The following is a 71718-nucleotide window of genomic DNA, read 5'->3' as shown; positions in this document are numbered from 1 at the left end:
TGAAGATATCTTGCAGGCCAGCTCCAACCTAATAGCAAGTAGATGCAAGTCCATGGAGATCCACAGCATCACAGACGTTTGCCTCCGGTCTGGTTTTCTGGGAGAACAGGGGCATGCTTGCTTCTGCCACATTTTTATTTCACTGTGTCTATTTTTGTCCCTGCAGTAAAAAAGAGGAATAAAAAGCCTGCCTGAGGCACTGAAGTGGGATGCAGGAGAACTTTGGTACACCTTTGGCCTTTAATTACAGACTCCCTGTGTGACCTTGGGAAATCACTAAATTTGTGCTATTTCCCCATCAATATTATGGCAGTGCTGTTTTCTTACTGCATGCTGTTGTTACAGGAGTTGATGACTGTACATAAGTAGGACAGTGAGGAGGTCCTGAAACAGGGTGAGGAGGGAAGACAAAGAGCTATACAGCATTGTGTTTCTTCCCCCTAAATCACCACCTCACAAGAAGGGAAGTTGTCATGAGAGATGGCCACATCAGTAGTTTCTGCAGTTCATTCTCCCAGCTCAACCCAGCATTTTCACTCACAACTCAGGGAGAGGTCTCTCGTTCCCAGTATTCTCCAGTGTGTGTTTTATAGCCTCGATGGGAGGCTGGTGGCTGTTGCGCTGAGATGTGTGACAGCCATGTGGCAAACATCATTTGTGCATCTTGCTGGATGTGTGTCGAGTCTGGATGGGGTCAGGTTGTTGCACAGAAATCTCAGCTCTGGAGCTTTTGATGTCCTTCCAGGTCTCCCCGAGGTCCTGAGTTCAGGGAGGTCTCTGTCTTGAGAGCCCATCTGTTGGGGAGGAAGGAAGATTAGTTAGCCTGCCTTACTTGCAAGCAATCTGAGCTGTTTGCAGTGCATTTGCTCCATAATCCTCTCTCAAGGTTCAGCGTGCAACCAAACACATTTGGCTACCCCTAGTGGTTCATTAATACAGTTTGTAATGAAACACTTGGAAAGAAAGCAATAAAGTATGATCCCATAAAGAAAAGTATTGCCGAGAAGGAGAGATGGATTCAGCCCCGAATGCAAGCTGTAGCTCAGATCTTTGGAAGTGATGTGGAACACAAACACAGCCCTGGGCCTCGGGTAATGGTTCCTCTTATTTTCTTTGTTTTACAGCACTGATTGGAAGTGGAGAGCAAGGGCCCCTGGTGCACTGCGCAGGCAGATAATGAGAGATGATCCCTAAATAGAGAAGGCATGTTCATGGTGGGGACGAAAAAGGGAGGAAGAGGTTTGCTTGCTCCCACCTTTCGTCTCTGCCTCAGATCAGGCAATAAACTGAGATCTCCTGAGTGTGGCTGTGTGACCCCCTCCACCTCACTGCCTCTCTGTTCTGGTGAAGGGCTGGACCAACATACCCCCAACACGCAGGAGCCACTGCAATCCTGCTGTGAGTAGGGGAGAAGTGATGTCAGGATGCAGGAATGCCAGACAAAGAAAATCCACTTCTGGAGGGTTATGGCATGTGTTTTCCCCCATGGGGCCATTGCAGCACGCTGATGTTCAGACAACATCTGGGTATGTAGGTAGCTCTGCTGGGAGGAAGTGTTTCATGAGATGAGTCTGTGTTTGAGGCATAAAGAGGGCTGGATCAGTGCTTGGGGTCACTGTTTTTCTACTTAGATTGTGACCATGGTCCTAGAAGCAAAACTGGGAAATGCAAAGTGGAGACTATTGCAACATGGAACAAAAGTCAGAGAGGACTCGTGTCACTGCCTCTAGAATTTAGTCCTGCCCCCCACCAAACCCTGCTGGGCAACTTGATGTTTTTTCATGCATGAGCCCTGGCATTGCAACAACTGAAAAAATAAAAGTAAATACAAGCTGCTGCTTTACTAGCTGTAGTAGGCAGTGGCTGTCTCATGCTCACCCCTCATCCGGATACATCCACAACTCACCAGAGGACCCAAGTAAAACATTAATTGTGTTCCAAAATCACTGTCAGCCCACATAAAATGTCATGTATGAAAGATTCATGGCAAGGGTCAAGAATCTGGAGAAACAATAGATCAGACCACTGCCAAATTACACAAAATTTGTAATAGGAATGAAAGACGTGGGAGTCTGAATGAAAATGCTCACTTGAGTTACCAACTGTCAGTGTTTTCTCTGGCCTGTGTAGTTTTATTATTGCTCCCCAGTATGTAGAATTTGGACAGAAGTGTGTTTCTGAAATACAAATAGCAGGTGAAGAAGCTGAGGCCACTGCTGCACAGGCATAGGAACAAGTTACCCTCAGAACTGCATGCAGGGCCAGGCTATCTGACAGGCACTGCAGCACAAGGACCGGATTTATCCTGAGCAGTGCTAAGCACCAAACCAAAGCACGTAGGAGTGCATTGCCTGGAGGCTCCCCTTTATGGTTTGTGGAAAGAAAGAGGTATTTCCAGAAGTGGGCTGAGATGCCCTGTGAAGTTGTCTCTACTGGTTTGCGGTGAGTTAAGGGTGGTCCTGACCTCCGCACCTCTGAGCTATCTAAGGTTAGGTAAAATGAATCTAGGTCTAAAACTCTACATGTTAAGAGTCTAGAGGAAGTACGGAGGAAAAGTAGAGGAGGTGGAGGTGGGCACTGGCTGGCTGGAGGAAGTGGAGGTCGCAAGTGGAAGACAGGGTAGAAGAGGTTAAAGGCACAAAAATAAAAGGGTTGGGGATTGAAGAAGGGAGAAAGCCAAGTTCCTTTAGTGAGTTATTTGTGGATAAAGACAAGAGCAATTCTTTACAGCCATCTCCACTTGTCCAAAGCTGTAAATTGTCAACCCTCATGCCCCCACGAGAACTCTACCTAGAGCTGTGAGCATAGGAGAAGCTATGTGAGAGAGAGTGCAGACAGACATAAGGTTCACCAGATATGAACACAAAAAGCCGTGGAAAAGCACAGAGAGAGAGAAACCCTACCAGCTGGAAATACAGAAATGAGCTAGTCGCATGGGATAGAATCAGACAGAAATGCAGCTGAATCATAACACCCAGATTTTTGGGAACAGATGCACTCTCAAGAATACACCAGAAAGCTAGAGCTGCCTCATACTGGCCAAATGTGATCTGAGGTCTGGTGAGCAGATGTTATATATGCAAGGAAATGCTGGCCAAGCAACAAACAGAGACAGTGAAAATATACAGCATCCCCAGCAGACTTTGGAACAAACTAGGAGAGGACCTTTTCATCGCAAACCACACAAACTACCTCATCACTGCAGACAAGTGTTCAAACTTAAGTGAAGTAGATGAACTGTCAGATGAAATGCAATAAAGCAAAGAAGCATTTCAGCAGGCACCTTGTTTGACTTGCAGTAACTTTGCATGATTTACCCAGGAAAAGAAATCCCGTCACAGCATGTCACCCTCTGACCGTGACCAAATGACAAAGCTGAACCAGCAGTTTTATTTGCTAAGACTTTACTGAAGGAAGCAAAGACAGTGCCCGGCAAGCCATTCTTGAGGGGAGAAATACTCTGACTGAAAACCAGCATTATGCTCTGATTCAAGCATCAATGTCCAAATACTTACCCAGCATGACAGAAGCAAAAGAAATGGAAAAAATATGAGATGAGAAGGAAGACAGCCAAAGACCGAACTTGCTCATAATCTGAAGACCTTGTAGAACACCTTTTTGGGGTCTTTTTCAGGATGGGATTATTTCCCTAGAATGAAATGTGAACTTGGAAGACATCTCCATGTACTGAGAAGTAAAGGGCATGTAAGAGTGCATTTCTTTGAAACCACAAATACATTTGCCCACTACAAACACGAGCCACAGATACAGATGTAAGAGATTATAATTCCACTGAGACTTCACCAGTGGGACACCAAATGAACACAGGCCATGAGCTAGCAACAGATACTGGAATATATGGAAAATATCATGTACCCCCAGAAGTAACACATTCTGGATCATTTCCTATTCTAAAGACACAGGTCAGCCCCAGTTCACTGCAAGATATACATGAGAGTTTGAAAACACTAAAGGTGTTTGGGGCAAAGGGTGAGGTCTAGTCTAGCCAACTGCTAGACCTCATCTCTGTCTTTTCTTACTCTGTAGATCAGCTGTGGGCCTTGCATTACATACACGTTCAATAGCTGTGTTATAGAGTAAGATGAGAAAGAGAAACCTCTATGAACTTGACACTTAATCCCATAATTCCTCAAAACAAATAAATATTTGGTCACTCTTCCTCCAAAAGGTGTTACTGTTAAACTGTGGTAAATTATGCATAGCATAAACACAGATATTAAAGGGAGCATGCTGGAATGTTAAATATGGAAAGAGATTTATTACTATTACATATTTGTGTTTTAAATTTTCCTGCTTCAGAAAAACACATGGCAAAGGGGACCTTACCAAAGGTAGCATCCCCACAGGGGAGAGTAACACGATAGCATACTTATGCTTAAAGCAGTTTCAGGGACAGAGGGAGCCCTAATTGTGGGAAATGCTTAACAGAGGAGGACTGCAGTGGGGAAGAAAGTGATCAAGCCTGGGTATTGAATCTCTCTGTTTATGCTTGAACTCTGGCATCTGGTACTGCAGATTTGCTGGAGGGTAAATTAAGAGGGCAATGGCACAAAAGCAGAGGAAAAATGTATGGTCTGGGAGTAATTTCTAGGTAGTATTTAAAGTTTGGGGAGACAGGGCAGATTCCTTCCCTGTTTCCTTATACCAAGTCAAGGTTTTCGGAGGTTAATGTAGGAAAAAGGCCCAGCTATCCAACTGACTTCTGTTACTAGAAAATACATCTGTCTGTCTGACTGTCATATGCAGTCTTTATATCTAAACATTATTTCCTTATTCACTCAGAGGATGAGGCACACCGGGAAAGTGATCATCTGCAAGTCACTGAAAAATCTCTTTCCTTTCCCTTTCAGTCTGTCAGATTCATGGAGCGGGAAGGATACCCATCAATCAGGCCTGGCTATGTGTTTAATAGTATTGGAACATAAAACACATTTGGGGCTCACGTGTTGAGAAATTCAGATAAAAGTTTCCTTTCAAAATGTCTCACTTTTGCAAACACCAAAATCCTGCATGGTGATGAGACTTGAAGAAATTCCCCTTATTACTCGGCATGAGGATTACACAGCTGGGATCAGCTTAATTAATAAACACTCTGCTCAGAAGGTCCTCCTCTGTAGGAGTGTGCATGCTCTGCCAGCAAAGAAAAGAGAACAAGGGCTTCAAAACTGTGGATTCTGATTTTGAATGCTCATTTGAGATATCTTGATTTTCACAAGGTGCAAAGTGAAAATTTGGACCTCTGAAACCTGAAGCACCCTACATCACTAGCTCTTCTTTTTTTCACCATTTTTGCCCTATTTCATTCAACTAATCAAACAACGCCACATCTAAAACTTGTCTTGTGAGAATGACCTTCTTGCTTCTCTAAATTTTATAGATAAAATATGACCTAGGGCAGCAGACAGTGATGAAGCCTTAGTCCTACGGCAGACACCTGGAAAACCTGCGTTGATCTCAGTGGAACAAGAATTCAGCCTAAGGTTTCTACCTGCTGCTCAGCAGCTTATTTTGGGCAAATCAGAGTACCTCGGTCCTCCCCCTTCTCTGTTCACCATGTTTAGTTGAGTTCTATAGAAGAGAGTCCCCTTTTAGGGGACTTTTTCCATTGTCTAAAGATGGGTTTCCTGTGGTGCCTTTGGACCTTCCCCTTGGTTGCCAGGTGGAAGGGAAAATCCCTGCTAGCCTGTGTGACTGTCTAAAATTCCCCAAATCATCTCAAATAGCAACCAGGTGTAACATTTCGACATGTATGCTGTGCAAGTGAATTGACCCCGAAGTTTTGAAACATCATTGGGCACAAAGGGTCCATGAAGCCCAGTTTTTACAGAGCTGGGGGGTTCCACCATACAAATTTTCTGCTTTCCAAAGCCAGAGGGTCATGCTAAGAAGACCCATGAGTCCATGAGTAATGCACACATGCCCAACTTCGTCTTACATGCCATACAACTAAAGGGAGAAATGAAGTTTCTCCTCTGTGGTCCATTCCTGCCCTTGTTGATGTTTAAGGCAATACCCTGAGGGAGCTTTAATCTTGGAGAAGATGGATGTGACCACCTAAAGACGTCTGTAGTTGGACCAAAGTCCCTGCTGATATAAAGTGGAAGAGCTGAATTGCCATCTATGGAGCTACAACCTGGAGACATACTGCCAGGGCTCGTCCTGTTTGAACACTTTTTCCTGTCACCTTTGAAGGATTTTATTCCAGTCCCACCTATAAAAAGCTTAACTATTTCATAGCAGGAATAAGCCTCTATAAATCTTTTCTTTCAAAAATGTGCAGCAAGGAGCTTCCTGAAAAGCTCAGCAGACAGTGTACTTCACTGTGTTTGTCTGCAGTCTGGACAGATCCTCACTAAAAGAAAAAAAGTCTCTTCCATCATGACTGTGCTCTTGTTTTGCATCTAGGGTGGTGCAAGGGCTAACCTGCTATTTTGGAGATCCAGCCTCAGCATCCTACCCTTGGCCAAATCACTTCATTTCTGTTCCCCCGCTGGAACAACAAGAATAAAAGCAAGGGCTGATGACATGGAGCATTCAGTATCTGCAGAGAAGGGATCATGTAAGTACTTAGGAACATGGATCCAGTGCCTGCCAGAGCCCTTTTTGTAGAGCAATCTTTGCACCTCTATGAGGGTGGGTGGAGTTGCTCTCCCTCATCTCTGGCTATCCCTCCAGATGAAGGCATGAAGTCATTACCTAGAGGGGTATAGGGATTCACCTCACCTAAGTTTAGCCACCTGCGAGGTGGATGGGGACCCTAGTGACCAACTCCAGTGCGCAGCAAGGCTCAGGTGGACCTGAAAATGCACCTTCTATGCTCTCAATCACTACCTGATCAGAGAAGCAGCCTGGCCCTTCCCGCAGAGAAACCCAGACTTGCCATGGAGGCATTGGTGCTCTGCTGGGAAGGGCTGGCCAGCCATCATGATGTTGTTCAAATGGCTGCTAACCGTGTCCTGACTCTTTTTGGAGCTGGGGCAGGGAATAAATCAGCATCTGCACCTAGTGCTAAGCTGTATGTTGCACCCTTTCAGTCATTCTTGGTTTCTTCTCTGTTTCTTGCCTTGACCTGCTAGTTTTTCCTGCCCTTATTTAAAGAAAAAAAATAGCTTCAGCATGGAAAAAAGACAATGGGTGAGAAGAGTGCTCTTCCCGTACCGAGAGTGATGCTGGCATTGCTTCTTCTGCTGAAATGACTCCCTGAGGGGTTCACTTGAATGTTCATGTGGGTTTCTTCTGCCCCTCTCCCTTTATTTCCAAAGAAGTGCTTGCTTGCCTGTGACTGTTTGTGTAAGCATTAACCACAGCCATATTAGGACCAACAGTCAGACTGAAGCTAGCAATAACACAGCTGCTCGATGACACCCTGTCTTCTGTGACAAAGGCTCCTTCCCTTATTTCAGATAATGATGGTATTTTTTTATTTATGAATAAGCAATTTTCAAGGAGATGAGAAGCAGTGAAACAGCCCAAGCTCAGTCTGCTTTCTGGGGACACAGGAATCCAAGCTAAATGTGATCCATCCCACAACTGTTAGTGTAAATTAAGCAGTTTCTGCTTTAAGTGCCCCGAGATGCACATGCTTGTCAGACACTAATAGTTTTAAGTAAATGATGACCCTTGTGTGACTGGGTAAGCTCTGTGCAAACCCTTATATGTTTCAGAATCATTCAGGCCTTGATCTAACATTCGCTAATTGGAATAGTCTTTCTGACAGACTAAATATTTGCAGATTCTCTTTCCCTGGTGGTACAGTCAAACTCAGGAATCTCTAGCACTGACATCCTTCTGGCACTGTGTCTTAGGTACAGTCCCCTGGGAAGGGAATATTGAACTTAGACATTACTTGGAATTGATTAGCATCAGGTCTTCTGGCATCTGTCCCAGTCTTCCTCTCCATATATTTTACGGTCTCCCTTTCTCTATTATTATTATTTTTTAAATAAAAGGAATATTTTTGACTAGCATCAGGTTTTGGGAGAGACTGAAGCACATCAGGGTTTCCTTAAAAGTTTTAAGGCAAAGCGGAGCTTGTTAATTTTTTTTCAGGGTTACTTGTTCTCCTGGAGAGAGGTTATTGTGATTTAACTGCAGCAAAGACTCCAGAGTAACATACCCGCTGGCCACGGTTGTGGGTTGGGGAGATCAGTTCCATGGAAAGGTGCTATTGGAATGAAAGAGAGGTAGTTAGACTTCATGTAATTGTTTAATTGCCCACTTCACTACAACCTTGCTATATAGCACTGAGTTGTGTAATTCTTCTGTGCCTCAGCTCCCTGGATGCAAAGCAGAATGAATCCACCCTCTTTCCCACTCTTTCCTCTGCTCTTCTTACTACATATATGGGACTGTTCCCCTGTATAACAATGTAGGAAAGGCTGTACTGGGTTAGACCAGAGATCCCATTGCCTTGCTGTCCTACCTCTGAGAAGATGCAGGAGCTCAGGAAAGAATGAGAGAAAGAGCCTGAATATGGCAAGACAAATTTCAGTTATGCCCTCATTCTGTTCCAGGACCTTAAAAGACATTTATTTTCCATCTTCCTTCAGTTCCTGGCATTTTTTATTGAGACTGTAGATTTAACATCTGAGGTAACGTCAGTGATGGGTGTTGCCGTCTGCCCATTAGAGGTGTAACTGAGGATACCAGAAGTACCTTCACACCAGGACCTAGGCAAGGGACGTGCTTTCTATCCCTCTTAGGCTGGGCACACAGCACCGTGTGTTCCACCCATGCTACATTTTTCAGGACTGTATCTGAATCATTTTTCAGGTTGCTGGGCATGAATTGCAACCGCAAGAATATTCGAGACCGCTTCGCCTCTGTTTCTTTTATCAGTTTAAGAAGTGCACAAGTGCTTCCTAGCACCTCTCTATTCAGAGATTTTAAGGATGGGGGACACCATCTGAACCCCTGATTTGGTCTCCTGCATAGCAGAAACCAGACAATGTCACCCAGTAACTGGGCTGAGCCCAGTGACATAGGTTGGTTTAAAGCATCTCTTCCTGAAGGCATGCTAAAGACTGGCCAACCGTTTAACCATTCCTTAGTAGATTGCTCCAGGCTGCCAACCTCCTCCTTCAATTTACAAGGCTCACTTGGTCATAACCAGCACTTTTCTGGCTTCAGCTCCCAGTTGTTGGCTCTTGCTATTTTTTCTCTGAGTAGACCCCTTTATTATTCCCTTGTGTTAAGCTAATATGATTGTAGCTCTTGCTGGAAACATGGCCTGGTTCCTTCTCCTGAACTTAGGGCAGCTCTTACCCCATGCCTTTGCTCACATGAGAGAGCCCTCAGCTAACCAGCAAAAGTGATAGACGTGAACCAAGACAACCAAGGACTTTGCAGAAGAAATCTTCCTCTTCTCCCAAACTATTACCCAGAAATGAAATTGCAGTCAGGTTTCTCACTCTAGAGGCAACAGCTTCAATTCAGGATTCTTACTCAGGGACATATTTCAACTTCTGCCTAATTTTTTGTAAAGGGAGTACTTAGGCAATTTTTAAGTATTCTCTAACGAAACCAGTGAAATGTTGGGGCAAAGCTAAATCCCTGTTGTATCAGAGCAAGGCTACCAGAAAGCTCTACAGTGGGAGGAGAAGACAACTCTAGCAGGATGCAGTGATGTCCCACTTTATCAGCTCACCCTGCACTTTCATATCGTTTGGCAGTGACTGCCAGTCAGGCAGCTGAGGGGTGTGTTTTTCGCTCAATCTGCCGTGTAGCACATGGTTTCTGAGTCCCACAGCTCAGCCTTGTACCCTGGGGTCCCTGTAACAGGGAGACGTTGGAGGGCTCAGTCCAACCCGGAGTGACTGTTCTGTACTGCTGTGTCCTTTTCCCAGCCTCTGCCTTAACGGCACCTCGAGTGTCATCCAAAGCCTAGAGCAGTGAAGGATATTTTTCCATCGACTTCAGCAGGCTTTAGATCAGGCTCCCAGTGTGTGCGTGTCGTACTTCCAGGCGCTGCTCGCCCGGTTCAGACGCGGCATGTCTGAAGGCTCCTGGCGTGCATCGCCTGCAGCTTTTCTGTTCAGCTCTGAGCCACGTGTCCAAGGACTTCACGTCTTGAGCGTGGGCCATTGCCTGGCTGGACATGCGGCTGGATCTGAATTGCCAGCGCCTTCCCGCCCCCGCGTTAACACCTTGTCCATGTGCAATTTCAGCGCTGACCGGCGCGGCTGTGTGGGTGACATTTCTGGGGGCCCACCTACAGCTCTGCACCATCCCCGCCTCCTGTCACGCACACATACTCACGCGTAGACGTATGCAGAGCCATGTGCATTTCCTGGCTTTGTTTCAACAAGCAGAATATAAAAAAGTGGGAACCTCTGGTCTAATCTGCAGGGACAGGATTCCTAAATTAATAAGTCACCAACATCTAATTCACCTCCCTGTCCTTAGCAGCAAATGTAATAATTCCCTCTTTACCTCTAACAAAAGCAATAAAAAGAAAAATTAAAACAGAAAATTCCTGAACAATGCTTTTCTTTTTGCTCTCAGCATCAGTAAGTGGGGGTACTTTCACATTCTTGAAATTAAAACAATCCAGACAGACAATATGTCGATCTCTGTCCTGCTTCCCGGTGCAATTTTTCCTAATGTTTGGCCTCAGATCAGAGGCAGCAGCAATCTCTATAAATACGACAGTGGAGCGGAGAGCTATTTCCAACAGAAACGCCTCCCGAATCATGTCAGGAATTTATGAGGCTGAGAACAGGCCAAGATTGAAATATGTTCTGGATCAAATGGCATTGCATAGGTGGCTCTGATCAGCTTGGCAGTGGTGGGATGAAGGAGGAATCCTCCAGATGAAGGAGTGGAAGGATATTTATTGATTTAAAAAAATAATAAATTAAAGCTAAGAGTGACAAGAAAAAGGCAGTGGTATTTTAAAACTCAGGATCTGGCAGACAGGGCCAGCAAGGAAAAGGCTTTAACAAGTCTAGATTCCTCTGCATCTTTTATTTTTTAGTGTTCTTATATTTACAGCTCTCTGTACCACTTTGTGCCTGGTACACAGGAAAAGGCAATCCCTGTACCTCTACCCTTTTCCCTCTTAATCCTGCCTTCTTGGGGGTATGCTTGCAAAATTCGGACCTTCTCATTGCAGGGTGTTTGGAGAAGGTGTTGGCTGGTGGGTTTCACTCAGTGCCTGACTATCGTCAAACGTAACATGAAATATCTTGCTGGTCCCTGTCTCCCTGAAGCCACAGCAGGCTAGTGGTCTCCTCGCTGGCTCTGAAGGTGCAGCCCCATGCATCACCGATAAGCAAGGAAAGCTGGAAAAACAGCATCAGCATCTATATGCCTTCACTGCCCCTGCCAAGACTCAGTGTTAGACCTTTTTGCTCCGTTTTCCTGGACCAAGAAGTGACCAGCACTGCAAGCAAGGGGTCTCACCTGTGCGTAGAGACACAGAGACTGGCACTAACTCAGACAGAGCAACAGTGTCTTTAGGGAGCAAATTGCCAGCACAAAGCAGCATCACAGCCTCAACCAGGAGTCACCAGGGGACAACTCCCGGTTCACACCCTAACAAGGCTTTTGGGCAGGGACAGTAAATATGGTGCCAGGTTTTGCGAGTCTTGGCTGGACCCCATGAATACCAGGCTGCTTTTGAAGGAGCCACAATGTTCTCAAAGGTCCTTTTTTTTTTTTTTTTTTTCCAGTGAAACCACTTCTGGATGTCAGACCCAAAAAGCAGTATCATGTGCACATCAAGGTAGCACCACGTGGCTGAAAAACCAAGAGATCCCATGTGCATGCAAGGAGTAGGGTGGTCATGGAAAGGTCATGGCCTCTGTGATTTTTTGCCCGATCTGCTAATTGTTATGATAAATCAGTCTGCATCTGGTGTGGCACCGTCTACACTGTCTCTGCAGTCAATGGAAAGAAACAGGCACCCCAGGAGGGCAGTTTATCCACCAGGGTCAGATATCAAAGACAAGATATTGAGGGAACATGGACAGCTATTTTTGTCTAGATTCCAACAATTAGGAGTAATGCCTGTCCTTGGCATCAGACTCATATGTCAACTCAGAGACGGGATATAAACTCTCTGTTCCATAATGTGCACGTTACTGTTATATGTATGTTGAGGGAAGCATGAAGGGAAAAGGGAGAGGTTATTTTTGAATAAACAAGGACATCCTAGAGAGCCACTGGGAAGCACCTATATACGGCTAACATGAACATGGCTGAGAGCTGGTGTGTCTAATAGAAGAGCTGTAGCAGAAAAGAGGATATCAGTTAAAGTGACCTCATCTCAAGGCCAAATTCAGCTTCAGCAGAAATTCCGAAGGATCTGGTATATTTGCACTTGAATACAATAAAACAACGGACTTACCAGTGTCAGAAGCTGTGAGGAAATTGCAAAAGAAAGCGGACTCATGACCTGCCTTTTTAAATTCTTTTTCAGACATTTGTTGCTGACTGTTTCTGGGCACAGGACACTGTCTGTGACCTGGGCTAATGTAGTCATTCTTATACTGGCATGTTTGTAAGGGCAAGACACAGGTTCTGCATAGACATCACTTTTTCGAGTGTCTCTCCCTGACTTGTGAGGACTTAATTCAGTTCTGCTGTGGAGGCAGATGAAGATGTTTTAAGGGTAAGATGTTGCCCTGACTCACACCTACAGAGCCTGCGGGGTTCTTCAGCCCCTCTGCACATAAGCTGCAAATATTTAGGCTTCTTGGCTCTCCCTCGCCAAAGCGAAACTTAAACCCTCATCTGTGTGATCCCTGACTTTTGCCTCAAACCTTGCAACTTGTATATCATTACTGAGTTCCTGCCCCATTGTGCCTGGGCCTCCTTTTGACTTTTCCATCAGCTTCACTGGAGGTGGAGTTCTCATCTTTTTCCAATATTCTTCCACCCAGGGCTCTCATTCCTGGGGCCAATCCATAACGTGTAATGTTCCTCTCATGTTCCTGCCAGGTAGATCTTTATTAGTTTTGGTCTACGTGTTGGATCATTGTTTGGATCGTTGCATGATTAAGTCCTGGACAATAACAGGATTCTGTGCATTTGCTTGTGTTTCCATAATTGTTTCCAGGACTGAAATTTACTCAATTAAAATGAAATAAAATAAAATAAAAAGCTACAAACCTTCCACTGCTACCCCATACTTGCAAAAGCTATTGCACCAGTGAAACAATGCCTTCAAAATTTGGCTTCCTATATTACAACCCGGGCTCAATAACTTTTGTTACCTTTGACAGTTTTTTATTGCTGTTTCCTTCAACACCGGTCAATATTTGCATATTAAAGTTTCCCTGATGCTGGAATGCAGCCATGTCTTTGGAAGCAAGCCCTGGCTCTATCGGGAATGCCTCTTAGAATGAAAGAAATATCTGAATTTCCTTAATTTGTGCAGGGATTTCCCGTTCAGTAGCTTGGCCGGCCCTGGTGGAATAACAGCTAAAGGAGACGTTGTGCCCTGTTATTTTCGTTCTCTTCATGCTTTAAAGGTCAACATTATATAAACCGCAGCTCTGCTAAACTGAAGGCAAATCTTCAGATTATCGCTATAAAGGGACAATAGAAGATGCAGCTGGATTTTTGCAAAGGAAGCAACAGAGGGATCTGTTTCGAATGAGTAAGATTTGGAGAATTTCCTAAAGATTGGGAATTCATGCTGCATTCCTACCATAAAATATACCCAGCAGACACAGAGCTAGCACCAATGTTTATTATAGCAAGAACACCCATGGCCTCTGCGAGCTGAGTGCTGTACAAAGGGAGACATTCGGGGGCTTGTAAGTCCACTGTGACACATTTTGTATGCTGGTTCAAGTCCAGCCTGGTTTGGTGGCAGCGAAAAGCTCCAGTCTTCTCACTGCTGGGAGTCAGTAAACAGACATGTCCTCCTTATAAAACCTACAGCTGGCCCCTGTGATCTCCTTGCTAGCGGCGAGGCCAGTGGTGACGAAGCTACTTCAGGCTCACTTCCACTTTATTTCCAAAGACCTATCAAGCCTCTTGCATTGTTTGACCAAGGCACAACACTTCTACCCTTGCAGATGAGCCAGTATCTCACAGTTAAGGCCAGTCTGAGAATGCCAGCCTTGTTTGGCCTACCTGACCCGTGACCTGCGGACCTACTTCACATGAAGATAGGTGCATGAAGACAAAACAGCGATAGCTATCTCCTTTGAGGTGGGCCAGATGCAAGATTTGAGGCACTTCCTCCCAACACATACAGAAACGGGACAGCAAACCCCTTTCCCCACAGGGCTGGAGGTGAAGGCTCACATAGCTGACTGCCTGGGAGATGACTTGCTGGCCTTCACGTCGTTTGAGGATGGCACTTCCAGACCAACAGGAAGGACATTGTGTAAAGACACGCAAGTTCCTGAAGTCAAAGCCAGGATACCTTTTTCAGTGGTTACTTGCTCATTTAACAAAAATAGACCAATGCGTGTCCATGATTTTACTGTAAGTTGTTGCCTGAGACACCTACCTACCGCTTCCTACACAGTCAAGTCGTTCATATTCCCATAGACCATACCCAGGCTAGCAAATAGATTTAGACCACAAGCATTTTGGCACATGATTTTTTTGTATGTATAACAACATATCCCTGTTCCTGGTGTGTGGGGACCTAGAGGTCTGCTCTAATATTTGTAGCAACATCAAAATATTCCTGGAATGTCAAACCCATGCATTCTGGATTAAAGACAATCTGGGTTTTCCTCCTCACAGAACAGTCAACATCTGCTGTCCTTTCCTTGTAGTGATACAACCCATTGTCTGTGAGCTGCTGGATACTGGGGCTCAAACACATAACCAAATTATGACAATTGAACACATTGCCACATGTTGACTGAGATGTAGTAACTGTCCCAGTGCATATTCTTCTTAGTGCAAGGCGAGCAGAAGTTGAATACTTTTGCACGGTAAGCTGAGCTAACATGAATTACCTCACATTGGGCTGCCACAGCTTACCTTGCATTTGATAACGCTATTAAACTGCCATAACTTCTTTAACCCTGTTGTACTGAGGACCTAACCAGGAGTATTTACGGATACTTGACTATGTTGGGTTTTGACTGTTGCCGCATGTCTTACCAAAGGAAGATTTCTCTGAGCCACGAGTTGCATCACATGAAGGTTAGCTGGGAAGCCAGTCAGATGAATACATATCTCACAAGCTATTTCCAGTGGCTGCACTGGCACAAGTCTTTTTGTCTTCTAAGGCCATGGTTCCTCTAAATTCACAGCAGAGTCATCCATACTGTTAAACCATAGAGGGTTGTGCTCCGACCTAGCCTTAAAGTCCAGTCGCACTGCCTGGTTTGTATCCCTGCACGTAACTCAGGGCTGGCAGCAGACTAGCTGGTCACAATACATGCCATTTGGCCTGGAGTCTCCTCTGGACCTTTTGTGGTGCCCCGTGGCCCTAGTTCATAGTTATTATTTTGGGGAGGTTCTGTTCAAAGTGTCTGAAATATTATGTGGGCTGTGCTGCAGCCTGCCAGAGCAATGTTTTTATAGTTTGAAACTGAGGGTAGGTGTTGTGAGCTCTGAGATGTGGCATAAAGACTTTTGGGGGAGTCTGAAGGTGCAAAGCCTGCCGGGATAGCATTGAAGGACGGCGCAGGGCAGAGGGAGCCAAAACTGGTGCAGCCGCATCAGCAACACCTACTGTACTAAACAGAGCCGGCCGGGGCCGTTCTCTGGCCCCGAGGCCAAGTGTCACAGCGTGGCTTGTGTCCAAACTCCTCAGCTCTCCTCTCCACGAGAGCAGGTTTGCGAGTGAGCTGACAATGAAGCAGTGTAGACAACCAATGCTCTAAGACCTGAGCTTGCTCCCTGGACCTCTCTTATTTAGCAGTGAGGATATTCTCTGCAATTCTGGGAATTATTTCAGGGATGTTTAGACCAGTTCCTCTGTATGTCTTAGAAGCAAAAGAGACCACCTTGCGGGGACTGCTGGGGATTTATAACACAGCCTAAAATAGCATGGCTTTCCAGCCCTCCTTCATCAAATCCAACAGCGGCAAAATTGTCTGCATCCAAGTACAAGGACAGTCCAGAAGAGAAGCCCACCATATCTTTTGTTGTCCCTTTTCATGGGCCATTCACACAGGCAACACCATTACCAAATGAAGTTAATATGAAAAAGTGTCATTTTGAATGGGAGTGATAGACTCAGCACCTCCAAGGTGATGATAAATCCATCATTGGTTTCACGCCACTAAAAATGAAGTGGGCCCTGTCTCTTAGAGGTAAGTGTCTGTCTCATTACTGTCATGTCCAAAAGGTTTGCAGGCTGATAGGGAAGTAATGGCCTCATTCTGCAGATGAAGAAAAGCAAAGACAGATGAAACGCCCTGAACAAATGCCACATTAGAAATCTATGAGTTTCATATGAACCATGTCCACAGCAGTGACAACAGGATCACCTTCTTAAAAAATTCTGTATTGTGTAACTCGATAGTTTTGTACAACAATAATAACACACAAGCTATAGCTTCTCAGGATCTTCCTGCATATGTTATGCAAAAGTTGGTTAATACATCCCAAATGTCCCAGCTGGTTTACGAACAAATACACATTAGGCTGTCTAACAATCACTCAGACAAAGACTTGTTAGGCAGCAATTTGCCATTTATTTTTTTTTCTCAGACATTAAACAGCCTCATCCATCTAGATCATAAAATGTCTTCCTAACCCTGCAGACTGTTAAAAAGTGTGCCTGCAGACATTTACTGTCACATCTGGAAGCCCACACTATCATAATGATTGTAATACAGATTTTATTAGAAGACACATGGAAATTAAGCTGGATTTACCACATCCTTTGCAAGCCTTTCCACATTAAGCACATAAGTGTTGACTCCCTGTGTTTTGGGAACTGTGTAACAGCTACACAGGCTGGAGGTGCTCAGCTTGGGTTGCAGGTGAGTATCCAGGAATGGCATTGGATCAACCTCACAGACATTCAGTTAGGCTAGAGTTATGCAACTTTCTCTATTCCAGTGATCCTGTCCCCAACTCTTGCTCCGCACTTTTCTTGGGTTCCTGAATGCCCCTGGGACCCTGGTGCATGATTCCTCCTCTGGGACTTGCTAGCCTGCTGAAGCCACATCTGCTTCTCTTGACAAACCTTTGGAGAAACCCCAGGCTAGACTACAACTTCTTTAACAAGTGCCTTGGGCAGGGGACAGTACCAGTATTTGCTGCAGTACTAGAAAGGACTGGATGCTTCCTACATATGTATGAGCTGAGATGACTCCTAACTCATCCTCTTGTTTCCTAACTGTCTCCACACCGGTGTGGTATAAAGGCTGCAGTGAATGCTCCATGGTCTGGGTCAGCATACAGATATGGCTAACAGGTGCTCCCTAAACGCACATCCTAAGGGTGGCTCTGACACTTGCTGTGGGTGGTGAGGAGCAGACACAGGAGAGCCCTTGGGCTGTGACTGCTGATCTTGATGGAGAAGTGATCAGCTAGAAGATAGCTGTGCACTTCAGTGCTATCTTCAAATGATGGAGGTGGCAACATTACATTTCCCTTGAGCGTTTCATCCTCTCCTGGGCCATTCTGCCACGTGGAGACCTGCTGCTCTGGGGACTGAGCCCACAGAAAGGCCATTGCTATCAAGGCAAATGTGTGCAACATGAAATTTTGCACAGTGTAGACACAGAGAAAGATTTTTCCCCCAAAAAACCTTCAATGTCAGAAATCCAGGTATTGGAAATCTCTCTGAGAAAAGATCTTTTTCTGTTAGTGAACATAGACAGGTTTTACTCACAAGTTTGATTTCAAGCCAGGAAGGACAAAAGTCCTTTTCATGCAAGTTTAAAAAACTGGGAAAGAAATACAAAGTTTACAAATTCCTTTCAATATTCCTCCTTATTTTACCATCATTACTGGAAATCCATTGGGCCTGAAACCTTTCTGGCTTGAAAACCAATCAAGTGACATTTTAAAATACAGTCTTGAGAAGCAATCAGTGACTTCATTCTCTCTTTTCCTTGATTGTTGCACTTTCTTTTCTCCTTGGTTCCCAACCTTCTGCACTCCAGCCCACTCTTAAACTAGCTACCTGCCTTTTAACACACAAAGGAATCTAGTCATATAAGACCCCTGACTTCCCACTCATTTCTAGAACCAGGTCACAATTGACTACATATACTTAAAAACCCCAGGCAGACTACGCAACAAACTCTGCCTTGAGTAAACCAGCACTCATGATTCTCTTTGCAGATACTTTCCCACGGTTACAAAACAATGATAAAGTGGGTGTGAATGCCACCATAGTACTCTTTTACACCCACTTTGCAGGCCTTTCAGGCTCCAGGGTCTGAGCTGGGCCAAGAAGAGGTGGTCAGCATCTCTTAATCTCCCTTCTCCCATCAGGGAGCTCGGTCAGCTCTTGGAGAAGAGTGCACGTTCCTCCCAGCCCGCTGAAGACAAAGTGCCATATCTGCTCTCCAGGAAGGAAGGAAGCCACAGGACAAGGAGCTGGTCTCTTTTCCAACTTGATTTGAAGCCAGAAAAGCCAGCTGGTGTTTAGTTTCCCCAGATGATTGTGGAGCTCAGCTTCTCATCCTCCTATCCACGTATCAGGAAGGGAAGATGCTGGACACCAGTGAGGCTTGGCGGTGCCATGAACCTCCTTATGGCACAGTTCCCCAGCTTGCAGCCCAGTGACTCAAGATGGGGAGGCCTCTGCTTCCCCTGCAGACCTCACTTGGTGATACCTGAGCATGTTTCCGTAAGCTCAGACATGGTGAAATGTGTTCACACAACCCAGGCTAGGGTCTCCAGCTGAAATGGAGTCCTCTGTGACCCAGGTGAATCTCAAGCAATGAAGTCTCTTGGGAGTTTGTTCTTGAACCCCCATGGTCCAACGCTAGATAAGCTGGGGAGATAGGAAGGGTGCCAGCTCTCTGAGACATTTTGGGATCAGTCTCTGATCCCTGCTGTGTGCTCCTCTCTCTGAGCAGCAGTACAAAGGAATTTCATAAAAGGGGGAACAAGTGTAATAGTGGTACAGCATATGGCTGAACAGACCTTCCAACTATATCTCACCTGCCTGGAGGCTGAGCCCTAGTCATTGTCCCCAGGCCTGTCATCGGGTCTCAGGCCTTGCCAGCATCCCCATCCTCTCTGCCTTTCTGCAAAGGGCTACAGAGGAAAAGGGCAGTAGGCTTTGGAGGACCAGGAGGTAGTAAGAGACCCATCTTTTCCTTCTCAGTCTCCTCCTTCAGCCTCCATTTTATTAAGCAAGAAGGTATCTGAGTAAACGTAAATGAAAATGTGACCTGGTATTACCAGAGAGGATGAATGTGGTTTATTTTCTGTGTTCAAGAGCTTGGTGAGCTAGGATTCTTTTTTTTTCTTTAGCCAACAAAGTTCCTTTTTCTCTCTACAGGCCCTTCATCATGTGTCATGGCCCAGGAGCGCTGCCTGAGCTCTCTGCTTCAGGGGCAAAATCTCCTGGGAGGCACCAGGCTGAGAAAAACAAGCAAATGTGAGCTGCTTCAAAAGAGCCCTTACAAAGCAGCTCCCCCCCACCCCCAACCCCAAACCCTGCTTCCCCATACCTGCCTTGGCTATCCACAGTGGTGGTGGCCTGGATAGACATTATCATGACTCCAGCTCCTCACAGTCAAAAATTGCATGTGCCAAGGGCTCATCTCTGAGAAGGGATAAAAATGGGGTGTTGAAGCCTCTTTCATCCAGGTAATAGGATATGTGGATTATCAGGATGCTGGCCCACCTGTCTTCCTAGTATAATGGGAAACTCTGGGGTGCTGAGGTTGAAAGCAGGGAGTCCTTACGCGTTTTGAATTAGAGAGACAGTGGATAAGGCATAACAGGCAGCACTGGGAGCTCAGACCCTTACCTAGGACTCTCCTCATTACCATCATTTCTGCATCCAGCCTTGAAGGACAACAGTGGTCCCATCCAGCCTGCCATGAGTGAGGGCTCTGGTAACTAGGATCTGGGGGTTTGACAGCTAAATAAAAATGAGAGTGGCACGGAGAGACTGAAGAGGGATCCCTTTCAATACAGGACCCTTCTCTTGCAGAAGGAGGATGAGGGGACACCAAATGAAGCTGTTAGGAGTCAGGTTCACGACAAACAAGGAGTTAGCTCTTCATCCAACGGAGAGGTGAGCTGCAGGACTCCCTTCAAAAGGATGCTGTGGTATGGAAAGGTGACATGAGTTCAAGGGGAGCATGTACCATTTCAGGAAAGGGAAACCAAGGGGTTACAAAATTCATAAAGCCACATTTCAGCCTCCAAGGCTATGCCCGTATTAATAAACCAGCTAGAGCCAGAGCAGGGCTCCCGTGGTCTTCCAGACTGCTTAAATGTTAGCTTACTTTCTGCCATGTGTGAGTCCCATGACAGCTAGTGAGTCCAGACAACATCCAGGCATGGTCACTCTAGCAAAGGGCAAGGTCATTCACAAAACTCAGTATGGGTGAAATCATCCGTTGGGGGATAAGAGCCATCTGTTTTCCAGTTTTGCTATGCCACTTGCCATGAGGACCAGAGAACAGACTCCAGCCTGTTTTATTTACTAGTAAAGTGTAGCCAAAGATGCAGGTACCTCGAGGCTATACATAGGTGCTCGAGTCCAAGAAAGAAGTGTGATTTCCAACACGTCTCTCTTTGGCAGTGCCTGTTGGCTAGGCTGAAACATTCCCCCGTGAAACACTTCAGGCTGTTGTGAGCCCCATTCTGAGATGCCAGTGGTCCCTATTTAGACAAACCTTTACCCCATTTGACAGCAGGGCTGCACCCCACTGGACCACTACCCATTCCTCCGACCCAGGGAAGGCAAAGAAGGTATTGATGCAAGCTGGGGCGGGTACCAGAAGGACCATGGCACCCACAGAAGAAAGCCAATGTCTCGTAGCTACCTCACTTCTTCCACAAATAGCAGACCTGTTCTGGTTGAGACAGCTCGCCTGTCTGATAGGGTTTCTGCAAGTGAGAATAATGTGGTCCATCTGGTAGCTCCAGAGCTGGGATGTAAGCCCAGCAGCTTGGTCAAAGTCCAAACATAAAGTTCAGCTATAGCTGGGACCCCCATATTTAAAGAATAATATGGTTTTCCACTCTCCAGCACACTCTTATGAAATTCCAACTATAACTGAGCACAAAGGAGAACAGGAATATGAATAGGTGTTTCATAGAGAAGTGCTTTTCTTTGACTCATTGTGTCCATTCATTTATCCTGTTTCAAGGACAAATTGGCCAGAATAAAGAGAGAAACTCAGCTCCAAGAATTTGGGATTATTATCACTAAATGAATTTACCCAGCTCTGTAAGAAGAACAGTTGCTTTGTTTTTCCTCCAAGTATATCAAGTATTATTGATAATTTAGGAGAATAATGCTGAACTACCCTGGCAGTACAAGTTATCTTAATCAGAGAAAGTTTCTGGGCTATTTTACATGAGGATGAGGTGAAGCAGGTCACAGAGTGCCAATTCCAAGTCACTGATTATGAAGAAACTCTGGGATGAATTAGCTGAGGTGAAGACAGCAACAGAGTTGGCATGTCTATGCAGATGAGCTATCTCCCATCCTCAACACTTTTGAGATCAAATACTCTGCTGAAGTTCACTGAAATCAGACACTGAGTTCAGAAGGTATCTGAGGATGGACATACAGAGAATCATGAAAAAAAAGAAGAATGCGATCCCCAAAGGGCTATATTCTAAGGAAATCAGGTCCCAAACTGCATTCCTTCCAGCCTAGCAGAACTTGCCACCTCTGCTATAGCTCTCAGCTCTGACAGACGAACTCTGCCAAGTTTGCTATGTGATTTAAGACTTGGCCACTCCCAAACATTCATTTCTTTCCTAATCCTCCACCAGATGCAACGTGCCCTGGTATGAGCAGAACAAGACTTTCACCGGCATCTCAGATAACGCCAAATCAGATGCCCATGAACCAGTTGCCACTCGTGAATCCATTTGCCCCAAGACAAGGCCCTGCCTGCAGTGTCCACAGGCAGAGCTCTGCCAGTCTTCTTGATGAAAGAAAGCACATTTCCAAAGAAGCACAAATGCCGCTTACTGTTCTCCCCTCCTACTGCACTGTCCTTCCTGCACAACATTGCCGTGGTGGGTGGAGACCTAGTCCCACCTCCTTCCCTTTTGAACATCCAACCTGTGGGCTGCATCCTTCACAGCTCCAGATGCCTCTGGAGGCCCCTGAGATCCCTGTAAAGCACCGTAGGCTCCAGTGGGGCTCGTGAGCTGTCAGTACCTCATACGGGATATTCAGCACCTCGACTTCAAATTACTTGCCCATGATCTAAGAGGGCACTTAAACCATTATCACCCAATTCCTGGTCTGTTCTGCAACCACAAGGCCATCTTTCCTCTCGTGTTTAACCATGCAAGCAACTTGGGGATATAAAGGATATGAAAAAAATATGGCATAAAATACAACTGTGTTTTGACAAAATGTTCTTTTAGCTAATATAATACACAGTCCAATGCACTTTACAAGGCAGACCCTCTAAAACCTGCTACCAAACACCAGAATTCATATGTTCAGCTGGTATAAATCACTGCTGCTGATTTACACCAGCTGAGGACCAAGTCACAACTTCCTATTTAAATAGCTTCCTTTTGGGTGAAAAGTTTTTAAAAATGTAACTGTGAATTACTTTATATAGCCCATCATTGAAAGAGAAGAAGAAAGAAAGAAAGAGAGAGGAAGAGAGAGAGAAAGAGAGAGAAGAGAAGAAAGAAAAAGAGAGAGGAAGAGATAGAGGGGAAGAGAGAAAGAAAGAATGGAAGAAAGAAAGAAAATAAAAGAAAGAGAAAAAGAGAGGAATAGAAAGAAAGGAAGGATGGGCAGGAAAAGGAGAGAGAGAGAGATTTTTGTTGAATTTGAGAGCTCAGTTTTTTTCATTTCAGTTTGGGAAGCCCAGACTAAATCACTCACTCTGATAACAGGGTGATACTGAGAGCAGTTAAACTAATTTATTGGGATGAGTTTATCCGATTCCAGGGAAAGTGAGTATTGCTGAACGCAGCTCAGACTGTGCCTGTTTCTGACAAGACACACAGCTTAAATGCAAAATTACATTAAGCAGATGTAGCCCATTAAGAAGCTGAGTCTGAAAATGTACTTTATCCTGTCATGGCAAATCCTAGTTGAAAACTTTGGCCCTTTAAAGAAACCTTGGAAGAAGATGTTCTATTTTTGATTTTATTGCTTTAATCTTTTTTTGTGTGTCTGTCCTAGTTACAGGGTGATGGTAAATATAAAATCACCTCCATTGGATTTCTAGCATATCAGGGCTCTGTTACCCAGCCCCAGCTAAAGCTGTGGAAAATCTGTTAGCATGAAACCCAGAAGAACCAATTCTGGATTTGATAATATTCCAGAATTAGGTGAGGTTGGCCAGACCGTGGAGGCAAACCAGGTAAAATACAATTCACATGTTACTATGCCAGACCAGAGTAACAGGCAGAATAGGAGTCTGGATGCAGCCAACTTGTCCTTTCCCTGCACGTGCAAGGAGTGGTTGAGCTGAACAATCCCATGGATTCATCTAGCCTGACAGAAAACTGAATTTCCATCAGAAAGATGACACTGGCTTAGCTCAGATGTGGGCGTCTCTGTTGAAGTCACCAAAAGCTGGATGAGATGATTCTCACCCCAGATGCCTTTCTGCATAAAACCACCCCCAGCACAATGGGTTATGGTAAACAAGAAAAACATATTTGGGATTCAAGCTCTGTCAAATCCTGTCTGGTTGTGTTAGAAGTGTGTGGAACTCTTATTTAATAAAAAATCTCAGTAAATTCTTGGACTCATTCTTTTATAACTAGTCTGAGTCTCTAGTCAGATGTAAACCCAGGAAGGAATAAGTGCTCTGGACTACAAAGAATATAATATATATAGACATATTAGCCACTAAGACACTCAAGTCTCCCTGACTATAGGATTTAGCTGCCTAAAACTCTTTGGCATTTTGGACTGCCTTCCTCCCTAGTGCTGAGTTTTTTGCTTTGGAGTATTTCAGCTCATTCTCCGGGATTCCTTTCTTCTCATCTATTTTGTCCACTACACACACCACTGAAAGAAGTGTCCAAAAGTTTTAGAAGGATATAAGCAACAAAAAAACTCTTTTTCTTTACAATGGCCAAGAACATGTTGAAGAGGAAAAAGATGAAATTAAATGGATCAGAGTATTTCTACACAGGAAGATCTCTCAGCTTATCAAAGCCTCCTGAAGGTAAGCCAGGGTACTTAGATATTAACAATTAGACTACATAAAGTAATGGAAAATATTCTGCAAGGAGAAAACCTCCACTGACAATTCAGTTTTCATCCTAAATGCAGTTATTGTGTGGCATTCGTTTGTGCTTTGAACTTTCTTTGTCTACATTTTTATCATCTGGAATAGCCTCTTTGAAGATTGGGAAAAAATGTTATTTTGTATCAAAGCAATTAACAATATGGATCAAGTTCAGGGGCCTTGAATCTGAGATTTTGTTGTGACAGTGAAGTGGATGGTGAGTTTGGATGGCTTATCCAAGCTCCATGAAAGTACCTCCCTAGTTTCCTCAGTTATGTGCAAGTCCCAGGATGAAAACGTTCCCTCTAATAGTGAGAAAAGGAAAATATAGATATAATCAGCTGCATTCGGATGTTTATAATGTTTGATTTGATACACTGAGTTTAGTTGGGGTTTTTTTGAAGTTTATTTAAGCAATGTATATAAAATAATGGATGCTCAGTGTCATCACCCTGGGCATGGGAGTTATATGAGGTCATGCTCTGGTTCTAATAGTCCATTTTGGCTTAACAGCTAATTCACTTGGTTTATAACAAGACCTACCATCACGACAGAAGGGTCTATATGCCAGGCATCAGGATATGGATAAATCTCACCTGACTTTCAACATCTGCTATATGGATGTCTATATGAAAAGGGTCACACTAACTCCCACTGGGCACAATTCATCAAATCCTGATCCCTTCTTTGGAGGCATGCCAGATTTCCAGCACTCTAGAAATACCTTTTTATTGGGGCAGGGAGCTGAAAATAGCTTGCAGGAGGTGAATTCCTCCTGGGGGAAATCATTCAGGAACTTTAGACTTTTCCCTAAGGTCCTAATTAGCTCAGAAACCCCTCAGGGTGATTTGGGGCTCTGAGGATTGGACCTGGGGGTCTGACCTGGCCTGAGTCAGTAGCAGTCATGAGACAGGACCATCCCGATGCTGAGAGGTGGCTGGATCACAGATGGGTTTGCAGAGCTCATTTTTGAGTGTCACCGAGTTTGCTGGCCCATGATGGATCTTTTTGGACTTGATGCCTTTATGTCACACCAAGGGCTGCTCCTCATGTGTGAAGATGCAGAGAGTTTCTAATGATCATTTTCCACTCTCCCCAAATACAAAGATACTTCCAACCCCACACTTCCCACAGTTTGCAAGCTGCCTGCAGCAAGAAAGGAAACACCTGCAGAGGTGAGCAAGGAGGTGGTATTTTAATCTTCCCAAGCTAGATGAGGAGAGCAGCTCTGGATAGAGCATTTGGTCTATCTGGAGTTTAGAAAAGAAAACACTTTTCCTGACTGAGCCTGGCCCTGGCTGACACCATCTCCAAGAAGGGATGCAGGTACAGCACTTTGTAAAACTACTTGCATATTAAATGGGTAGCTGATTGGAAAGTAGCCACAGGCAGTGCATGTTTTCAGTGTCTACATGTAGCAGAGCTAGGTTTGGATCCCCCTTTGCATGATCAGTCTCCGGGACTTGGGGGGCACTAGCTTCGAGATACGTCCACTGGTTGGTTTTCTTTGTTGTTGAAATAGATGTTATTAATGACTGTTATAATAACCCAGATTATAACATCTTCTTCTCCTGAAGAACTTGCAGTTTAGGATAAGAAAAAAATGGTGGTATGGAGAAAGTTAGGGAAGAAGAAAGGGCCCTAGAATGGTGGATTTTAAATCTCTGTTTCTTCTGAAATTCATTATGAATTTTGAAAATGCAGTTGATCCTTGAAGAGATTGGAGGTGAGATGTCACACACCCCTGAAGCATCCTGGTTAAGATAAATTTGAAGTTGTGAGCACTGATGGGGAGAGATGCAGCTCTTACTCCAACCCTCACTGGTGTCCCCATCACTGTTTCCATATCAATAAAGGATATTTAAAAGGCTCATTTTTTTCCCTCCCTTCCAGCTTTTCATGTCTTCTCTTCCTTCACCTTAAATCAGACCTACCAAGTAAACCTTGACCTCCTGCTGGATTTTACCTGTTGTTACTTTAAAGTCCCACTTTAGCTCCAGCCCAGATTCATCGCTTGTCACCACCTAGCAGTTCTGATCCCAGACTGAGTGAATTTGGGGCCCAGGGATAGCCATAGGAAACCTAAAAGAAATGTGGGTCTCCATTTTAAAAAGCCCATGTTTGTCAGCAGTTACCACTTAGAGAGATCTGAGATATCGATAGCTGGCCTTTATAGGATTCAATTCTCCAAGGTTTTCAGCGCTTTGGCCCTGATCCAGAAAAACACTTATACACATGTTTAGTTTTAAGCATACGAGCAGTCCCCATTTAAGTTGATGCTATATTGTACAAACGGGCAGACTCTCAAAGTAACTCAATCCATGATGATTTCCAAGCGTGAGATTCAGCCCTGTGCAGATGGCAGCACGAGCTCCTCAGCGCAGCATTACAAATCTCAAGGTTTTCCCATAAGCTATGCAACATTTGCAACATTTCCCTTCATGTCCCAGCTCCTGGAGTCTTCCTATTATGCGAGTCCTTCTTCTGCCTTTTGTCTTTTTCTTTTCTTTTTCTTTTTTTTTTTTTTTAAGAATTGTCTAGCCCATGTGATTCTGATGAAAATTTTGGGAAATTACACTCAAAAAAAAGCTCCACACAGACCAGATATGATCTCTAATGTCAGAAAAGATCTTTAAGATAACTCATTTGATCATTACAATGCAGACCAAGTACTGTCCACTTACTCTTAACAAAGCAAATAAGAAGAACCCACAATGCACACCACTGTTATTATTTTTATTAATATTATCATTTTTAGCTCGTAGGATAGAGAATAAAGCTAATGCTGCTTCCCTGAACAGGGGATAACTTTCACTCTAGATGAATAAACCATAGCTCTGCTGAGATATTTAATCAAACTCTGTCTGACTGACAAAACTGGTCCTGAGGGGAAAACAAAGCAAAACAAAACATGTTGTACATGTTAAAGTCATTAATCTCAGGTGGATTTTAAGTTTCCTGCTCTTTCCCCCCTCTTCCAAATATCGTTTTCTGTTCCGTGTCCCACATGCGGAGGACAAAGTCATGCCCACAATGGATCCAATCAAAGCCCCACTCCTGCAAATGAAATGATGTTGTTTCATGACCTTCTTCCCAACCCAGGAAAGGCAAGTCCTTCCTGGTGGGGTGCTGTGGACCAGCTATCCGGACCTGTTGCAGAGTGCATGATAATGAGAAGGGCTGGGTGAGACCAGTTTTGGGGGAAAAAAATGACTCCAGACAGTGCAGGATGGTTTCACTGCACTAAGCTCCGTTTCCTGCTTAGGTCTTGTCTGATGCCATGAACGATCCCATCAGAAACACGTCTGCCATCGGCCCCAGAGAGCAAGGCTGAGGAGGGGGAGGAGGAGGAGCTGAAAGTATTTCTGCAGCAGGCGAAGGAAAAGCAGGGGCTGAATATTCCTCCCTTTCCTCGTCCCCACGTACCTCCAGAGCTGCCATCCCACGTCTTCCCGGAGCAGGTAGCCTGGAGGCGGGCAGCACAAGAGCAGTCAGCTCAGAGGATGTTAATGGTTGTCTACAGGGATCTGTTTTCTAGCAGGAAACACGGATGTTCCCTCAGGGACTCCTTTATCACTTTCCTGACAAAGGCACTGCTAATTGTATTCAGATTTTTGCCTCCTTTTTCCCCCCTTCCCTTCAGCAAGGCCCTTTGTAGCTGTGCATGAAGCTGCCTGCTTTAGCGTGATTAAGATGCTTTCCATTTTGCGGACTAAAACAAACAATCTGATGGGAGTTTTCTATAATGAATGTCGTCCGTCTGCCATGGGGAAACCTAAATGACATAAAACTGGAACAGGGTGAGAATGGGGGGGAATTCATCAAAATATATAAAGCCAGCTGGATGCACACAAGGTCTAAATCTTCAGATTTGGAAGTAGCATTAAGTACAAACTGTTTTATTAAATCATGAATACTTTTTCAAATGAATAAATGCTACAAAGCCACCAACATAATACTTTTCAAGATAGCTTGGTTTTTTTTCCCCTTTGGGGATAACGCTGTAATATTTTGAAATAACAATATTTATGGGACTATATCAGCTGTATTTTCCCAGCTAGTGTAAATCAACAGAGCTGTGTAGTAGTACACAGAGCCAGGCCAAATTTTACCAGCTGTTAGGATCTGGCAGGGCACGTTATGAGAGAGGGAACTGTAGCACCACCCAACAGAGACATTCACAATTATTAAAGCCATTTCATTCAGAAGCTGAAAGACCTCTGTGTTTCGGTGCAAAACTTTGAAAGCTGGTTACTGAGGGGCTGGAGGAGGGAAAGAGACAGGCACGTGAAGGGCTTGTCCTGCCATTTGGGATGCATTTTCCTTGCAAAGCCCTGCAAAACGGGTTTGTGACAAATCTTCCCCCGCGTATCCTTCAGGCCACACATGCACAGAAAATCATTTGGCAGATAGATTTCAGGGAACCTATGCGGACTACTGTTGCATCAAACATTACAATTAAGAACAAGGACACTTCTCTCTTCTGGACCCTCTGTGCTTTGCTGCTGATACCAGGAAAAATGCATCAGAGTCAGGTTGCAAGGAGCATGATGCACTTTGAGCCATTGCAGAAGTACGGTCTCCTGTCCTAGACTTCCTGTCTTTCAGTTTGTATTGCGGGGGGAAGAAAAAGAAAAAGAGAGAGAGAGAGAAACCACTGCTTCCCCCTCATGGAATGACATTTCTGAAAAGTCAGAAAATGCCAGACCATCAGGAAGGGGATGACCCTAGTTTTCTGGATAAAGTAGGACTGTGTAACAAGGGAGGCTGTAATTTATTGGACCTGTATATGATTCTCGTCTTGATCATGTCACCCTGGGCATATTGCTAATGCCCTGGTCTGGAGGCAGCCACTCCAGAGAAGAAAAGAGCCCCTGAAATTTGGGAGTTGCAGCAAAAGTGGTGTAAGTGTTCATTCATGGACCAAAAGTCAAGGACATGGGCTGGGGCCACATTGACTCTAGGTCGGCAAAAATTGCAATGAATTCAGCAATGGATTGCTAGAGGAGCAAGCAGAGGTTTTAAGCCTAGATCCCTCAAATTGCAATCCTCCAAAGACTGCAGCCATTTCTTTCCCCATCTTCAGTAACACACTGCTGTCTGGGCAGACACCAACCCTCTTTGGCTTCATCAGAAACTGAAATTAAAAAGAAAATGCCTTAAAAGAACAAAAATTGACCATGTCTTTGAATATTGAGCAAAGCTAAATTCTGGCTTCAGAGAGCAGTGGGATTCCTGCCACCAACCTGTCTTTGTGTCAACCTAAAGACACCCACTGTTCATCACACCACACTGCGGAGACATTGGAGTCCACCAGCTTTTATGGGGTGACAATAACACAAACCACTGACAACCTACCAAAGGCCTCCTTTCGCCTGTTCTTGGCAGGACATTGCAGGAGGGAGGGATGCAAAGAGATCAGACCTGTTACAGTAATGTTAAGAGTAGCCAAGAAGAATAAAATATCTCCAGTTTTGCTCTATAGATTGCAGTGCTGGGCAGTTTTCTCCCAATTCCTGAGGGCTGTGCAGCAACATGTCAGAGGCACTTGCCTCCCAGAGACCGGCTGGGTGAGAATGAAGGGTTCAGAGGAAGACAGTGATGTTATGGCCATGTTTCCCTCTAGCAAAGTGTCTGCTGTCCCCCATACACTTCAGAGGATGGAGAGGTTGGCTGACTGCACCCGGGAGGCCTCACAGGAAGGGCAGCACTGAGCTGGGGTGCTGGGACATCAGGGGAGTTCAGAAACTGAATTTATGGTAGGCTCCAGAATATTCCTCATAGAGATCCACAGACCGGTCTGTGCACGTCATCTCTTTATTGTATATACATTTGGCCAGGAAAAAATTCCTCCCACCCCTAATCATGGCCATGGCGTTCCTCAAAAAGATGATGGGCAACAAGCGCGTCACACTTTTCTTCTCTCTGTGCAGTGGCTTTGAGGCAACATTTTATCTTCTAGATGCTCAGAGACCTGGATCCAGGGATCTACAGGAATGCTGGGAGCTTCTGAGTGAACACTGTGGTCAATAAGAAGTTTCATCCATGAAGAGATTTGCTGGCTGCTTGAGTCCTGAAGGCCTTCACAGGCTCTGCTCTTGGAGCAGACAGCCTTCTCCAGTGCTGCCTTTCACAACAGAGACGCAGAGCTGGATGTCCATGACAAAACAGAGACAAAGGGAAGCTAAACAGAGGAAAAACTCCACTGCACAGCAACTCTTCTCCTCACACGCAAACAAGGAACAAACCACTCATGACAGGTATGAGTCACATATGTTAACACGCTGCTTGAGGGCACCGGGATATTTCAGTGGCAAGAATGATCGTTGATATAAAGAACAGCACTAGAACAGTGACTTTCTTTCTCTGAACACTCCATTTCATTGCCTCAGCTGTATCTTGGCTAATTCTGTTGAAAATGAACAGGCTGGGGAGATAGGGAATAGAGGAACTTCTCTATCCCACGCCAGTGAATGCCTCTTATCCCTTCTTTGGGAGGGAAACTAGAGTAGCTTTCCAAGTAAGAAACAATGTCCTTGAGCGAAACATAATTCTAGGATTTTGCTGTTGCACCAGTAACTTCAGCATTTATTTCATACTATTGTTAAGGCTTGTTTATAATATATAGATATATTTATGTATAAAGTAGGATAGAGGAAAGCGCGAGATATATCTTATAAATATTTCTGTATGTTCGCGTACAAAAGAAAATATGTACAGCCACAGATAGTGGTTCTTTGCCGCGTCAGGGCAGGGCCATGTGAAAGATTCACGTGTTCCCACTTCGGTCGGCTGAGAATAGCTGTTAAGCTTCGTGCCTGCACTCTGGAGAGCCGGGACTGGGCAGTGCTGAGGACTCTGGAGGTTCTCAGGGCTCAGTCAACAGATTTGCTGGGGGAAAAGAGGCGGTGGCAGATTTCAAAGGCCTTGGGTGGCCCAACACAGTGGAGGGACAGTGATCAAGGGCGAACACCCAAAGGGCAGGAGAGAAAGCAAGCAGGAATTGTTTTTTACTTTCTCTTTCACTTTGTTTCTGCATCCTACCCGCTCCACTATGATCCCGTGGACCCCGTGCCCACAAAGCCTTTCTCAGAGTATCCTATCCTCACTGCCTTTGGTATCCGATGGGTTTTTTTGAACGGCTGAGTGTGAAACCAGTTCTGATAAAATGGGGACAGCTTTTCCCGCAGTGGTAGCTTTGAAGTCGCAGACCTGCATAAAAGAAAGGTTAAAAGGACTGGTTCATTTCAGGGGAGTAACCTGAAAATCTTTCCACCTTTGCCAACCTGACTGGATGCTTCCACGCTAAAAATTAAGTCTTTGGCAACAAATATAGTTATTGCTGAAAAGTTGTAGTGTTTTCCCTTCTGGGATGGTCCTAATGCAGACCTAATACCCGCACTAGAAGGCATAAGCAGGTGTGGGCATTAGTTATTTTCAAATAGGAGTTGTTTATCTTCCCTTGGGGAAAGTTTCTACTTTTGTTTCTCAAAATACTAAGGCACTTGATGGCTGGACATCATTGGCAACCATAGGAAATGTTTTGGAAGAAGATACCATCCCAAATGAGTTTTTATCTTCTCAGAGAGCATTTATTGTTGGGGAAAACCTTTCACTTTTTACATTTACTTTTTTTTTTTTTAAGGGTCCTAATTTTATTGGTGTGGTTGCTTCCTCCTCCTACCATCTTTCTTCCAGTCTGTGTCTTTACAAGATAAGCGACATCTAGTCGGGAAATGTTTTCTGGGAATAGTGCTTGGGTGCCGCTGGCATCTCAGCTCCTGGTTGGAGCGAGGAGGGTCTCATTTGCACACGTATCTCTCGACAGTCCTCTCGCACTTTTTACAGGTCACGTAGCAGCACCAGTGATATTTGCAGTGGCACCGCTCCACCACTTTGTCCATGTAGGGATTATAGCCTCTGCCGCAGCACATCAAGTCACAGCTGTCGCTCCCGTTGGAGGTCTTGTTGCATTGCCTGAAACAAAGGAAATGCAGTCAGCAAGCACAAATCCCCGCAGAGCTTTAGAAACCAAGGATGGGTCAGTGCCTGCAACAGCGTTGGGGCCTGGTGACTCTGCAAGGCCAGCATGACCTGGTGGGGCCAGCATGTTCGAGCCTCAGCTTCAGCAAGGCAGTGGTAGGTGGGCACCTGGCCAGGCAGCCTTCTACATCTGCAAGGGAGACAGGGAGAGCCCCAGGGCTGTATTCTCATCACCTGCTCTGAAACCCCAGACAGGATTCACATCACCCGCTCTGACACCCCAAATACCATTTGATTCCCGTTAGGAGTCTCAGTTCAGGCTCAGTGACATCCAGGCTGCCTGTGATCCAGGCCCTAGTTCCCTTATGGGCACAGGAGAGAAGCCATGGTGACACCTCCACTGAAACAAAAACTCGTGGTCTTTAGTGCTGCGTATTCCCAGGCTGGCTCCAAAGCTGTTTGAAGGGAGCTGGGAGAAGATGATCCCCTAAAAGACAAACGCTGATGTTTGCCCAACATTGCCTAACCTGAAAAGGGACGGAGGAGGAACCCTGCAGTCAGAGTATTTGCACAGGCTCCGTGCCAATGATCCCAGGCTGGGAAAGCTCCTGAGCAGACTCTTACAGCCATTATCCAGCCCTGACCATATCAGGGAAATGACTACTGATACTAGTAGGGCAGGACTCTGCACTTTCCCCTCCAAGCGTCTCCCAGCCCGGGGCAAGCAGCAGGGGAGTTGGCCATACACCACCTCGAGTCTTGACCCCGGAGCAGGCAGCACGGCAGGAACACAGTGTGGGATGACACATCGCCAAATATCACACAGACTTTTACTACTTGTTTCGTTTCTGCTTTTAATTAAATCCAGACTTGTCAGGGTAAGTCTGCCATTGTACGGGGTTCCCTCACATTGTCTGCTTTCTGGCGGCTGGCTTGAGTGTTCAGAAGTAACCCGTGAGCTGGGGAATCTCCTTCTTTGATCGCCAGCGCTGAGAAACTTTGGAAGGGACCTGACTTTGCAAAACTGGATGCTCAACCATTCTAAAAAAACAGCCACCCTATTCTCCTAAGATACTTCAAGTTGGAAATATCCTAAGATACTTCGTTAAACACGGCTAGCTGTTTCTGAAAACATAGTCAACAATGATATTGGGAAGCACACATCCACATGAAAAACTCATTGGCATCACACACTGCCCTGATAAAGCGGAAAAGAGGAAAAAGTGATCCTGTGTTCAAGCACACCCTGCCTTTTATGGCTCTCCAGAGACTTGTCTTCTACCCTCTCACCAGGAGGGATTCATCTCCCCAAACCTTAGATGTTAACTCTAACATCTAAGAGCATTACATTGCTCTATGCTACAGACAACCCCACCACAGTCTGTCACCCTGGGCTGCCTTCACAGTTGATTGAGAACAACAGGCATTGACTTTCAGGTGAGATGAACCATGTCCTAGAGATGCCATTTCTCCAGTTGCTCTAAAGGTAACCCAGGGTGGAAACGTTCACATTTGGTCAGATGCTCGGCTGCACACTAGCACCTTAAGGTAAAAGATCTCATTATGCATGCAACACAGTGATGTTGCGAACTCGAGGCAGCCTCTTGACATGAAAAGAAAGGCAGTTTGGAGTTTGTGGGGAATTACTGACATCTCTCCTAAATCTTATTCTGCCCAGTTATTTTGGACAGAAATATTTTAAGGCTGGTTTTGGGTAGGGAAAGGAGAGGGGAGCATGAGTTGGACTACTGAGCTGAGCACTCCATTAATAGATAGAAACAAATCCGTGAGCTTTATAGGAATTCCTCATGAGGTAATACTTTAGGAGAAATTATGGGATTAATGAGGTGTTGAGATTTTGTTCTTGTTCTTCCCTTATTTATTTCTGACTCAGGCGGGCCTCCTGTTTGTTATTTCTGACTCACATTCCTCTCCAGGTTCGGTTTTTAAAGGCTCCCCCCCTCTTCCCCCCATTCGGGAGTGTGTGTAAATATTTACAAACCTTTGAAAGCCTCTACCGAAGCCGAAGTCTGCTACCACACTGAGCGTGTTTGCCTAACATTGAACCAAAGGCGCTGTTAGTGCCCCAGCGAACCAGGGCCCCGCCACCAGGAAACCTCAGAATGACTTCTCATAAACGTATTAGTAAACGCATTAAATATTCAGAGCAAAGGTTCAAATTCAGGAATGTTGACCTTGGGAGAGGGGAGGGTATTTGAAAGCCTTACTCAGCTTTACCGGTGGCTGGAAAGGTTGCTGCCCCTAGTTTCACCTAGCGAGGAGCAGGAGTCTGAAGAAGCAAAGCGCTGGGTATACGATGCATCCATGTCACCTGGTGCTAAGCAACCGGTTCACCATCAAGGATATTCCCCAGATGTACAAAGCACCCTGCAGTCGAATTTACTCGATTCAAATACAGAGCAAAACTCTTACACCTGTTGTCTGGGAATTGTGAATCTCCCTCTCCTTATATCCACTCCTGTGGTATGTGCACACATAAAAAATAAATAAATAAAAGTTGATCTACTTGGCTTTCCCACGGAAAAGCCCATCCCACTTAACTTGAAATAAAGAAAGGAAAAAAACAAACCTTTTTTAAAAAATCCCCCAAACTTCCCTCAATTTTGGATTAAGGAACAGAGACGTTCTGGAAGGAAGGGGGTTGCATATCCAAAATAAAGCTTTTGACCACATCCTGACCCTAACTGTGTTTTAGAAAACTTTCCTGACAATGCCACTAACTAGATATTCTGTTTTCTGCTTTAAATTGTAGGGATGGATGAATAATCTTTAAGTTTTTTTAAACAAGCCAAAACAAAGGTAGCTTTTTTCAGCTGTAACTATGTGTACAAGGAGCTAGTAAGTAAAGACAAAGAAGCCCAGAGTTTACCCATAGAAGCTACCCCAGAGTGTCTGTTTGTCAGAGACCTCGGCTGCAATCTCACCAGTCTCCCTGCTGATGGGTTAAGCTCAATCTCATTTGTTTTGGGCCCAGTCAGCACAATTCCAGCAACTCAGAGAAATGTTCTTCTCCAGAGTCTCAGAGAGAAAATATGAATGCAGTTGACTGCATCTTAACCAAATCTTCAAAAGCATTTGGATGACCAGTGAAAAATGATGTTTCAACCATAATCCTGGCCAAGATCCTGGCTCAGGAACATGTCTTCAGATTGCCACCGTGCTTTTTCCTTCTTTATGCTAGGTGGAAGAAGGTCAGTCCCGCTGACTTGACAAATCCTGCTCAATCTGCCTGTCCACAATCTCACCCTACCAGCCCTCATTTGCAAAAACATTGCTGTACATCATCCCTCAAGCCCAAACAGCTACACCACAAAGGTGGCTTCTCTGCAGAGACAGGCAAGGAGATATTTGCATTTTTGAGAATCCTGCCCCAGATGGAGAGGCTAAGAAGTCTCACAGTACCTCATGGGGAATTCTCATCTTAAGATACCAGTTACAGTCTCTTGCAGTGGAAGGAGGAGCAGGGCTTCTGCATCGTTCTGCAGGGACCTGCAGAAGGATTTCCAGCTGGAAATCTAAGTGCCCCAGACAGGAGCACAAGGTGACAGGCAGTATGTTCTAGCACTCCTTAAAACCATCTGAGTCTCATGTTAACAGAATTTGAGCAAGACAGTCTAGTAAGCAAAATTAAGGTCAGTGACTCCTTCTCTACCTGAAAATTATTCATCTTTTACCATCCCACTTAGAAGAGCTCTTTCAGATCTCTCAGCAACATGCAAGAGCACAGGTACTCTCTGGTTTGTACTGGAGATGGTTTCCTATGCAGAATGGACGAATGGGATGAACTGTGCTCTGGAGCTACCAGTTGACTGTGCAATGAATGTAAACAGCAGCCTACCAGCTTAATTGTCTAACTTTTGAATGTCCAACGCTAAATAAGATGGCACTCTCCCCATTAAAAGCTACTGGGAGATGCTACATATATTTTCTCTGTAGATCCCAGTTCATTTCTGATCCATCAGCAGATGTAAGCATAAAATATTTTTGGCTGCCCCGTTGACAGCTGCTGTTGGAGAGCCAAAGTGACGTCCGCTCTGCCCACCATGTCAGCCACAATAATGGCACATGACAATGGGACGGACAAGATGTCCACTGGGAGCTCCACCAGCCCTGTTGATCTTGTGGAAGCTGCTTATAAGAAAGTAAAAAATGTCCTACTGGGTCAAAGCAACTGCCTGCCTGGCCCAGGACTCTGCAATGGCAGTGGGAGATGCTTTTTAGGGAGAAAAACACAAATCTAGCCACTTTCTATGGTCCATCCCCTTGTATTCCACCAGCATCCAGAACTGTTGTATTAGGGATGACAGAAGGCACGTTCCTACATGGACCTTTTGGTACTCCTTTGTGGGCATGGTGTCCATGGATTTCCCTTTTTGAACTCACTGAACTCATGGAAACTGCCTCCACAAACTCCTGTGGCCACAAGTTCCAGCAGATGCTACTGCTGGGTAAAGAAATACTTTCTTTTTTCTCTTTTAAACCAAATTCCTATTAGTTTCTTTAGTGCCCCTTGTTTTGGTAATGTCATGACACATAGAGACAAAAGAGAGAGAAAAATAACTCATTTGATTCTCCCAAGAAGCATGTGACACAACGGGCATTGCTAAAAATACATCAAAGTGCACAACTTTTGTATAAGATTTTTAGAGCAGGATCTTAACTATTTTTAAATTGTTTTCTCATCCACAGGGAACAACTAGCGACAGACAGTGAACAACTGTACTAAAGAGAGTTATCAATATTTCATGTCAGTGAGGAGGTATCAGGGGAGAACCCAGAACCAGCCTGTATTTTCAATAATGAAGAAATAGCGAGTGAGCTTCAAGAATATGGGATAATGTTAGGCCAAATGGAGCTGAGAGCATTTTGCAAAAGTGGATTAAAATGCAAAGCAAGCATCATGCTTTGAGAAATATCCAAATAAATGTGAGAAGGTTCTCAAGCGAGCCAGAGGAGCAGTTTAGAAGCTAGAAAAGCTTGGCGGAGCTAGCTTAGAAAAGTCTGTAAGAAGAGCTGCCTTCCCATCTATTAAATATCATGGTAAAGAGGAGAGCAATTGAATGCTCTTCATATCCAGAGAAGAGAAGGCAGGACAAGAAATGATCAATTTGATTTGCAAAAAAAAAAAAAAAAAAAAAAAAAAGGAAAGTTCAGCTTCAGACAAACATGATAATTCTAAGGACAGGAAAGCTTTGGTATAAGTTGTCTAGGGAAACTGTGGAGACTGTCTAGGGAAACTGGTTTTAAGAACAGATTAGACAAATATCTCCAGTAATGGCCCAGGTATTCTCAATTCAGTCTCACTGCTAAAAAGATTAGACTTTGTGAAAAGCCCTTTCTGGCCCTGATGTTCTCTAACTGCAATGCTGTTTTAATGCAAAGGGAGTGAATATCTTTAGGAGAGCTGGCTTAGGGGCTTTTCTCTCTCTCTCTCTGAATTCACCATCTGCTGCAATTTTTCTGTGTGAATTTTTCCACCAATAACCTCATTGTTCACAAATGTTTTCAGGAAACTCTACTGTCAAACCTAGGTCTGTCAGAGTGGGATGAGGTCAAACTTCCCTGAATTTGTTATTCATTATTTGTTGGGTCTCATGAACGAAGGGTGGCACATCTGATAGTGGTTCCAAAAATTCCAAAATCATCATACAAATTTTCACCAAATCAAAGTTCAGCATAGTGTTTCTTGTGCCCCAACTGAGAGATGCTTTAATTAAAGAGGCAGTAAAAAAAAATAATCACTAAATGCTCTTGTTTACCCATAACTATCACTTTTCCCCATATAAATGTGAGTCCTTCTGCTAAGAAATTTCATTTCCACTCAGGCACTGCAGCTAAACGAGTTACCACTGATCAGCACAGGTATGCTCAGTAATTACATGCAGGTTCCTATCCAATAAAATATGTCAGCGTAAGACACCTTGGGAGACACTTAGGACTAGTGTTTTATATTGAAGAAATGAACAAATATATTAGCAAGGAACAACCTCCAAAGGAATGGTCATGTTCATGACCAAAGTGAGCCAGCTAAGGAGTGGTGGTGGACCAGCCCAGCTTAGTGTCATGGTTTGCTCGCCCCTTGCTGCCCTCAATGTTGCAGCCTGATTTTTGCAGCCTAAGAAAGCTCATTTCCATCTTCAGCATGGAGGGAGAAGCGTTCGCTTGGCTCCAAGGCTGCTCTGGGAAAGATCAGTAATAAACAGCTCAGTAACCTCTGCAAGACTTCAGGAGCTGGAGGTTTTTGCATGCATGGCAGAATTTCCCTTTCCTTGGATTCCTTAAGGGATCTTAAACAGCCTTTGAAATATGATACGTTGCACCCTACTGATAAAGAAGGTTAATACTTTCACTTCTTTTCTCACAAAAGAGATCTCAATTTCATAATCTGCTATTATTTATGTTTTACTTAAACCTGATAACGAATTTTTCAGGCAGGAAAAACTGAACTACCTTGTTAAAAGATGAGTTATAGGGTGTTTTCTTCCCAGAAAGTTGTGGAACAGGAATAGAATTTTTTTCCCTCTGCGGTTAGATTTGTTGTATTGAAAGTCATACAATTCACATGCTGCTCCACAGATCAGCTTCCTTAGATTTGGTCTCCAGACCGTTTTTATTGGCTATGAAAGTGTGATGGTGGTAAATAAGCACAAGCAGTTTGGCCGGAATCGATGAGGGCTGGGCTTGTAGCAAGCCTGTTTGCAGGAGCCTTGGACAACAGTTGCAAAACTGGTCTCCTTAATCAGATTTTGAGCACTTCAAAGAGTCCTGAGGCTTCAAATCTCAGGTTCGGGTTTAGCTCCCTGGCTTTGAAATCTGGATACACCCCAACCGCTCGAAGGCATGCAGATTTCCCAACTACTTCGAATTTCAACAAAAAGCTAAGAAAGGCCAAGGTGTCTTAAAAAACATTTCAGGTTCACTCCAAAGAAGGCTTTAAAGGCCTTTCAGCGAAGAGCTCTGAAAGGCTTTGGAGCAGCCGGGTTCATGTTTTCTGAGTGGAACTTTTCACGCGGTTCCACCACAAGGTAACTCGACTCCCTTTCCTGCCAGAAAAGTGCACAATAAGTCCAAGTAATGCGAGGGATAATTAGAGAGGGTAGAGATGGAAGTGGCCGATTAGATTATCCCTTCCACCCACCTGCCAGGGCAGGATTGTTCCCTACAGCGTACACTGAAACCCAATACTTTCAGGGTGTTGCAGCTGAGCCATCAACCTCGGTCCTCTTTTCACCGTGCTCTGAGTGAGCACCGGACCTGGGTGCAGAGGGGAGGATGGCACAAAAGAACTAATTTTCTTTAAGAAAATAAATTTAAAAGAAGCGATGTGAATTTTAAAATCCTGCGTTTAATGGGAAAATGGGTTGTTTAAAAGCATCAGCACACCGCACCGTGGTTGCGATCCTGCTTTCCACCTCCTCCTTTTGCTTTGCCTTATCGATTTCACTAAAATCCTTCCACCAGCAGCACAAATGAATGCCTATTTCTCTGACTGGGAGCTTGGCAGGTCGCTCACAAGATGCAACCTAATATTGCAAGAGGGGACACAGGAGGCAGGCCGGCTTCAGCATGGGGACTGCGGGGTCCCCTGCCCTCCACACACCCTTTGGGGCACAAAGCAGGGCTGAAAAGCTGCCAAAGCTGCCCGGACCCAATGTCTCATACATGCAAATTGAGGGACAATCATTTAAAATCTCTTTTTGATTCCATTTGCTGTAAAAGGCCTTAAAAATTAGCCTAGTAGGAAACAGCAGGATCTCCCCAAATTTTTGACATGCACAAGGATCGAATGTTAAGATGCCCCTGGGACTTGACTTATAAAATAAAAATCTGTTTGGGCTATTTCCTTGTGAGTGTTTTACGTCTTTGTGGAACAAGTGCAAACCGCGTTTTTCCTGCCCTCTCTAACAGCAGCCCTTTTGTGTTCCTGTTCCCCTCATCTCTGTCATTAGGCGCTATCTCTGCAACCCCGTGTCTGGCTGGAACACAGCCACCATGCTTAAGAAATGTTGAATGTTTTCTCCATGAGAAAAAAAAACATGGAGGAAAAATAAGCATGCAAGGGAGGAGGAGGCCAGGGATAGCTAAGCTCCCCTCCTTTTCGTTGCTCCTCCAGGGAAGAATGGATGGATCTGCAAACACATTGTGTGGATTTTACACTTATTTCCTCTGCTAAATTAATTCAGAATATGAGCTGCTATGGCCTGTGTTACACGTGCCAAATCTGAGACATGAGGCATCTTCTCAAGAGCTGGCCAATGAATTACAACTGAAAATGACTGTAAGTACACACGACCTTACAGTTCGGCCCGGAGACACCTCTGACTCAACACAGGACTATATCTCTCTCCTTTCCTCCCACAGCCAACACCGTTTTGCACATTTGAGACTAAGGAGTATTTCTTGACAGGTTCCTTTTTAAAGTCATCCCCTCCTGCCTTAATATCTCAGTGCTCTAAATCCTCACTCAATCTCACTTCCCGTGGACCTCGCCTGGCAGGCTCACAATCACTGCTGTCACCCAGCTCGGGATAAGCGGACGCCTGGAACACACGTTTTCCTATCCTCAAGGAAAAAAAAAAAGGAAAAAAGCATTGAAGACCTTGACATATTTTTCATCTCTAGCTCGGATAAAAATGGCAAGACCTGCTGTAAACTGAAATTAGGTGAATAAGAAGTCACACCTCCGTCCCCTCTAAAAGCATTTCACTTCATTGAAAATGTTTCATTTGGCAAATTTGTAATGAACTTATTTTGGCTTTGACACAACTTAACCTGCTGATTTCATGCAATTCCTATAAAATCAATTTCCAAACAGCCTCCCAATTTTTTCATTGCAAAATAGAGTTGCCCAACAAAGAGGTCTTTTTCAAGACACAAATTTGTCAAAATCTACACAAACCCACAAAAACATTGCTTCCATTGAAATTTTCCCTCAGAAAACAGTTTCAGCACATGCTTTTTCCCTACGATCCACAGTGACTCATAAATGTCTTCGCTTGCTAATTACTATTCCACCACCGGACTAATGATGAACAGCAGCCCAGCACTCCCGCTGTGGAGCTGCTAGATAAGTGCTGTTGTACAGGGAAAGTCACCTTCTGCCTTCTGTCACTCAACTACCATCTTCTCCAGGTCGGTTTCACTAGATAAACACAGATATGTTTTCTACAGGGTTGTGGTTACTGATTAAATGGCTATTGCCAAAGAATATCATCTAATGCTGTCTCACCAAACACTTCCTATAAATCAAAGCTCTCCAAGGAGGATGTATCTATGTGTTTGGGTTATTTACTTCATTTCTGTTACAGTAAAATCTTCTTTCCACTGAACTTCTCAATACACAGTGGAAAGACTGCTATGGCTAACAACAATTTCCATGGAGAGACCTTGCAAAAGAGCAGGTGCCTTCACCTTGTAACATGACTGTCTGAGACTGCACCGCCAGGTAACATGAAGAGCAAGGAAGAATGCAGGAAGCAGCTGAAGGAAACCAAGTTGATAGACAGCAACTGATGAGCCAGCCTGAAATCCAGCCATTGCACCTCGCTTAACAAATGCCCTGGGGTACTAACAGCCACAGACAGCCTGGGCCCTATTTGTGCATCTCATCCAGAGAACTGCACTTCCTGCAAGGCATGTCCAGCTGGAGGAGTGGGTCACTGCTGCCTCTGGGTAGATAACGTCACCTGCAAATTCTGGAAATAACGCAACTATTCAGCTGGTGAAGGGTCCTCCACCCACCTACAGATGCTCAGACTACTGAAGGGGGAACTGATTTGTCTTGGAGGGAATTAAATGGATTATGGGAAGAGACACGCATGTCTCCATCCTGGGAAAGGGACAGCACTATGCCCAGTGGAGGTTTGGGTGTGATGATCTTAAATCCCTAATATTAATGGGATGAAGAAATTCCTCTGGGGAGGCATTAGCAGTTCAAACATACCTTGCTTTTTAAAATGCAATGAAAGCAAAAATCCTAAAGACCCCTCACCATAGCCTACGGTATTCTTTTAAGGCCTCCTGGGTGTACTGATTCTAATGGAGTTAACACTTGCCTGCTGAGAGTAGCCTTCATCACATGAGCAATGATTCCAAAAAATGACTTAGAATTCATCACAGTAAAAAAAAGGTGCTTGATCATTACAAGTCCTGTAGAGGCAAGCTGCCTACATGACTTTCCTGAAGGAGGTACCTTCAAAAGGTACCTTGTGCCTGCGTGTGTAACACAAAAGGCATCTGCAGCCCTGTACTGGCCACAGCCACCACTGAAAGGCTTGGGCATCTGTGGACCATACTGTAAGTTACAGATATCCTTTACCTGAGTGCATGTGCTACCGCCACAGTTACTTGCTTTTTACTTACACATGATCCCTTATGCCCCTTCCCTCTTTGGGGCTCAGAAGAGTGCTCTCAACACCCAGTGCAGAAACCCTCACCTGTCCTGGGTCCCGTGCGACCCCACCTTCTCGTTCTTCATACAGAAATCGGGCGAGCTCTGCAGGTAAATTAGCTCTGTCTCCTTAACCGGCCTGATATCGATATCCTTTGGCACGAGGTATTTGCGTGTGCCCATGGGCCGGTGAACAACCTTGGTGGCTGATAAATACTTGTTTTTGAGGTCCAGTGCAATGTCTCGCAGCTCTTGAAGGCCTTTCCAACAGGTCTTGATAGAGCATGACCCAGAAACTCCATGGCACTTACATTTCATTTCAAGAGAGGCTTTCAAGACCTGCGAAAAGGAATGTGGGAGTTAAGAAGTGCCCTTCTCTTACCTCCAAGCATCCCACCAGCTTGCTAAAGAAGGTACTGTCTTAATGAAGGCTGCTATAGAAAGGGATTTCTGCTCTGTTGTCTGCACAGTTGCACTAGAGTAGCTACTGTGCAAAGGGAATGAAACCCTGCAGCTCCTTGGTGATCACTATCAGCCCAGGACTATTTTCACCAGGGCACCTCTGTAAGCAGCAAACAGACAAAACAGTATTATGACTTCTGATCAGATATCTACACAGTGCTGCATTTACACCCTCTACATTTCTAAGGAGCTGGAAATCAAAGCAATCCATACATAGATAATTAACATACATTACTGCCTCCAGCAGATTTAGGCTTTGGGTAACAGATACATCAAGGCTCTGAAGTATTCAGGGCACCATCACCCTGCCTTTCTGCTGGTCATGGGCCAAGTGAGCCTTTTACTTTGCACTAGCCTCTTTTCTGTGGGACATGGCAGGGAGTGCCGCCAAGAAGGGGTGAATGCACCAGCCATGACGACACTGTGTCCCAAATAGGAATACGCCTGATGCAATTAAAAGAAAAACTTAAGACATTACAAGAATTAAAAAAAAAAAGCATGGAGAGTGGAAGTGCAGGGAATGGTAGAGAAAAGCACCCAGGGAAGGCAAGTTCAGCATGGTGGTGCTCTGTAAAGGTGAGTTCAGCCCGTAGCTAGACAATAAGCTGCCAATGACCTCAACACGCTCTAGGTTTTATCTGTCTCAGATCCAGCCTCCGAGTGCAGGCAGCCCTGTAAGGACTAAGCTGTAGCCCCTGTCCTCCACCTCACTCAGAGGTACCCCCAGAAAGGGACCAGCCTAGGGAACCACTGCAGCCTCAAGGACAGGTGCAGTTCACCCCTACAATCCCCCTCCCCAATTTCTCCAGCTGCGGGCTCCGGAGGGCTCCGGTGGAGATTTGCTCCTCGGTGCACACCAAGCACTGTGCATGTGTTAAGCATAATCCCTCCATTGGCACATCGGCTGGATGCGAGCTGTTAAAACCTGCTTCTGCCAGACAGAGGAATATTCACTAGCAAAGCAGTTAAAAAAAAAATCGGCCCTCCTGGCTTCAGGAATGGCTGGGAGGCAGCTGCTGTTGGATTCGTCTGGCAGATGATAATCCTCCGCGCTTACACAGCACTTCACATATGCAACACCCTTGGCAGAGCGCTGCTGGACCCGTCCCCACCACACCTCCTGGGGTAAGCAGGCCACAGCCATCCCTGGCTGCGGAGAGGGTGGCAATGAGACATCCCACCCATGGTTATATAGGGCTGAAAATAGGGTTCAAGGCCTCCTGAGTCCCAGAGTGAATTACAGCCACAGCCTTCAGCAGGCCAAAGGAGCTCAGAGCATCTTGGAGAAACTTTCTCCTTTCACTAGCTGATAGAGACAGTGAACTTCACAGAGCGACCAACCACTACAGATGATTGTAAAATTACAATAACTCTCGTGGATTTGTTACCTGTCTCCCTACTTCACTGTTGTGCAGATGCATCAGTTTATTGGCTTGTGATCCTGATTTTTTCATCTTCATGGGAGCATCTGAAAATTTGGACCCCATGATAAGACCATAGTTGAGGTTGTCTGCACATCCTCCCCATCGATACCCAGGTCCAGGTGTCTCACCTGGGATGGGACCACAGGAACAGCCAGGGAGGTCCCCTGTGGTGCAGGCTCTGGCAATGGTGTGGCTGATGGCAGCAGCAGAAAGTGCATACACAAATGCTGACTCCCTTGTGCCTGGAAGAGACAAGAACTACAGCTCAGCTCCTGGGACAACTAGATGTTCCCTAGAAAGAGACCTGCACAGCTTCTGCCCCACAGAACACCAAACACACCAACTTGCTGCAGCTGAGCCCTCTCACAGCCTCACCAGCTTGGAGCAAATCTCCCAAGCAAGCTCTTCTTCGACCTGTGAGACAGTATCCTAGCAGGGCAGGGAGGTGCATGGGTCTACTCCTGGGGCAAGTGAGGAAGCCCCCCACGGTTTCTCCTCCCTGCTTTCACCCCTGTGCTGGACACTGCTTGACAGCAGGGCATAGAGCTGTGGGAGACTGTGCAGCTGCACTACACCTTGATGCACGCAAGGGTAGTTTGACCCACAGGGGAGCTGACTGTGCAGCCTCGCGCTTGGCGTACGCTGCTTGACAGGTCTCCATGCTCTGAACAACAGTGTCATGGCTGTGAGACTCCTCATGAAATGAGCAAACCAGACTGGTGGCATGTGTCCTAAGAGTGGGAGGCCAGGTGGTGGACTCAAGATCTCCTAGGTGTGACAGGTACCACCACAATGATGAATGTGGTCTCGGAGGACAGAACATCTATGCTGCTCAATCCCTCCGTGTCTCCTCATGGCAGCAGGACCCGTCCCAGCCCCCAACACCCATACACACACGCTGGCTGACTCTACTCACTCATGTCCCCGGCTGAGCCAGTAGTGCTGTTTACCTCTCTCTAAGTCCAGCAGGTAGTTAGGAGCCAGATCAATGGAAGAGCAGTTCCACCGCATGTCTGAGAAAGTTTTACGGCAGGTCTTTATCACTTCCCGTGCCGCCTGGATGATGGTCTGCATTAGCTCCAGGTTGCTTCGACACAGCTGCACCTGGGAAACCACCAGGCCTTCAAGCTGCTTGCAATGCTGGGTTTGATTCAGGGCCAAAGCTGCAGGAGTCTTGGACAGAGCTCTGAGGAGACAAAACACATGCAAAAAGGCATTAAAACCTGTTAATCTTCAGGTCAGCATTAATTTCTCCACTACCTCTGATCTAGCAAACATTTTGGCTTGTGTTGATCTAACATAATTTTAGCCCTCTGCAAATTAAGCGCCTAGTTTAAGCTCATCCCTACAGTCAGTGGAGAAAGAGGGGCAACTTTTAAGAGTGATTTATCTCATCTAAGGTAAGTATTTAAGACAGGTGGGAAGAATCACCCTCTGAAAGTGCATAGTTCTCTCCATCATCTAGAGAAGCTGGAACAGAGCTCCTGGGGAGCATGCCAAGTAGACTGAATGTGTGAATCCTCATGGGAAGGCTTTTCGCTGAAGAATAAAGGGAACAGACCTCCCAGCAGAGTGAAAAATGACCCATCAGTTCCACGATAACAGAAAGCTGGGTCTTCCAAGACTGTGGTATTCAGAGAAAAAAGTGAGATTGGTGTTATCAGTGCTTTGCATTCAGCATCTGTCTCACACACTCTCTGAGGATTATACTAAATGTCATGTAATTAATTACAGAGAAAATCCCCTGCAAGGCCTAGGAAAAAGCCACCAAGTTAGCAAAACAGATGCTTTCCCTTAGAGTTAAAGCCAATGGCTTCACCAGTTCCATTGCTGTTGCACTAAGATAAGACTGTTTCCATAGTCTCCAAAAATTTAGTGCAGAAGCACAACATGAGTGTGTGCAAAGAGGGTATCATGGTCAAAACTGAGAACGGATTCCCTAGCACCAGTACATATATTACCATGTAAGAAACCAACAACACCCCATAAACCATTGGTCCTTCTAGTGTGCCACTGCCAACGTTTCATGCTTCAGGTAAAAGAAAAACAAGCAAATAGTGCTGTGCATCATACTGGGCTGTGCTATTCTTTCCCAAGCACCCACAGTGATCAGCTGAAGCCTGGTGTGTAACTCCCTCTGTATCTTTATGACCTGCTTAGGGCAGTCATAAATGTTATTCATTCTCATAAAACAACTTTCTAGCTGGCTGCATCAGTAACTGGCATACGATCCTGGCAACACACTGCCTTAACACATATTTCCTTCTCTCCTTGTTAAATGTGTTGCCTTTTAGTTTCATCCTAAGCCATCTTGGTTAGTTTGGCTTATTAGACACATTTCTGGGCAAATTTCACTTTATTGCTGTAACATCCCTGTCCTTCAGAAGTTAAATGAGATGGAAACAGAGCTAAAATTGAGCGCAAACCAGGATCGGGGGGTATTAGCTCTGATCTCCATTTTTCAGGAAAACACATCTATGTTCCACAGACTCCCTCAAGATTGGCTTGAAGCAGCCAGTGTGTATGTTGGCGCTGTCTCTGGGCTGCACACAACTGCTAACCCCAGCCCCTCTTTGAATAAGGAAAAGCTATGATTCCTGCTAGGGCTGAGTAGGTCTGAGCTGAAAAATTCCCAGGCGGCTAGAATTTGGCATTTCTGGCACTAGATAATCAGTGGCAAACTTGGAAGGGAAAACACCACTCCACTAGCTATATAAATATATATGTCATACATATATTTAAAGAGGTTCATTTAATATACAGAGAACAGAAGCTTTTGCTAGCGAATTTCAAGGGAAAGAAAAAAAGTGAAATATTTAACTGACAAAGAAGTCTACGCTGATGTTCATCTCTGTCTCTTGCACAGCGGGACTGTGGCACAACCCATGCAATGCTCCCTGTCTCGAGGCAGGCAGCTGAAGACAACTCACCCCACATTAGATGGGAATCAGTGTTGTGCCTGAGCTGGTGGAGACAAAAGTTGGTGATATAAAACTTGTGTCCAGTTCTGGGCTCCCCAACACAAGAAGGACATGGAGCTACTGGAACAGGTCCAGCGTAGGGCTACTAAGATGATAAAGGGAGCATCTCTCCTGTGAAGAAAGGCTGAGAGAGCTGGACCTGTTCAGCCTGGAGAAGAGAAGACTGATGGAGGATTTTATCAATGCATACAAGTATCTCAAGGGAGAGTGTCAAGAGGATGGGACCAGACTCTTTTCAGTGGTGCCCAGTGATAGGACGAGAGTCAACAGGCACAAACTGAAACACAGGAAGGTCCGCCTGAATTTGAGGAAAAACTTCTTTACTGTGAGGGTGACTGAGCACTGGAACAGGTTGCCCAGAGAGGTTGTGGAGTCTCCTTCCTTGGGGATATTCAAAAGCCCTCTGGACAGGGTCCTGTGCAATGTGTTCTAGGTGACCCTGCTTGAGCAGGGGGTTTGAACAAGATGATCTGCAGAGGTCCCTTCCAACCTCAACCATTCTGCAATTCTGTGATATTCTGGGTGCTCAGGTAGCTTGGAATTATCATGTCCTTCAAGCCAGAGGCATGAGTCTTGGGAGAGTTGTCCTGTCAGCTGCCTGCAAACCTCCACAACAGGGCCATCACTATAGTGTTCCATGGTCCTTTTCTAACCCATGGAAAGGAAAAGCCATGTCTACAGTGTAATTCATCTGACCTACTTCTGAGCTCTATAGTAGAAGATGACTCGTGCCCTGGAAGTGCTCATTTTCAGCACTGGCTGTAGAGGGACCCAGGCACTGAGCTCCAGCACCAAGTGCAGACTTCTGCACTGTAGAAGTACAGAGTTGGGTGAGATGAATCTAACCCTCAGCACTTGGCACCAGAAACCTGTGAAAACTTATCCCAGAAAGCCTATCAGCAAGTCTCAGGAAAGGACTGAAACACAAATCAGGCAAGAGGCCAACACAGCTCACCACTAACAGAGTAAAGATGATAAATACTCCAGCACAGTACGTCCTGAGAAGCAAAATAAGCAGGGAGGGTGAGGCAGATGCAGAGAGAGAGCATTACACCCTGAACTTCAGGCAAACAGGGAACATGCCAGGTCTCTGAGGGAGGCGACACTGTGGGGGAGCAACTCAGTTGCCTAATTATAGGTACCTTGGGATGTCCCACCCGGGCCCTGGATGCATGTCTCTCACAGCTCCTGCACTGTATCTGCTAGCCCTGTGTAGACATCTTGAGCATCTTTAAAGGACCGGGAAGTCAGATTCAGGCACCTGCATTTCGCTGGTATGGACAAATCAGGAACAGCAGAAAGGCAATCTTCAGGTTGGGATGAAAGCTCAATTTGGCCTGAAGCTAGGCCTGATTGTGAAAAAATGAGACCACAGAGGTACAAATAAACCACTGCAGTACTGCATTACCACATAAGGCCAGAGATGATCATTGTCAGAGAGAAGCAGATTTGTAACACAAGCAAGAGATTCACTTCATGAAAGAGGGGGAAAAGTCTGCCAAAAAGTCAAGAGACAAAGTACTGCAGCCCCATTGGGGAAAATTCAGTAAATGGCAGCAATGGCTGTTCCTTGTTGAATGAGCTGATCTTTAGGGACCCCACCAAAAATAAAAATGCAAGATGCAGGAAGGTGTTTTCTGAACATCTCCCAGGCCTGAACTTCATGCCTCTGCTTGTGAGAACCTATAATTGGAAACATCTCCATGTGTCAGGAGGAAAAAGTAAAGGGTAATGGGGATGGAAAAGAAAACTCACAGTTATTGGAGTCACTTGCTGAGACCAAAAAGTGCATTTATAAATCACAGATCAGGAATGTGAGAGTGATTAGGTCACCTAGTCCATGCCCTGACAGTCCAGGTTTGCTCCATCTCTGTCATACATTCACAAATGTCTTCTCCTACCCCCTTGTCACTTTAAACCCTCCCCATGGAAAGGCACCAAGTTTACTTGGAGCAAACACAGCCTTCCCTGCTTCCCAAATTTTGGCAGCATCATGGAGGGACATCCACTCACCCACGAAGGATGTTACTGAGGAGCGAAGTCCATTTGTTGAGGAATGTAAAGGAAACCCCCTTCCCTCAGAAAGGTCTTGTCTATAGCAAGATTTGGTGACGGTGTTGGGTCTTTACCCCTTTTCCACCCCGTCTCCATCAGCCACCAGCACTGGGAGGGAGACTAGAGCTGAAGGGGCATAATCAAGCCAAAATAAAGCAACCCTCAGGGGCATAGTTGACATAACAGCCTTTAGTCATCAAGTTGGGAAAAAGCCGTGAAAAAATATCGTCCTTTGAGCTCATGCACTGCATCAGAGAACGGGCACGTGTGGTTTTACCTGATACCATCCCATAAATGCTGCTTTTCACACTTGCCTCCTGCTAATGTTGTGCTCCCCTCCCTTGACTCTCCTGCTCCATCCTTCATTCTCCAGAAAGCTGAGGACAACTGAGGGATGGTTGTTTTTTTAAAAATATATATATTTGACCCATCCCTTTAAATAAACAGGTTCCAAACCAAATGTCTCTTGCTTTATATATAGCATAGCAAGGCTTTCAATTGAAGTTATGGATACTGACAGAAAACCATAAATGTAATTACAGAGGAAATATGATGCATGGATGGATCATGGATTTCGTTTACTCTTTTAATTATCTCAGGCAGTTAATAAATTCATTTGAAAACATGAATGCTCTGCAGTGTTTGGTCCTTTGAGAGGTATAGGCCAAGGTCTGCAAATCTGGGCTCCGTGAGAAGACTATTCATAGGAGAAACAGTCTGGGAGAAGTACCTTCAGAGCTGAGCAGACATCAGTGAAAAACACACACAATTTGGTTTACAGGACCACTGGGCATAGGTCCCTGCTCCCAGTCAAGCCAAAGGGAGAAATGCTCATTGAATTGAATGGTACAGGGCTACTACCCTTTAAAACATCCTTAAAGCATGGACAGATTTTCTCTTTCTGATATGCACCCTCTCTGGAGCGCATCTTCCCCATCCTCCCCCGTGTGATGCAACCCAAGAGGGCATCACAGAAGGACTGCTGATGAAACTGAGAATTTCTGCCCCAGATTGTCTGCGTTGCTTTCTGTAAAGAAACTCTTGTTTCTATACTTATTATTAAACCTCTTAATCTTCCAGAGATTTGAGTGAAACAAAAAGATTTACACAAAATGACAGGGTTGTGGAGATTGAAGTGTAGGGTAAACTTTAATAAAGAGAGGCAGTGATTGGGGGGGGGGGTAATCATTAGATCTCATTTAAGAATTTGAATCTGAAGGAGTATTGTTTTCTCAGGCTTTTAAATGGAAAAGGCTTGCAGGACTGTTATGAAAGCCACATCAAACCTTCTAGCATTGAAGGCCAGGGAGCTTCATGCAGTTCCCCTGAAGCCCAGCCCACCGCTGCTGTTTGAGTGAGAAAAGGGCTGCTGGGGAGTACGTTCAGCTTTGGGTCCACAAGCAGCGGGAAAGCCACCATGTCCCTTAGGAAGTTGTTCCAGTGGTTGAGTGAATACCCAAAGCCTTTTCAAACAGAGGAGCAGGATTTATTTAGTAAAAAAAAAAAAGAAAAAGAAATAAGGAGGTGGGGAGGAAGAAGGAGAGGAGAAAAAAGAAAGCTCTGAAGTAAAAGCTTAAAATAAGAGTTGCTTTCAGATACGGTGCCAAATCCAGCACTGGCAGCAGTGGGCACAAGGCCATTGAGTTCCAGCCCAAGCTCTGACTGAAGTTGATGCCAGCTGCGAGCTGGCTCACCTACTGCCGAGGAAGGCCGTGGAGCTTTGTCCAATTTCCTTGAGCTGCCTACGGAGTCAGGAGGGAAGAGCACACTTCAAAGCAGTGCCCCACCACCACCTCCCTCCTCCCCTCCCGCTGTCCTGGTCCTGCGGTCCTTTTACGGCAGCTCATCATACAGCCCCCTTGCCAGGAAGACCTGTCTCCTTGCAGGCGCCTGTGCCCCACTGTCCCGGCCCCACCTCAGCCTAAAGAGAGACGCAGGCATTACTGACAGAAAGCACAAAAATCTTCCCTTTTTTTTCCCCTGCCTTTTGAAAGCGAGTGGCCTGAAGCTGAGGGAACAAAGTGCTGGCTTCGGGAAGGCCTTGATACTGCAGGTGGGCTTGAGGTCAGCGAGCTGGTGGAAATCCTGGGGTCACTGAAATGCACAACAGAGCTGCCATTTGCTTCTAAATGGCCGTGATTTAACCGTGGAAATTGTGTGGCCATCACTGCTGCAAAGCTGACCTCATACCCAGGAATGGCCTGCAGAAGGGCCCAAAAATGGTGCTCAGGCAGGAATTGTTCCAGAGGGCTTGGGACATATCCAAGCCACCACAGGCAGGGACTGCCCAAAATGACCCAGCTCCACCTCAAAATGTTTAGATACTTAATGCCACAACTTGCTGTCAAGGCTGATCTTGGCCTGAGTCTGTTGCCCCACAGAAAGCCACTGTTCAGTTTGGCCTCTTTGCAACCGCTCTTGCATTGAGGATGAAACTCAGACATGAAAATCCTCTGCCTTGGTGCCCAGGCAGAGGAGATGTACCCCTGGGAGATGTAAATGCCTCTAAAACCCATCCATGCCTGAACGCCCCATCATGGAGAGACCTGTGCAATGTTCAGCCGGCCAGAGCTCCCTCTAGTGCTCACCTGTTTTTCAGCACTACCGTGACCAAGTCAATCCAGCAACCGTCTTGGCCAAACCCAAGCAAATCTGAGGAGCTGAAAGGCCAGGGATGCAAAGGAGGTGGGTAAAGCAAGAGAGTCCCTACATGCTCTGGGTCTGAGACATCACCCACTGAAACTGATGGTGACCCCTCGCCTCCTCCTCTGCCATGATGTGACCAACACCACAAAGCAGAGCGGAAAAGGTCTGCTCTCAGGCGGTGATGGCGTTTGCAAAAAGCAGCTTGCAAAAATAAGACTCAGGGGGTTGTACGCATTGAATGGGAAAGCTGCCTGTCTTTGAGGGCCCTGATCCAGCAAAGGATCTGTCTGCACCCATGACTTTACACCTGCATAACTCCCTGGAGCACGGACGGAAGAGGTCAAAAACATGAAGTTTCTCCCACAGCAAGAGCAGGTTTACAAGACGCCGACCTTCCATGTACCGCATGGGATGCTCAGTGGTGCAAGCCTCCACTGCAGGGAAGGGAACGGTGCCGATTTACAACAACATCTGGGGATCTGGACCACAGAACTCGTAAAAAATAAGCCAAATAAAATAAAACAAATAGCTATGTTTTATGCTCTCCCTGTTTTTACTAATTTATGGGGGATATTCGTGTTACAGGGAAGTCCTAAATAGCTGAAAAGGGTGTTTTTATTCTCCCCCTCCCCTTGCAATTACATCACACATTAAATCAAAATTGAATTTCCTATCGCCCCTCATATCAGTGGCTCCTTCTCCCCCAGACTCCCAAACATGGCCCACCAGGCTTTCTGCCACGGCGCTCTCCATGCTCAGGAGGGGCCTGTAAACATCTGGCAAAACCACCTCCTTATCTTCCCCCCACCCCGTTCCTCTTTGAAGCTTGCCTTTGGCACCATGCCTACAACAACGGCCCAACGGAGAGACCACTGAGACAAGCCCACTGCCGAAAATGACTTGTGCTTTCCTCCCTACCCCTTTCCTCTTTCTTTGTACCTTCCTTTTTCTTCCCTATTCCTTTCCTCTTTCTTTGTACCCTCCTTCTCCTCCCTACCCATGAGTCTTGCAAGCCAACTGCGAGCGCGCGCAGTGGAGGGAAGGTACAGGGTTTTTTGCACGGCACCCAGCACTTGGCAGTCCTGAGCTGTGATTGCGGCTCCAAGGCAACGTGCACAATTTGCCAAGGGTTTACCCTTTCCAGGAATGGTCCCTTAGCCCAAATGCTGGCAGCAGCCTAAACCTGGTGCAACCTCATGGATGCACTAGGAGAAATACAGCAAGGGGGAAAAAAAATTGGCCCATGGCTTCATAGAAAAACAAGGGTGGGGAAGGGAGAAGAGCCAGCGAACGCAAAAAATATTGCTTTGTAAAATCCCTGCTGGCAGCGTCCCGCTTATGAAAAGTGCCCTCAGACAGGGAGTGCAGCTTTCCACCAGGTTTTAAACAGGTGTGAGTCGAGCCCGGCAGTGCATCTGGATGTCGTTCATACTTCAAATGCCACTTTAATCTGAGCTTTCATCTTCCCCACTCAGTTTGCGATAGGGGGAGATGTCTGCTGGGAAGGGGAGGAGTGGAAACCGCAGCGTCTTTCCTTCAACTGTCCCCCCTTCCCTCCAAAGAAAAAAAACCCAAAAAACTCACCCCCTTAACCACTTCCCATCCAAAAGGCTGCTTTTGCCAGCAACACTATTATGAATCTTGCCCTGCCTTCCAGCCTCAGATTCCCTCTGAAGTTAACCTAGCTCCTGCCTTCTGGAGGAGCCTGTCCCAGCAGCATTGCATGTCCTCTCCTCAAAGACACGCCGCGTCCGAGCGATGAGCCCCGTTGCTCGGGATTTAGCACCTTGCTTGAACGGGGCCCTCACGCCAAGCCCATGAGCAATCCCTTGGATGAGCAGAGTGCGGGGCTGCGCATCCGTGCTAAGTGCTCTGCTGAACCAGGGAGCCGCGAAGGAGCTGGCGAGCTGTGCTGAGCACAAGTAAGGGTTGCAAATGCATCCGGGCTCTGCTGGACCCATGCACGCATTGCTAAACACGATTACAGCAGAGATGCCCCCAATGCAAGGTGCTGGATATACACAAAGCCGACAGCCTAAATATTCAGGAAAGCTGGCAGAAAGAAAAGTGAGTATTTCAGATGAGGAGTTGAAGGCAAAGGCCACTCATGGGGGAAGATGTACTTTAGCTGGGATGGCTGCTACAGGGTGTAATGCCAACGCAGTGAAGAGTAAATCAGATCCTAACTTTCCTCTGCTTTCAAGGTGGTCCTTACAACATGGACACGAAACATGAAAGATGCCCTAAAGTAGGTGACCGCTTCCCTTGCTGACCCCATGCATTTAAACACCCTCTAGGGGATTCACCCCACTTCTCTGGATGCCCACACTTCTCTGGATGCCCACAAAAGTTGTCTTGTCTTGACTGGCATCTCCAGAGGGCATCCTTGGACCCTCGCGCTGGTTGTCTGTCTTTGGAGAGGTGAATGACCATCTGAAAGTGCCCCTCTCAACTGACTGAGTACAGGGCAGTGAAGCAACTGGCTCAGGCAAGACACCCAACTTTTAGACTTCCAAAATTAAGAGAGAGAAATCCCACCTCTATAATAGGTGGTGCAAGTGTAGCCTCAAACAACGACGACTACGACACTGAAATGGGAATTAGACATACTGCAGGGTCTATGGCAGAAAAAGTAACGAAATAAGAACTTCTTGTCCCCTTTTCCCTGCCTAACCCCAAGATCCTCACCTTGAAGCACTATGTCCTAACACAACAGACTCGTCCTGGCATGGCATTTTATTTTGCCTTTTCTTTTGTAAAAGATGCTCATTTGGGGCTAACCCACATCCTGTTATTTATTTTGTGCACAACTTCAAACCAAAGTAGAAGAAATCCATCACTCATTGAGGACGTGAAACCAGAGGGGTGCTGGAGGGGGCTTGTTTGTTTATTTTGTAGTGAGCAGCTAATTGATTGCTTGCTTAAGCCAAGAAATGTCAGTGATGTTTTCACTTTGTTTGTAAATGCTGCAGTGACATTACCTCCAAGGAAACTCAATCCAGACTTGACCACACTCCCTGGTATTTCTTCACCCTCCTCCCCCGCCTCTTTTTTAACACCCTTCACAAAATCCAAAGGTTAAAAGGTCCACAAAAAAAACATGTTATCTGTCAAGCATCCCCTACGCCTGGAGATTGGCGGCATTATCTTAACCGCAGCCCCTATTGCTCTCAGCTCGTACTCAGCGTGATCGGTGCTCCCACCGGGAGAGTTTCCCAGCGTGGTGGGAGCTAACATTGGAAACTTCATTAAGTGGCTCATGCGAGCGTTCAAGTGTGTGCCCTTCCTTTGGTATCAAGGAGGGGAAGAAAAAGTAAGCCTAAATCGTGCATATTTTGGAAAGAAGATCGAGGCATATTGTTAGCACAAGCTCCCAGTACATGCACTTGAAACCAATGAATGCCCCAAGAAATGCAGTGCTGCTCTTTAAATGGCTTCACAGAGCACCTCAAATAGTAGTGCTGCACTGAAAATTGCATAAATTCGTAGCAGAAAGGCAATGACTACAAAGACAGAAAATGCAGAGAGATAGATACTTACATCCATTTTATTCCATAGCAAATCCCCGTTTGCAGAATCAAAGACAGAAAAGCAGCTAACAAAAACTGTGGGCTCAGCTTCATTTTCTCCACCGTCACCCGCATTCAGAAGGCAAGCAGCTTTTCCAAAGGAAAAATAAAAAGGAGTCCTCCTGGTTTTCGGAGCGTGGTATTTCCTTCAGTTTGGATGCCGCTCCTCCTTGGAGATGAGCACCTGGAAGCAGAGAGCGAGCACCGGCTATCGTTAACTCGGAGGCTTGGCGAGTTGTCGCGCAAGGGAGATCTATCACCCGAATTGCAAAGGAGTGGTTTATGAATCACGGAGAAGGCTGGATCCCCCCTCGCAGTCCCAGTCCCCTCCCTCGCCCGCTCCTGACAGAACCCTTGGAGTCGACAGACAGACACAACGTATGGCTTGAATTACACCCTGAGTTATGGTCTGATTGTGTGTTTCCATTTAACCCTGCATATGGCACGGCTTCATTCGCCGTTTCGCTTTTTTCCCCCCTCCTCGAAAAAAGTTTGTGCAACTGCTTGGGAAGAAGAAGAAAAAAGATAAATTCCAGACGAGCCCAAATCTTTAGCTATTCATCTCTCCCTACCTTCTCTCTAGTCATATGGATGTTTTTTCCAGAAAAGACAAATTATAAAAACTGCGTTTCTCGACTAACGCAGGTGCCCGTGCCCTGCAGATGTTTCAGTCTGTCTGATCTGTTGCAACAAATGGGTTTTGCTCTTTCCCTTCTGCTTTCCTTCCCACCTCATTAACTGTGCCTCTCACTTCTTCCAACTCCGCAGGCACCTGGAGCTCAAGGAAAGGGCTGCAACTTAGTAAACACACAATCCCGGTTTTGTCTCCGGGGAGCAGCCAGGAGGAGACCAAAGCTCTCAAGGATCCCCCCCTTTTTTCCCTTGTTCAGTGCAAACAAATAAACAAACCAGCAAACAAACCAGGTGCAGGACTCAAAGTCTTAGAGAGGTCCTCTCCGTCCCCAGGGCAAGGCTTGCTTATTTTAACAACAGTATTAATAGCAGTAAATGGGTTTCCCTTCAGGTACTCATTTCAGACTGCGTTCCGGGCTTTTCTTTGTGGTCTTTGCAGTGGCTTTCCCGAGTGTAGCCCACCCCAAAAGCAACCCAACAGCAAAACACACAGAAAGACATGCCGGGCAAATCCCACTCCTTGCAAAAGCCTCCGCGTTTCAGCTCACCATGTGGGACACGTCTGGGAAAGGCTGGTATCGCTTTGGGGAACCCCTTTGCCAGCCCTTAACCCAGAGCAAACCGATCCTACCTGACCCCCAGCCCTGAGCTGGGCTGGATTTGTCCCAGTTGCACCTTTCTGCCTTAACACCCCCACTCAGGTAGCAACGCATCGGAGGAAGGAGGAGTATTTCTGGGGGTACTTTCTGCGATCTGCTGTGTATTTTTCCATCTAGGCTGCTCTTTGGCTATCGCAGCCCCAGTGCCTGGTGTGAAGGGTTACTCGAGAAGTGCTGTTATTACAAAGGATTTTAATAACCTCTAGGGGTGAGTTCCCGGCTCCCTTGAAGTCCGAGACGAAACTCCGACTGACTGCAAGGGAGGCAGGATTTCTTCACCACGGGTTGTTTTTCTTTAATGTCCTCTCAAATTTGTTTTCTGTGTGTCCCGTGAAGGGGAAGGCAGCGTTCCCACGAGCATCCAGGCTTACTGCTTGTTTCAGGCTATTTCTGCATCTTTTTGCCTCTGGAAACTCTCCCCCCGCTCCAGCTCTCAGGAGGACACTGGAAACCTTCAGCCCTTAATCCTGCCCGTGCCTTTTAGTGTCCATTTAGATATTCCAGACCCCTTATCTTCCTCCCCAGAATTGCTGAACAACACGGACCTGGGTGTAAAATGTCTCTAACGCCCTGGGACGGTCTCACTAACCCCGATCAGCCAACACCGTCCTCTGCGTTGCCACCTCCAGGAAAAACATCACAGTCTTTTCCCTGGGGGGGATAGCAATGATCTAACCCCCACCCCAAGAGCTCCAGGTTTGGCCTGCGATGCCACCCCTGTTATTTGGGGAGGTAATCATGCCTTTTTCCACTCGCTCCAGCACAGGTTACATTCGCAAGAGGAGTTTGCAAGGGGAGGGAAGGAGGGAGACTCTCTGGGGCAGACGTGCTGTTTACAGCTCTGGAGAGCTCTGGTTCACTGATCAAACCCGCAACAAGTGGCCTGAAGACTCCAAAGAAACGGAGCTGCTTTTTTCCCCCTCAAGCTTCCTCTTCCCTTCACCCCGAGGCTGTTTGCAGCCAGACCCACGCTGGCATGCCGAAAAAACTCCCATCTGACACCTCCAAGAGTCCGATCCCAGGGACAGCAAGAGGAGATGTGAGCTGTATCAGTGTGTGAGTATCCATCACACATTTTTTCCAACTTTCCCACCCAAGGAGGGGAGACATCCACCTGAGCCCGCTGCCAGTCTGCTGCTGTTGGCAGCAGCACTGTCAGCTCTTTTGGGGGGGCTTAATGCAACCCCCCAGGTCCTGCAGTGGGGACAGGGAGTAGGGACAGGGAACAGAGGCTGCCTGCAGCCTCCGGGTCTCCCCTCTGCCCTGACACCCCTGGGATCTCCCCTTTCCCTTGCAGCCCCCCGGGTCTCCCCTCTCCCCTGCAGACCCCCCGGTTTCCCCTGTCCCTTGCAGGCTCACACATCTTCCCTGACACCCCTAGGATCTTCCCTCTCCCTTGCAGCCTCCATGTCTCTCCTCTCCTTTGCAGCCCCCCTTGCATCTCCCCTCTCCCTCGCAGGCTCATAAATCTCCCCTCTCCCCTGCAGCCCTCTCCCCTGACACCCCTGGGATCTTCCCTCTCCCCTGCAGCCTCCGTGCCTCTCCTCTCCCCTGCGGCCCCCCCCGGGTCTCCCCTCTCCCTTGCAGCCACCCCTGCATCTCCCCTCTCCCCTGACACCCCTGGGATCTTCCCTCTCCCCTGCAGCCCCCCGGGTCTCCCCTCTCCCTTGCAGGCTCATAGATCTCCCCTCTCCCCGACACCCCTGGGATCTTCCCTCTCCCCTGCGGCCCCCCCGGGTCTCCCCTCTCCCTTGCAGCCACCCCTGCATCTGCCCTCTCCCCTGACACCCCTGGGATCTTCCCTCTCCCCTGCAGCCTCCGTGTCTCTCCTCTCCCTTGCAGCCACCCCTGCATCTCCCCTCTCCCTTGCAGGCTCATAGATCTCCCCTCTCCCCGACACCCCTGGGATCTTCCCCCTCCCCTGCAGCCCCCGGGTCTCCCCTCTCCCTTGCAGGCTCATGGGTCTCCCCTCTCCCCTGCAGCCCCCCGCTCTCCTCCATCCTCACACCTTCGGCATTTCAGGGGGCTCCTGCCGGGGCCGGGCCGGTTCCCCCCTCCTCGGCGGCCCCGCACCGCTCCGCGCAGCCCAGCCGCCCCCGGCGCCACCCGCCCGGCCCCCCCGCTCCGCTCCGCGCCGCGCCGCTCCGCTTACCTCGGCCGGGCTGCTCGGCGGGGCCGGGCCGGGCAGCAGCGCGGGGGCCGGGTCGCCTCTGCCGCGGCGGCCCGCGGAGCCGCCTTATATGCGGGGGCCGCGGCTTTGATATGCGGCGTGATGTCAGCCCGCATTAGCATAACAAAGGGCTCCGCGAGCAGCGCTGCGCGCCCCGCGCAGCCCCCCGCGGGCAGCGGCAGGGGCGGGCGGCCGGGCGCCGCGGGGCGAGGGGAGGCGGCGGGCAGGGAACACACCCCCGGGGGCCCCTTCCCTTTTCCCCATCCCTTTTCCCCTCCCCCTTTCCCTTTTCCCTTTTTTTTTCCCTTTTTTTTCCCTTTCCCTTTCCCCCTTCCCGGGACCCCCGCGCCCGCCCGGGGAGCGGCGCGTTGCCAGGTCGCTGCAAGCGAATATCCCCTTTCCCTCGAAAACCTGCGCTTTGGGCGTCGCGGCTCTGCCGCCCACTTCCCCCACGGTGCCGGGACCTTCCGCAGGGTTTTCCTCCGGTTTTGGGGGCTACGAGGGGCTCGGTTGCGGCCGCAGCGGAGGGCGAGCGCTGGCGTTGCTGTGGCATTGCTCTAATGAGCAGTTAATGATTCGCGAAAAATGGCTAGTTAATATTTTCGCCGGAAACTTTAAATGTTACCTCTCCAGAGGATGATTGGAGTTCGCTTGGCCGCGCGACTCACTCCTCAATTAAAGGACAAAGATACTTTTCATGCACAGGTCTGTCAGGTGGATTTCCTTCTCCTCCGAGGCTAAGAAATCACTACGTGACAGTCATAATACAGAGCACAAATACACGTCCTGCCTCATTGAATCCCACTGTCAGCCGTCGGTTTTCACAGTCGCATTTTCTCCGATCTTTCTTTAATCAGCGGAAAGTACAGCTTTTGAGATCTGATTTTTCCCTTTCATGCCAGTCTCAGCGACTGGGGCTTGATGAGTGTATGCTTCCCCCCCAAAAAAGAGAAAGAAAAAAAAGAAAAGCATGGCTGGCTAGTCGACCACAAACCCCACAAGTCTGAATTTAAGACTCCTATAGCAGCCACGGATTGTGAACAAATTGGTGTCATTTTGCTCAATCAGTTTAATTCTGGGTTTCAGGTGAAAGAAGAGAAGACTATAGATACTATAGTCTTAGGACCTATTCTTCAGAATGTATTTCCTAGAGGTCTCCTTTCGGAAAAGCTATGTATATAGGCTAATACTTTATCTGTCTGTCCCCATGCTGGAAAGATTGCATTCATATACACAGGTCGCTAATGGGTTTTCCTACATGAACTGCAAAGAACTCTGAATACACAATCCCAAATTCCCAAAGCCACTATATTATTTGTTTAAGACCCAGTTTTGCCAGCAGCTTTGCACAGTGCATCCATTTTTCTTTGTGTGACATTGGCACGTAAGTACTCAGACTGTCCCAGACCCCCATTTCTCCAGCCCTCTTCCACCCTGCTGTCCCCCCCAAAATGTGTGGCTCCTCAGAGGAGGTTTTGTTGGGGTTCTCCAAGGAGGACTCATCTACGTGGGGAAGTTGCCTGGAATATCTGTTGCAGTCTCGCCTCCTGAACACATGCCCTGATTTCAGTATGAATAGCCTTTTTCCAAATTAGCTTAATCTTTAAAGAGCCATCAGGAAAGTGCTGCGGTTATTAATCAGTAATGGTAGAAGTCATAGTAGCAGTGGTTTTAATGTTCGTGTTATTCCAGCAAGACCCCAATGTGCTTGGAGCTGCACAAACAACACGATAAGCCACGCCGTACCGCAGGAGCTGTCTTGCACCCAACCCATTCCTTAGGTTTTCTTAAAAACAGTGCCAGGAGGACACGTATCGAGTCCCTGTGTCATCTGTGAGAGCTGTTTGTCAGCTGCGCTCTCAAGGACGTGACGGACGTGCTACATCCACACGAGGAGATGGCTCCCAGGCATCCCTCCGGTTACCACTGTCGAGGTATTCCTCGTGAAGCCTGAGTCTTCCTTCATACGCCATGGACATGAAGGACAGATTCTTCTTTTTCCCTTTGCAGCAGCGGTATTTCAAGGCTACTATCCTGCCCTGTCCGGTCTTCCTTTCTCTAGACTCAGCAGCCCCAGTTTGTTCAGTGCAACCTGGAGAAGGAGCTGGAAAGGCAGGGGAATAGGAACAGGTATCCCGGGCTGAAGCAGGAGTAAGCAGGTGGGATACAGAGCAAGGAACCAGGAGAAGGATGACAAGAAAGATGCTGGGCTAACCACAGGCGTATAGGGAGTAATTCAGGAAGAGCTTAGGGGACTTTAAAACCACCCTGAGCCTTTAATCTGGGACACTTTCTTGTGTAGACAAGCCCACAGGCCCAGAAATGCCAAAACATTTCAGCACGTGTTTAAATCCTCCTAATCTCTATGTGACACAGTGTGCTGCAAGTGCTTTGCTGGATCAGGAATGTCATTGCTGAAATATTGAAGTTCTCTTGTCTCCTGCTTCTCACGTATCCATCTGGGCCTGGGTTTGGCTGGTTGCAGCAGCAAAGCCTGGATGCCCTTCGGGTGCGTGGAGTTTTGTTTCACAAGACCCGAGTGCTGGACCAGGGGGTCTGAATCCAAAAGCTTAGCAATGATTAGGATTCTTGGCGCTTCTGTGGGCCAAAATGATTACCATTTTCATCAGCAGAAGACAACTTGAGTCAACATTTTCCATGGGGTTTCATGAAAGAGAAGTGGCCATACTAGTGTGACAATAAATAAATCAGAGCTGGGACTTTGCAAAATCATTTAAGGCAGTCAGCTGAAAAGCCCCCTGGGAAGTAAATGGTTGTTGAGCAAATAACCCCCTTCAGAACTGCAGCCTGCAAAGACACTCTGTCTATGCGAGGAATGAATGTAGCCACCCACTGTTAGAATTGGAGACAGTGGGACAGTATTTTCTAGATTGCATTCCCTAATTGGTCTAATTATTAGACTCAAAAAATATTTGGAAAATCAGCTTGTGAATCTTTAGAAATATCTTTGGGGCAGTAAAAGGAAATTAGCATGTCACAATGGTACTGAACTGGAAAATACAGATTTATTGTTGTTTGTTGCAGTGGGTATAACTCACTGTAAATGAAACTTGAACCCACCCAAATTTGCCAACCAGTCCTTGGTGGGGCATACAGAGGTGAGACACCAGTCTTCAGAGCAACCCGAGGAAACACAGGTGAGCCTCGCTTCGCCTGGACCGCAGCTACACCTGCCTCCTCCGACGTAATTCCGGGGTGAGTGGGGAAGAGTCCTGGATCCCCCTGCAAAAATCCTAATTGTGTTGCATACTGACCTCACCAGACTCGTGCTACATAAACCATACACTGCCACTTTGATAGGGACACCATTTAGACGCTACGGGGCTCAACTGGATTTGAACCAACATCACCGATGCAAAAAAAGGCATGTTCCATCACTAATGCCCTGGGCCCACCCATGCTGCCTTTGGGAGCATCATTTATCATTCGTTTTTATGCATGTGTCTCTTCACTCACTCTTCTTCTTCCATCCCCCACCCAAAGAAAGAAGACCCTCCGTGGATGACTCATGATAACATTAAACATATGCAGAACCGAGACCCGAGTATAAACTCTCCTAGAGCAGGGGGGCCATGTTCCTTTATTTAAAAATCTCTAAAGCACTGTGCCAAGTCGGGGCACACTGCAAATATTTATTAATATGACATAGTTATGTATACTGTGGGGTGTGGTATTACGGTTTTATCAGCGAGTTTCGAGATGCTGTGTGCTGTGAATGAGCTATGCAAGTCATCGCACAGGGAGGGGGGTGAGGATAACGCTCTGCCCAACGTTAGGGTACATTAAAAAGAGCCATTTACAAATGTTCTATGGAGGTTTTAATTATTTCGCTGGGACTGGTGGTTGGAAGGTGCTTTGGTATGTGACAGGATGCCATTCCTCCATTTTAAATGAGTATACTGGCAATCTTCGGACGTGGACTCCAGGCTCCATCTATGAGAATAAATAATACGGGCTAGCAACCATTTACTGGCCCTAACACAACTGGCTCAGCATGGCTGGGGTGTACGAAGCCAAGCTCTCTTACCCGTAACAGGGTGAGCATACCCAGACTCTATATCGGGAAACATCTCTGAGCCTTATATCCCCCAAGCCCCGCCCAGGCTTTGGAGAATGTTTTCTAGCGAGCAGTGTCAATTAACAATAAATTATAGATGAGTGACCCAGTTTGTGCCCTTGTAGTTACTAATTTAGGCAAACATAGGCTTTTTACTGCGTCTAAGTTTCTATTTCAAGCACTGATAGGGTCCATTTTTAATGCTCCTCCGCTTATTAAAAAAGCCCAAGTGAGCACACTGGGTTTAAATATTCACCCAAATGTTTTGTCTTCTGATGGAGAGAGCAAACGATGACCATTAGATGCTAAAATCTTCTGCAAAATGCTGGAAAGTAGGACCGTATATAAAAGGAAGAACTCAGCACCTGAGGTTGCTCCAAATTATTAGCAAGAAGAACAAAAATACTTAAGGAATCTCCTCTCTAGCCTGCCACGTAGCAAGTTTTGATGCTCCCGAGGGACAGACAAGTGAGGCAGAAGCTCAGCAAGTCTCCCTTGGCCCCCCTGTAGCGTCTGGACCTGGCAACAGTGGATGGACCCTATAAAGACCATATGTGAACTGTATGGTGCCTAACACAGATATTTTTATGCACTAATATCCAGCTTACCTGCCTGGAAGGGTCAGGATTCGGGGCTGTGCTCTCAACTCACCTTCCCCAAATTTCAATATCATTTGCCTCCCTCACCTCATCTTTAATATCATCACCCATGAGCTATGCTGCAGGAGTGCAGGATAGCCCCAGTTGTGAGAAAACAGTCCTGTATTGCACTTGGTGCTGGACAAACGCAGAACAAAACCAAACTTTTTCCCTACAGATCCCACAAGAGAGAACACAACGAAAGTGGGAGCGGAGGGATGCAAAGGAACGATGAGGTTGCGGTTATTCACCAAAGCTTTTGCATCCAGAAAAGCCTGTGTAGCACTTTTGCTGGTGTATCCTGACATCAGGAGGTGGTTTCAACCACTAATGGTGGTACTGGGAAGGCATATAATCTCACTGTGCCTCAGTTTACCCAGACTGGCAATAACTTCTCTATCTAGAGGAAAGGAAGGCCAGCAAATGCAATCAGTGCATTTTGCATTTAGTAATTAGCTGTGAAAACAAACTCCTGCACAGACACTAGGAGGTTTTTTTTCATTTCCAGAGGAGACGTTGTGCCATCCCCACATCAGACAGAGCCCTCTGTGTCCAGGAAGCCTGAGAAAGGCAGGAATGGACCTTAAAAAAGATGGTCCCCAGGAGGGTCCCCCACTGTGCCTGCTGGTTGACCTTTCAGCACACCTCTTCCTCACTCCAAAGCACAGTGGGGGCCAGCTCCTTGCTCACTTGCACCAACCCATATCCCTCAAATCCCATCACCCACCAAGGGAAAACCAAAGGCAGAGTCTCTCGACCCTCATGTCATGTGGTTGGAGACCGTGCATGCACGACCTTGCAGCTGGGGGACCGAGCAGAGCATGCTTCTCCCCCAAACCAAAGGTCCCACCCATGCCCCAAATGCTGCCTTGTAAAGGCTTCCATCCTAATAAAAACCAGCTGTCAGCTCCTCTCTCCCAAGCTGACAGGCTGCGTGATCCCTTCAGGGTGGGGTAGCTCTTTCTCTTCCGTACAAAGAAATCCAGTAACCCCTCCCTTGCCGAGGTGTGGGACTGCGAGGCCTCCTTGCAGGGGGCTTAGCGATGGATGTGTAATCAAAAACAGAGATTTGCGGAAGTGGAGAGATGGAGACCAACTGGAAAGGACAAAATGCCTCAATAACCTTTCTGGAATAGGAGGAGCAATGTAAACTGTTTAGTGAAACGTCTCCCATTGTGATCGCAGCCTTGCAAGTGCTGGCCGAGAGTCAAAACACCTCGTCTGGGAGCAAGACATTTGTTAGACATCCCTATTTCTGCCCATTTTTAATTTAGTCCCTGATCCCAAAACGTGTTCTGTCTCTGTGATGAGATGTGGGACCAGGAGAGAGCGTTACCAGCTCTTGCTCTGACAGAGCAGGTCTTGAGATCACCTCATGCAGGCAGCGTTAGGGCCAGATGTTTCAAAGAGCTTTGAGAGAGGTTTTCAGACAAGATTGGCTTGCTGGATTTTTTGGCAGTGCTGGATTTTTTGGCAGCCATCCCTGCTGTCAGAGATGCAGATATTTCAGGGCTGCTCATGTGGGCATCCTTTGAAAATCTAATTTTTGGCTCCCTAAGTGGGAGCTAACCATCTCCGCAAACCCAGCTGTGACTGGACGTGCTGAACATTTCTGAAGATCCCAACACAACTTTTTCTGCTGAAGGCATGCATTTCCAGTCAAGGTGAAACAATAAAACCCCCAAAGATGTGACATAGCCATGTACCACCCCAGTGAGCTGAAAGGAAGAGGTTTGACCCTGTCCTCTCCTCCTCCCTTAGCCCTGCAGGAAGCCCATGCCCTTGGATGGAGAACATACAGCCCCAAACCTAGGGAAGGATCCCAAGGTGACCCACAGTGCCCCATCTCAGCCAAGCGTTTCTACCTGTAATGTTGAGGAAAAGCTGCATTTCTGTGGAGGCTGGGGACAGCGAGATTGACAGTAGCAGGGCATAATCATCTTATAAACTAACGTGACAAGAGCTGCTAGAAATACAGGCAAGATGTCATAATTTGAAACTGAATTTGGAACCATTTGGATGAGGAAATCCTTTCCCAGATGCACCCTGCTCTATGTAATCATATACGATACATAACAAAACAGATTTTTACAGTACTTAAAACTTCCTTGCATTTCTTAGGAGACATTTTATACATCAGCCTCACCGACCCCCTCCCCAGCTCTTGGAGATGTGGGCTTGAAGCTCCTCAGCTCCTCTGTTGAGTGCTCCCTTCGACCTGGGGGCTGATTTTCAAGCATCTGACCCCCCTTTAGTCCCCACTAACGCATGGCTGTCATCTCAACACAGGGTGCTGGTTTATCCTGAAAAGATGTCCAGAAGGGTCACCGCTGCTGGCACTGGGAGATGTCCATCTGCTTGCTCTGCTGGGAGCCCAGCTTCTGAAAACCTGGTCTCTGACCTTCTTTTAAAGCCTTAAGCCATCTGACTTGAGTCATCTCCCTTTTCTCTGGGTTTTATTACAGAAAGTTCTTCCAGGAGAGGCTGCGAAAACCCTTCATCCTTTCCAAGAAACATCGAGGTTGGCTATTTCACTGTTATATAAAACTGCCTGGAAAATGTTGGAGAGGAATCCTTTTTGTTGACAATGGTGATTTTTTTCTTGAGGAGTGTGGTGTGTTTTCACTCTGATTCCACTTCGATTGTATAGTCAGGGTTTCTGCTTCCTTGCAAAAATCTGATTATGCTGTTTGGTTCCTCTTACAGATGTCAGGATTACACAACAGAGTGTGTAGGGAACCCTAAAAACAATCTCTTTAGTTCATTCATCTTGTGTGTGTGTGTGTGTGTGTATGCCCCACACACGTGCAAAAACACACACATCTCCCTAAACAAGCTGCCTAATCTTTGTGTTACTTCAGGGAAATTGAATATTGAAGGTTACTTCCATCCATGATGTCACGACACCATTTCCAACAATCTGAGCCTGACTGACATGGACTTCAACATTTTTACAACTGTTTCATGTGCCAAAAGTTTGTGAAATAGGTGCTGACCAAGGTGGAGCATTTTGGAGAACGTAGTGTGGTTTCAGGGCCTGATTCACCACTGAGCTACATGAGGTTTATTCCAGAGCTATCCCAGGGGTAAATTACAGGATGGCATAGTACCAAAGGCAGGCATTTTTTCCTCTTGCCTCCTTGCTACACTATCGCTTGGACGCTGTCCTGCTCTTGGAAAACACAGGCCATTATGTATCAATTTATTCACTTAATTGCATGGAATCTGCAGAACAAATATTCATGAAGCTATTTTAATTGAGGAAATCTGCAGGGTAAATATTCACAAAGCCCATTCACTCTTCAACCAAGCACAAGACATATTTAAAATCCACTTTTCGCTTTGTTCGGAAAGATGAGGGTTTGATGGGGAAATTTTAGGTAGTTCATTAAGGTGAGATTCTGGGGAAGACAGTTTGGGGTCTTGTTTAACCCGCCATACAGGGACATATCCCACTGCCCACTCGGAGCTGCCGCAAGCAAGCTCGCAGCTGGAGAGGGAATGAGGCCTCATTTGAGGGGAAAAGGAGGGGGAGGGAGAAAAAGAGTCCCAAGATTTGTAAAAAGTGAAGAAAGAACGCAAAATAACAGCATGCTTTTCTCACGCTGAACTCCACTTGCAGCAGCTGCAAGTCTCAGGGGACTGCGTGCAAAATCCCCTCTTGGGTCCCCATCTCCATCCCTGGTCCCCACCAAGCCCTGCGAGATGCGACCAAGGAGGCTTCGCTGTGGTCGTGGGTGCCTCTGGGGGACGCAGCCGGTGGAAGGTAACCCCTGCTCGGGTTATCCACCTGTAGCCGCGGGCTCTCTAAAGCTTTTGGGATGACTGACTAGGACAGAAATGGAGGGACTGACTATTTGGAGGAGTCCCCCAGTTCCCCGTCCCATTGTGGGCAGAGAGTTTCATTTCTCTTCTCCTCTCCCATAGTTCTCCAAGGGCTGGTAGCTTCTCATGGGCACAAAATCCTTCCTATTACGTGTGCACAAGGTGCCTGGCACAGAGAAAGCCAGCCTGCTGAGCTCCTAAACCCCACCAGCACAATATAAATACTATTCTTTATTTTTATATGCAGACCAGAATGGATACAAAGGCATCAGGCCTCCTAGAATTACCTCGATTTGTTAGATTGCCAACTTCCTAATACTGCTGAGACATGAGTATCACGTTTGGGTGTGTGTGTGCCTGAACACATTGGGTTTGAAGCGAATTTCTCTGCCACGTGCTGCCTACAAACCTGGTGAGCCTGGATGCCTTCCCAAAAGAGACACTTGTGCTCACCCAGAAATTGGAGGTATGTTGCGGTAGTAACCGTTTGAGCGAGATACCCTGGCCTGTTTCGTGCTGGAGGTCTGACCGACCGGTCTCTCCTTGCCTTTAAGCCTCCAAATCCAGTCCCCGCTGAACGCGGTGGAAAAGCTCTATTAATATCAGCAGGACACGATCAGACGGGAAAAGCCAGAGCCTCGGTGAACTATAACAGTTCGTATTCATTGAGGAGCTGATCCTGCTGCTTGTTTCTCCTTTTATCCCTCCCATGGCTGCGATAACAGTAAGACTTTATGCTATAACGATAATCCAAAACTCGCTACTTCCATGTGCAAAAACAACAGCTTCAATTACTGACTCATCCTAATACTTTGCAGGACAACTCCCATATTTTTCCACTTTTTCACCATTTGCGTTGCCCCTTTCTTCTGATCTTATTCTCCGCAGCACAAAAAGAGCACGTAAATGTTCTTAGGTTGCTTGGGTGTTGCTTTGCTTGCTTGCTTTCCTTTTTTTTTTGCCCAGAAGTGACATATAGGGGAATGGTGAAGACACGTGCTAGAATGCATTAAGGCAGACACTGGATGGCAAGCCAGCAGTTCTCCAAGTATATGTGGCAGAAAGCATTTCTGAATTAATAATAATAATAATAATAGTAATAGAAATAATAATAATAAAAAATAAAAAAGCAGCAGAAAGCTCTTTCCTTCCAACAAGCCCCACAAATAAAGGTTTGGCAAGGAACAATCTGAGAAAGTGTCTAAAGAGTTGGAAGTAGGTTCTGTATCATACATGGGAGCCAAAAATGTGTTTGGCCGCAAACAGTGCGTGATGCATTGCAAAACATTTTGCGAGGAGATATTTAGAGGGTGGGATGGTTGGCATAGAGAGGAAAGGGGGGGAAGCCTCTCTGGAGGAATATCTTTAGCCTTCAAACAACAGCCACTAAAATATCTTGCATGTTCTGCCTCCCCAGAGGTGCCAAGGGTTGAAAGTTTTGCGCAGAATGGCTTTCACGGGATAATGTAATCTCATTGAAAATTGTTTTTTAGCTGCCCCTTTCTTAGTACGCAGGGAAAGAGCACAGATAGGGCCTGATGCAGCAACGTCAGTAGGCTTCGGATTAATGGGTTTTGGATTGGACCCACGGTGCAAGAGACAGGACTCAAATCTAGCCATAAATAAAGCAGCTTCCATTAACGTTTATATTTGCTTTAATTTATTTAACCGAGAAAGTCAGCAGAGGCCCATAGGTCTCGGTATTAAGAATGAGCTGGCCAAGACAGCAGCAGATAAAGCTTGCACCAGCGTAAATCAAAGCTTACATAAGTCATGCTCAAGAAACCATGGGCGAGTAAGGCAATAAAATGTGACCATTGTTTCTTTATTGGATCATTCTCGGTTTTCACTTTCTGCTGGAGCCAAACATAATTTCTGCTCTGTGTTTTTTAAGAGATTGTGGAGAGGATGGGCTAAACTCATTGCAAATTTAGGATCTCGAGCAGAAGTTCAGAACCGGGGATTTGCAAACAGCTCACAAACGCTTTCCTTCTCCTTATGGCCAGATAATAATAAAGATGAGATCCAGAAGCTTGTTTTCTCCTGAAATGTTGGAAAAGCCTCAACCTTTGAGTAAGACCAACACCGTGAAAAGTTATTGTATCCAGCACTGCTTTGCCCAGTATAATTTGGGCTGCGCTGCATTTAGCTGGTGCCGCCTGTCCTGGAAATGCACATGTTTAGTTTTTCCCCTCTTGAGGGTGCAGAGGGACGGAGCTGGCCCAGGCAGAGCTTCACAGGCAGACACCGTCCCGTGCTGCTCCGAAAGGCCCCACCACGAGCCAGCTTTGCCAGCAGTGGCACCAACCTCCCCAGACCTGCTGGGGATACCAAATGCACTTCAGATGCCTTTCTTTTTTCCTTTATAATACCCCGCAGGACAGTACCAGTTTATGACCGTATTACAGTGATGCTGTTCCTGCTATTATAGTGATGCTGTTCCTGCTACTACAATCATGGCTCTGTCATGATTTCCATTATAAACCTCGTGTTGGCTTTTTGGTGGTGTTTTTTTTCTTCTTTTTCTGGGGTCTATAATTTGATCATAAAATACTCACTCTGGGCTGAAATTCAGCCTCCAGATCTTGGTTGGATACCAAATGTGATTTAACTCTCAGGATGCTGAGCTGCTTTCCAGTGGACGAGGGCTTTGGGGAGCAAAGTATGTCAAGGTCCTGGAGACCGGCCCTTAGGGGCAGCAAGGAGAGATGTGAGCAGATCAGCCGTGTTGCTGGTTTCAGGAGCAGAACTCATCCATTCAGCATCCCAGATTTTACCACCGGCTCAGAGATCTCTTCAGCCACCTCCTCAAGGAGAAAAACCCAGGTGAGGACTTGACAGAGCTGAGCACATTATGCGTAGTGATTTATTGGGAAAAAAATAGCAGCCAGCAGGATACATTGCATCAGGTGAGGAGTCAGCTGCCCATGGATACCCCATCTCTGTAAATGCGAAAAAGAAAAAAAGGAATGAGAATGACACCATCTCGCACTTATTTTGGGATGGAGCAAGCAAGTTGCTTCCAGTTCATCCCGTCTTCTTTAGGTACCTTCCTGAGACTGGAATAAACTGCTGCTTCTCGGTGCCTCTCTCTTCTCCTTTTTTCTGCAGACAGTTCTTTATACCTAGGTACCTGGCTTTTAAACTCAGCTTTTAAATATAGCTAAAGTTATGCGAGGTGGATTTTGAAGCCAGCACGTGAGCTTTGCTCCTCAGGGTGCTGCTGCCCTGGGGTGGTTGGTAGGTCACCCATTGCACTGATGCAGCGGTGCCAAAAAATCCCTGTGGCATAGGCAAGCTTCAAAGAGAAAAGCGGGTAGTTCAGGGGCTATGATGCTACAGGACACCTTTGGCAAAGCTTCCAGACCCGGGTCCCTCCTCCCTAACAGATCCAGACTGGAGAACGGGCCCTTCCCGTATAGATCTGCTTATCTTTCCCCACTGATGAGGGATGGAGCAGAGGGAGAAAATGCTCTTAATTAAGGCAATGTAGCATGAAACGGGGCCGCCGTTTCCTCGTATGTAAAGTCGGTGCAATAGCACTTTTCCAGCCCATGGGGGCAGGCTGAAGATGACGCCGTTAAAGGCTGTTGCATTGATCGGATACCCACAAGGGCTCTCCTGAGAGCTCAAAATTGATGGGATGAAGTATCAGGGCTGCACAACCCCCTAATCTATCAAAGCAATAATCTGCAGAAGAAAGATACTTTGCAACGCACTTACACAACAGATGGTAAGTGACTTATGATGTATTCTACCTATAGCTCGCAGGAAAACAGTATTAATAAAATATGCTGACATGACAGATTAATAGCTCAGAACTGTGATCCAGAAGAGGTTAGGACTAGCATATTCTTCCTCTGG

At 46.4% G+C, this 71718-nt stretch overlaps 1 protein-coding gene across 2 annotated transcripts; it reads right to left on the bottom strand.

The window, feature by feature from the left end:
• Positions 1-30119: 30119 nt before the first annotated feature.
• On the bottom strand, positions 30120-59357 carry WNT11 (Wnt family member 11). Of its 2 annotated transcripts, XM_064505224.1 has the most exons (7): positions 59296-59357; positions 55823-56035; positions 45551-45786; positions 44729-44842; positions 44565-44644; positions 42761-43053; positions 30120-32297 (listed from the first exon to the last, which is right to left on the bottom strand). In XM_064505224.1, the coding sequence occupies exons 2-7, from the start codon at positions 55924-55926 to the stop codon at positions 32123-32125; spliced, it is 1002 nt and encodes a 333-aa protein (XP_064361294.1). In that variant the 5' UTR covers positions 55927-56035; positions 59296-59357; the 3' UTR covers positions 30120-32122. The 2 variants fall into 2 exon arrangements, with proteins under 2 accessions (XP_064361294.1, XP_064361293.1); XM_064505223.1 differs by having other exon boundaries at positions 44565-44842.
• Between the last annotated feature and the right edge of the window lie 12361 nt (positions 59358-71718).

This window comes from Dromaius novaehollandiae, chromosome 1, assembly GCF_036370855.1.
Source record: "Dromaius novaehollandiae isolate bDroNov1 chromosome 1, bDroNov1.hap1, whole genome shotgun sequence".
NCBI classification, from domain to species: domain Eukaryota; kingdom Metazoa; phylum Chordata; class Aves; order Casuariiformes; family Dromaiidae; genus Dromaius; species Dromaius novaehollandiae.
The sequence above is the reverse complement of the archived record's forward strand: the minus strand, read 5'-3'. Positions and strand labels throughout refer to the sequence as shown.

Coding starts and splice junctions, on each gene's coding strand:
- WNT11 (XM_064505223.1), bottom strand. CDS start 55,926: ATGCGGGTGACGGTGGAGAAAATGAAGCTGAGCCCACAGTTTTTGTTA. Junction 43,054..44,564: donor ACAGTGAAGTAGGGAGACAG/GTAACAAATCCA, acceptor TCCTTTTCGCAG/GTCTTGAAAGCCTCTCTTGA. Junction 32,298..42,760: donor TCGCACGGGACCCAGGACAG/GTGAGGGTTTCT, acceptor CCTTTGTTTCAG/GCAATGCAACAAGACCTCCA.